This window comes from Oncorhynchus kisutch, linkage group LG12 (genome assembly GCF_002021735.2).
Source record: "Oncorhynchus kisutch isolate 150728-3 linkage group LG12, Okis_V2, whole genome shotgun sequence".
Taxonomy (NCBI): Eukaryota; Metazoa; Chordata; class Actinopteri; order Salmoniformes; family Salmonidae; genus Oncorhynchus; species Oncorhynchus kisutch.
In genome coordinates this window covers 16,545,030-16,605,977 of record NC_034185.2, presented here as the reverse complement: position 1 = coordinate 16,605,977, position 60,948 = coordinate 16,545,030, and the positions used below count along the sequence as shown (strand labels likewise).

Below are 60,948 nucleotides of genomic sequence, written 5' to 3'. Positions count from 1 at the left end.
ACCAAAGTACATTCATCTCTAGGAGACAGAATGCGTCTCCTTCCCGAGTGGTATGACAGCTGCGTGGTCCCATGGTGTTTATACTTGCCTAACATTGTTTGTATAGATGAACGTGGTACCTTCAAGCGTTTGGAAGGTCTACAATTTTTTTTCTGAGGTCTTGGCTGATTTCTTTTGATTTTCCAATGATGTCAGGCAAAGAGGCACTGAGTTTGAAGGTAGGCCTTGAAATACATCCACAGGTACACCTCCAATTGTCTCAAATGATGTCAATTAGCCTATCAGAAGCTTCTAAAGCAAAGCAAATCAAATCAAATTCATTTATATAGCCCTTCGTACATCAGCTGATATCTCAAAGTGCTGTACAGAAACCCAGCCTAAAACCCCAAACAGCAAGCAATGCAGGTGTAGAAGCACGGACATAATTTTCTGGAATTTTCCAAGCTGTTTAAAGGCACAATCAACTTAGTGTATGTAAACTTCTGACCCACTGGAATTGTGATAGAGTGAATTATAAGTGAAAAAATCTGTCTGTAAACAACAGTTGTAAAAATGACCTGTGTCATGCACAAAGTAGATGTCCTAACCGACTTGCCAAAACTATAGTTTGTTAACAAGAAATTTGTGGAGTGGTTGAAAACGAGTTTTAATGACTCCAACCTAAGTGTATGTAAACTTCCGACTTCGACTGTAGCTGTACAACATATTTCACAATGGTTGTGAATGTGATATAATTTAACGGATATTTTTGTGACACAATAGTTTGTAATCACAAAAATTATTACACAACCACTTTACGTCTCCAAAGCACTTATCATTATTATTTTTTTTAAATCTCTGTTGTATCACAAACGTTGTGCCAAAAATTGTACATCAGTTGTACAACTTGTGTGTACGTGCCTAAGTGTCTTTAAAAACCGGACTGCATGATGTTCAGGACTAAAAGAGCTGTGAGAAAGATAGTTCTCAGGCAGATTTTATTTGACCTTCTCTATCTAGAGGGCTATAAAACACTCTCTGATGTGGTTCTGTTTCTTTTATAGTGTACTACTTTTGACCAGAGCCCTATTCACCAAATCTGCACAATCTGTGCTTCATGCCTCGTTAATGCAACTCGGTTCTCCTACAAAACACACAATGTCCAAATAAATGCTTAGTTTGAAGAATGACTTTTAACAAATTTAATAACCACTGTGGGTAAGCATCTGCTGACAGGACTGACTCCAAATCGAGTCAGTCCAAATTGAAACATTAACACACTTTGACCCCAACCCTCATTTCCTGTTGCAAAGAAATATTTACATTCGGTCATCTCAAAACAGTGTGTTGCCACCTATAAATTTACGTTCAGACACACACAAAATAGCATGTTCAAGATGTAAATATAAATACATAGCTATAATTTAATTCATATCCCTTTTTTCATGATTTAAACTTACAAAAAATAAAATCATCACAGAGTTAATAAATATAAAAAGTACTGACAGAAATAGCCAGTCACCGCATCATGTTTTACATATCTTTGAAATATACAGTATCAGTCAAACGTTTGGACACACTGTCAGAGTCTATCTAAAAGATAGTGAAGGAGTCAGGCGCAGGACACAGATAAGAGTAACAATCACTGATTTACTCAATCCAAAACGTAACAAAATCCCGTTCCAAACAAGGACAAAACAGGACTCAAAATACAACACACCAGCAATACACGAAAGACAATCACACACAAAACAGAAAGGGAAACCAGAGGGTTAAATAAGGAACATAATTATGAGATGGGAACCAGGTGTATAAAACAGACAAAACAAAAGGAAAAATGAAACATGGATCGGTGGCGGCTAGAAAGCCGGTGACGTCGACCGCCGAAACGCCGCCCGAACAAGGAGAGGGAAAAACTTCGGTGGAAGTCGTGACACACACCTACTCATTCAAGGATATTTTCTTTATTTTGACTATTTTCTACATTGTAGAATAATAGTGAAGACATAAAAACTATTAAATAACACATATGGAATCATGTAGTAACCAAAAAAAGTGTTAAACAAGTCAAAATATGTTTTATATTTTAGATTCTCCAAAGTAGCTTTTCCAACATTCTTGAAGGAGAATCTGCCTGAGAACTATCTTTCTCACACATATGCTGAGCACTTGTCCGCTGCTTTTCCTTCACTCTGCGGTCCAACTCATCCCAAACCATTTCAATTGGGTTGAGGTCGGGTGATTGTGCAGGCCAGGTCATCTGATGCAGCACTCCATAACTCTCCTTCTTGGTCAAATAGGCCTTAAAGCCTGGAGGTGTGTTCTGGGTGATTGTCCTGTTGAAAAACAAATGATAGTCCCACTACGCGCAAAACAGATGGGTTGGCAAATCGCTGCAGAATGCTGTGGTAGCCATGCTGGTTAAGTGTGCCTTGAATTCTAAATAAATCACAGACAGTGTCACCAGCAAAGCACCCCCACACCATCACACCTCCTCCTCCTTCACCGTGGGAACCACACATGTGGAGATCATCCGTTAACCTACTCTGCGTCTCACAAAGACACGGCAGATGGAACCAAAAATCTCAAATGTTAACTCATCAGACCAAAGGTCAGATTTCCACCGGTCTAATGTCCATTGCTTGTGTTTCTTTGCCCAAGCAAGTCTCTTCTTATTATTGGTGTCCTTTAGTAGTGGTTTCTTTGCAGCAATTCGGCCATGAAGGCCTGATTCACACAGTCTCCTCTAAACAGATTATGTTGAGATGTCTGTTATTTGAACTCTGTGAAACATTTGGGCTGCAATTTCTGAGGCTGGTAACTAATGAGCTTATCCTCTGCAGCAGAGGTAACTGTGTCTACCTTTCCTGTGGCGGTCCTCATGAGAGCAAGTTTTATCATAGCGCTTGATGGTTTTTGCGACTGCACTTGAAGAAACTTCTTGACATTTAACTTTATGTCTTAAAGTAATGATGGACTGTCGTTTCTCTTTGCTTATTTAAACTGTTCTTGCCATAATATGGAGTTGGTCTTTTACCAAATAGGGCTATCTTCTGTATACCAGCCCTACCTTGCCACAACACAACTGATTGGCTCAAACGCATTAAGGAAAGAAATTCCACAAATTAACAAGGCACACCTGTTAAATGAAATGCATTCCAGGTGACTACCTCATGAAGCTTGTTGAGAGAATGCCAAGAGTGGCAAAGGGTGGCTACTTTGAAGAATCTAAAATATATTTTGATTTGTTTAATACTTTTTATGGTTACTACATGATTCCATTTGTGTTATTTCATCGTTTTGATGTCTTCGCTATTATTTTACAATGTAGAAAATAGTAAAAATAAAGAAAAACCCTGGAATGAGTCGGGGTGTCCAAACTTGACTGGTACTGTACTTCAAACTAATACGTAATACTTTTATCCGTTAACTGGCATTCTGAAGACATCGCTGCTGTCTTGTCTGTGTATATATAGCAAAAAGTAGTTGATCAAAAACAACACATGAAAAAAACGTCTAAAAAGTAGGAAAATATCAATGGCCGTTACACAATATTGTTTCCAAATGGTCCTCATCATAGTTTCATCTTGTACCGTAGCTACTGCCAAAAAGCCCCAGTAGTACAGTGTGACTCCCATCATCTGCTTGTGAAGCAATCACTCAGTCACATTTTATGTGAAAATACTTAAATGTATTTTTCTTGCCAGCGAGCAAGGTAGCCATTTTGTGCAACCAACCACACCAGAAATAGCCTCATAGACACTGGCGCAGCAGAAAGGCAGAACTCATGAAAATATCTTGTTTTCCTTTTAGAAGTCTGTTACAGTTGTGTAAACAGGTGACTAATCCTACGGTTGTGTCCCTCAGCTGCCGGGGTCAACATGTGTTCCACCTCCAAGGGTCTCCCCCTGGAGGCCCATGACAACAGACTCCACTCCCCCTGATCAGGGTTGTGTTCATATTCACTAAGTAGAAAAAGGATCAAATAAGAAACGCTCATTTTCACTTTCCGTTGCAAAAAGTTGTGCCCTGATGAATACTTCCCTTGTCTGGACTCAGATCTCAGTCAGTGTCAGCAGCATTTCCCCCCCCACCTCTTCCATGTTGATCTGGAAGGCATCCTCGTTGGAGTAATGCTTGATGATGTTATCGTCCATATGGACTAAGATCCTACAGGACAGGAGAAGTGATTTACTTATCTTCAGACTGTTGTTTATTCTATAAACAAGTTACAGATTATTTACATTGGAATGCGTCCCAAATGGCACCCTTTTCCATAGTGCACTACTTTTGACCAGGGCCCATAGGGCTCTGGTCAAAAGTAGTGCACTACATAGGAAATAGGGTGCAATTTGAGATGAACACTTTAATCCCAGTGACACCAGTCTTACCCTTTTTTGCACCTCTTGTAGACTTTCCCCATTTTTTCAAGCGGCAGCTCGTATTTATCGGTTACCTAGAGATGTGATGGGAAAAACATGGGAAACCCCTATGTGAACTGGGTGCAAATCAGCCTTAGACAATACAATCCATTCCATTGAATGTCACTGTGGATGCCTGTGTGCATTCTCTGACAAGTGACTACTTCCTGACGGACACAAACAGGAAACAAATCCCTCTTCCTGTGACACTGGGTCTGTGTCCCAAATTACACCCTATTCCCCATAGTGCACTCTACACACACAGCTATATCTGCTTAGCTATGATTGAACTTTGCCTGTTGAAAATGTTCTCCCGAGTTATGTACACACACTTAGGCATCAAAAAATACATTTTGAGCAAAATAGAACACAACAAATGTACTCACAGCCTCCAGTAGTCCTGCCAGAGTGGGCGTCTTAAGCATCAGAGCATCAAACACCTCCTCTGTCTCCTTACGGACATAAAGCAGCACTAGGGGAATGTAGTGCGAGGAAACAAACTATCAGATACCGCACCAAAAGATACCACACCAACCCCTACAGTGTAGAGGAGAGGTAGTCAGATACCACACCAACCCCCACAGTTTAGAGGAGAGGTAGTCAGATACCACACCAACCCCCACAGTTTAGAGGAGAGGTAGTCAGATACCACACCAACCCCCACAGTTTAGAGGAGAGGTAGTCAGATACCACACCAACCCCCACAGTTTAGGGGAGAGTTAAAATGTCCGCATGCATATCAAGAAGCTGATTAAAATGGCATGATCATTACATAGGTGCACCTTGTGCTGGGGACAATAAAAGGTCACTAAAATGTGCAGTTGTGTCACACAACACAATGCCACAGATGTCTCAAGTTTTGAGAGAGCGTGCAACTGGCATACTGACTGACGGAATGTCCACCAGAGCTATTGCCAGAGTATTAAATGTTAATTTCTCTACCATAAGCCGCCTACAACCTTGTTTTAAAGAATTTGGAGGTATGTCAAACCGGCCTCATAACCGAAGACCATGTGTATGGCGTCGTGTTCACGAGCAGTTTGCTGATGTCAACCTTGTGAACAGAGTGTCCCATGGTGGCGGCGGGGTTATGGTATGGGCAGACATAAGCTACGAACAGACAAAACAATTGCCTTTTATCAATGGAAATTTGAATGCACAGAGATACCGCAACCAACCCCCACAGTTTAGGGGAGAGTTAAGATGTCCGCATGTATATCAAGAAGCTGATTAAACGGCATGATCATTACATAAAGTCGGAAGTTTACATACACTTAGGTTCAAATTTGTTTTTCAACCACTCAACAAATTTCTTGTTAACAAACTATAGTTTTGGCAAGTCGGTTAGGACATATACTTTGTGCATGACACAAGTCATTTTTCCAACAATTGTTTACAGACAGATTATTTAATTGTATCACAATTCCAGTGGGTCAGAAGTTTACATACACTAAGTTGACTGTGCCTTTAAACAGCTTGGAAAATTCCAAAAAATGTCATGGCTTTAGAAGCTTCTGTTAGGCTATGTGACATCATTTGAGTCAATTGGAGGTGTACCTGTGGATGTATTTCAAGGCCAACCTTCAAACTCAGTGCCTCTTTGCTTGACATCATTGGAAAATCATAAGAAATCAGCCAAGATCTCCACAAGTCTGGTTCATCCTTGGGAGCAATGTCCAAATGCCTGAAGGTACCAAGTTCATCTGTACAAACAATAGTACGCAAGTATAAACACCATGGGACCCAGCAGCCGTCATGCCGCTCAGGAAGAAGACGCGTTCTGTCTCCTAGAGATGAACGTACTTTGGTTGGAAAAGTGCAAATAAATTCCAGAACAACAGCAAAGGACCTTGTGAAGATGCTGGAGGAAACAGGTACAGAAGTATCTATATCCACAGTAAAACTAGTCCTATATTGACAAAACCTGAAAGGCCGCTCAGCAAGGAAGAAGGCACGGCTCCAAAACCGACATTAACAAGCCAGACTACGTTTTGCAACTGCACATGGCGACAAAGATCGTACTTTGTGAAGAAATGTCCTCTGGTCTGATGAAACAAAATTAGAACTGTTTGGCCATAATGACCATCGTTATGTTTGGAGGAAAAAGGGGGAGGCTTGCAAGCCGAAGAACACCATACCAACCGTGAAGCACGGGGATGGCAGCATCATGTTGTGGGGTTGCTTTGCTGCAGGATGGACTGGTGCAATTCACAAAATAGATTGCATCATGAGGTAGGAACATTATGTGGATAAATTGAAGCAACATCTCAAGACATCAGTCAGGAAGTTAAAGCTTGGTCGCAAATGGGTCTTCCAAATGGACAATGACCCCAAGCATATTTCCAAAGTTGTGGCAAAATGGCCAAGTCAAGGTATTGGAGTGGCCAACACAAAGCCCTGACCTCAATCCTTTAGACAATTTGTTGGCAGAACTGAAAAAGCATGTGTGAGCAAGGAGGCCTACAAACCTGACTCAGTTACACCAGCTCTGTCAGGAGGAATGTGGCTAAAATTCACCCAACTTAATGTGGGAAGCTTGTGGAAGGCTACCCGAAACATTCAACCCAAGTTAAACAATTTAAAGGCAATGCTACCAAATACTAATTGAGTGTATGTAAACTTCTGACCCACTGGGAATGTGATGAAATAAATAAAAGCTGAAATAAATCATTTTCTCTACTATTATACTGACATTTCACATTCTTAAAATAAAGTGGTGATCCTAACTGACCTAAAACAGTTTTTTAAAACTTGGATTAAATGTAGGGAATTGTGAGAAATGGAGTTTAAATGTATTTGGCTAAGGTGAATGTAAACTCCCGACTTCAACTGTAGCTGCACCCTTTGCTGGGAACAATAAAAGGCCACTCTAAAATGTGCAGTTGTGTCACACAACACAATGCCACAAATGTCTCAAGTTAAGGGAGCATGCAAATGGCATGCTGAGTTTAGTTATGTCCACCAGAACTGTTGCCAGATAATTTAATGATAATTTCTCTACCATAAACTCTACCAATGTCGTTTTAGAGAATTTGGTAGTATGTCCATCCGGCCTCACAACCACAGACAACGTGTAACCACGCTAGCCCAGGACCTCCACATCTGGCTTCTTCACCTGCGGGATTGTCTGAGACCAGCCACCTGGACAGATGATGAAACTGTGGGTTTGCAAAACCAAAGAATTTCTGCGCCATCTGTCAGAAACCGTCTCAGGGAAGCTCATCTGCATACTTGTCGTCCTCATCAGGGTCTTGACCTGACTGCAGTTGGGTGTCGTAACCGACTTCAGTGGGCAAATGTTCACCTTCGATGGCCACTGGCACGCTGGAGAAGTGTGGATGTAAGACCTGTGGGTGTCGTGTGGGCGAGCGGTTTGCTGATGTCAATGTTGTGAACAGAGTGCCCCATGGTGGCAGTGGGGTTATGGTATGGGCAGGCATAAGCTACAGAGAAGAAACACAATTGAAAAAATTTGATGGCAATTTGAATGCACAAAGATACTGAGATCCTGAGGCCCATTGTCGTGCCATTCATCCGCCGCCATCACCTCATGTTTCAGCATGAGCATTAACCCCATATTAAAAGGATCTGTAAGCAATTCCTGGAAGCTGAAAATGTCCCAGTTCTTCCATGACCTGTATTCTCACCAGACCTGTCACCCATTGAGCATGTTTGGGATGCTCTGGATCACGTGTACGACAGCGTGATCCAGCTCCCGCCAATATTCAGCAACTTCGCACAGTCATTGAAGAAGACTGGGACAACATTCCACAGGCTCAAATAAACAGCCTGACATTGTTGAGGCATCTGCATTCCCAGTCATGTGAAACCCTTATATTAGGGCCTAATGACTGATATGAACTGTAAATCAGTGAAATCTTAGAAATTGTTGCATGTTGCATTTTTGTTCATTGTAGTTCATGTAGAATTGGGCGATTAAGATCTCCTCGGCAAAAACGTAAAAATGTAAGACAGATTTTTTTATTTATCTTAGATTAATTCAGACTATTTGAGGAAGTGTATACCGAATATGGCGTCTCAAAATTGTTCAAGCGAAAGTCTTTAGGGTATATGTGAGGACAATCGTTCGGTTCACCTACCAGAGCATGCAGAAGCCTTTAGTCAGATACTACCACACCAACCCAGTCAAATACTACCACACCAACCCAGTCAAATACTACCACACCAACCCCCACAGTGTGAGGGAGAGGTGCCATAGACAGTGGTACCTGAGAAACAAAAAGAGAGAGGAATCCACACAAAGGTGTTTTTTTAGACATGGGGTGTGAGACCGTTTCACACATTGACCTACTGTGTGAGTTTCTCTCTCAGTCAAGTCACTGAGTTATGATGTACTACAGTATTGCCCTAATATCCTGCTAGGTGATGTTTCCATGGTTTTAGTGTGTATTCATGCTGAAACAACTGCCACCCTCATCAGATATCACAAACATAGTAAAACTCAGTTAAGATGGACTGGGTCTGAAATAGTGCCCTATTCCCTATACAGTGTACTACTTTTGACCAGAATTCAGGACAGGAGGCCATTTCGGAGACACCCCTGGACCCCTGTTAAAGGGTAATTCCACCACTTTACAACCTCATAAACTGAGAAAAGGCTGGGCCAGTGACTGACTGTAGTTGCTCTTTACTCTTTTCACACTGGCGTCTTGGGAATTGGCAGTGAGCCTAGTCAGAAATAGACTAGTCTGAGACAGACCACACCAAACGGCGAACAACCCCTAATCATTCTGAGAACAGCCACCACAAACACGTGAGTGGGAAAACCAATCCCGTTTGGACTACATGTCATGATCATATTCCACTTGGAAAACAAACCGTGTGTGTTGTGCTTTCTCCATCTAAGGGGAGGGGGAGGGCAGGGCTTTGGAAGCCATGTGGCCTGTGTTTACATGCAGTCAGCTGAACTGCGTGGGAGCAGCCTGAGCAACAGCAGCCTGAGCAACAGCAGCCAGAGTAACAGCAGCCAGAGTAACAGCAGCCTGAGCAACAGCAGCCAGAGCAACAGCAGCCAGAGCAACAGCAGCCAGAGTAACAGCAGCCAGAGTAACAGCAGCCAGAGCAACAGCAGCCAGAGCAACAGCAGCCAGAGCAACAGCAGCCAGAGCAACAGCAGCCTGAGTAACAGCAGCCTGAGCAACAGCAGCCAGAGCAACAGCAGCCTGAGCAACAGCAGCCTGAGTAACAGCAGCCAGAGTAACAGCAGCCAGAGTAACAGCAGCCTGAGCAACAGCAGCAGCCAGAGCAACAGCAGCCAGAGCAACAGCAGCCAGAGTAACAGCAGCCAGAGTAACAGCAGCCTGAGCAACAGCAGCCTGAGCAACAACAGCAGCCTGAGCAACAGCAGCCTGAGCAACAGCAGCCAGAGTAACAGCAGCCAGAGTAACAGCAGCCAGAGTAACAGCAGCCTGAGCAACAGCAGCCTGAGCAACAGCAGCCTGAGCAACAGCAGCCTGAGCAACAGCAGCCTGAGCAACAGCAGCCAGAGCAACAGCAGCCAGAGCAACAGCAGCCTGAGCAACAGCAGCCTGAGCAACAGCAGCCAGAGCAACAGCAGCCAGAGCAACAGCAGCCAGAGCAACAGCAGCCAGAGCAACAGCAGCCTGAGTAACAGCAGCAGCCAGAGTAACAGCAGCAGCCAGAGTAACAGCAGCCAGAGCAACAGCAGCCAGAGTAACAGCAGCCAGAGTAACAGCAGCCTGAGTAACAGCAGCCTGAGTAACAGCAGCCTGAGTAACAGCAGCAGCCAGAGCAACAGCAGCCTGAGCAACAGCAGCCAGAGCAACAGCAGCCTGAGCAACAGCAGCCAGAGCAACAGCAGCCAGAGCAACAGCAGCCAGAGCAACAGCAGCCAGAGTAACAGCAGCCAGAGTAACAGCAGCCTGAGCAACAGCAGCCTGAGTAACAGCAGCGGCCAGAGTAACAGCAGCAGCCAGAGCAACAGCAGCCTGAGCAACAGCAGCCTGAGCAACAGCAGCCTGAGCAACAGCAGCCAGAGTAACAGCAGCCAGAGTAACAGCAGCCAGAGTAACAGCAGCCTGAGCAACAGCAGCCAGAGTAACAGCAGCCAGAGTAACAGCAGCCAGAGTAACAGCAGCCTGAGCAACAGCAGCCAGAGCAACAGCAGCCAGAGCAACAGCAGCCAGAGTAACAGCAGCCAGAGTAACAGCAGCCAGAGCAACAGCAGCCTGAGCAACAGCAGCCAGAGCAACAGCAGCCTGAGTAACAGCAGCCTGAGTAACAGCAGCCTGAATAACAGCAGCCTGAGTAACAGCAGCCTGAGCAACAGCAGCCTGAGTAACAGCAGCCTGAGTAACAGCAGCCAGAGTAACAGCAGCCAGAGTAACAGCAGCCTGAGCAACAGCAGCCTGAGCAACAGCAGCCTGAGCAACAGCAGCCTGAGTAACAGCAGCCAGAGTAACAGCAGCCAGAGTAACAGCAGCCTGAGCAACAGCAGCCTGAGCAACAGCAGCCAGAGTAACAGCAGCCTGAGCAACAGCAGCCTGAGCAACAGCAGCCAGAGTAACAGCAGCCAGAGCAACAGCAGCCAGAGTAACAGCAGCCTGAGCAACAGCAGCCAGAGTAACAGCAGCCTGAGCAACAGCAGCCTGAGTAACAACCACAACTACAGTGCAGCCAGACAGAGAGCATTTCTCTCTCTTGCTCTATAATTCTCTTTATCTCTGTATTATGCCTTCTCTTCACTGTATTTATTTCCCTTGAATACACACTGTCGGCAAACGTATCTCAATATAATGTACCTTTCTCTGGTCCGTCCCGCCTTGCTTTCTTGTGAGGAGCCAACTCAAAGTCCTCATCACAGTGGAGTAGTCTCTTCTGCCCCAAGCTGCAACCAGACAAACAGAACACATATGACTATTTACATTTTAGTCATTAAGATCACTAGTGACTATAATGAGTATAAAAGACTATGAAAAAGGCACATTGAGTGAATGAATCACTTATTATGGGTATCAAATTGTTTACATTTATAGGCACTTTTAGCATCTTTCACAAAATATTACAGTAAGTATACAATATAACAATTTTACTCACCTATCCTCACCGTCATCTGATAGGCTTGCCTGATAAAGGATGAAGAGAAAAATAAATCAGTTGAGTGGGCTATTTGTTCAGTTGCTATTGTCCCAAGCAAACTACAGTACACTGAAACTCTGCAGTCTGTGTAGCACTAGCATCCCTATAGCCCCTCACTTAGAGGTGATGTTTCTTTGTGTTCATGTCTCAAGTTTGTCTGAAATGTAAAAAAAAAAAAATGACATTCTCTTATGTATTTAAAATGTACCTCACACACGTTTAAAATCAAATACAATTTATTTGTCAAATGCTTCGTAAACAACTAACAGATTTATAGGGAAATGCTTACTTATGGGTCATTTTCCAACAATGCAGAGTTTAAGGGAAAAAAACAAACAGAATAACAGCATGAAAAAATAACATAACATTTCAACTAAGTACTGTATGGAAATTAATCAGCAGTATTATGATGGGTTCCCATGCATGCAACCCAGTGGCGGTCAGTGCCGTTTCAGATGAGGGAGGGTGATTTTGTTTTCATGAGCATGACCTTATATCTATTACAGCATATTGGATGATTGTCGTTCATATTCCATTCGCCCAGTTAAATGTAACAGTGATAGGCTTAGGCTACTCCATGATACTCAAATTTTCCTTATACCCATCATGAGGTTGCTACAATCTAGCCTATGAATGAAAGTTTACAACGTAGGTGCACACCGGTCGAGAGACAAATTTGATGTGACAGACAGTGACACATGGACAGACAGTAAAATTCAATACCGCCTTGCACACTCTTGCCTGCATCTAGCTGATATAGTCCAACAGCTGCAAACGAGAGTTTCAATTGGACAAATTCAGGTATGTTTATCCCCGTTTTGTTCCGTTTGCTTCGATTTAAAAAAGCGTTTTTCAACAGAATCGGCGGAATGAATACACTCCTGATCACATTTAAACACAGTTCAGTTTCATACCAGCCACATTGTATTCCTTCTCACATCTATGTGCTCTCCTCCTTTCACCTCTTCCCTTCGCTTGTGGACTTCAATACACAACACATCAGCTGTATGTGACCAGGTGAAAAAACATTTCCAAGCCAAACCACTACACACGGCCTTAATGGTTGTCACCATATTAGCTAAATTAACGTCATAGTCAGCATAGCTAATAGAACTAACACGTTAGTAAACCCGCTACAATCATACATTAACGTTACACTGTACAGTCAGTAAGCTGTTACACCAGCGGACCCGATGGGAATAAATTTGTAAAACCAAAAGCTTACCTTGACTTGGAAGAGTTCCAGTGATGTGTTGGATAGACATAGCCAGCTAGCTAACATAGCATCCCTCTGTTTGAGCCTATTGTTTGAGTAGGCAAAAGTAACTAGCTGCATTTGCTAGCTAAGTAAGTGAAACTGAAAAAAAAAACATTTCTCTTGCTTCTCCTTAATTTAGGAAGTAATTAGTTCAAAACTATTCAACAATTTTTTTTCTCTTTGAGTCAACTACTCATCACATGTTATGCAATATCCTGACCATAGCGAGCCCTTGTTTCTCTATGGTGTAGTAGGTCAGGGCACGACTGGGTGTATTCTAGTTTATTATTTCTATATTGTGTTCTAGCTTATTTTTCTTTGTTGGTGATTTGTATGATTCCCAATTAGAGGCAGCTGGTAATCGTTGTCTCGAATTGGGGATCATATTTAGGTGGGGGTTTTCCCCACCTATGTTTGTGGGATATTATTTTGTGTATGTGCACCACCCAGTCACGTTTCGTTGTTAGTTTATTGATTTATTGTTTTTGCTAAGTTTCACTTTATAATAACTATGTGGAACTCAACATCCACTGTGCCTTGGTCCGTCTCTCCACACGTACGTGACAAGGACATCCTCCGGAAGTTGACATAATTACTGTGTAAGTCTATGGAAGGGGGTGAGAACCATGAGTCTCCTAGGTTTTGTATTGAAGTCAATGTACCCAGAGGAGGATGGAAGCTAGCTGTCCTTTGGCTACACCATGGTGCTACCCCACAGAGTGCTGTTGAGGTTACTGTAGACCTTCATTGCAAAATTGTGTTTAAATCAATTATTTGGTGTCATGAATATATTTATAGTTTTAGCTAGGGTAACTTTTTAAATGATTTACTTTTTTATGAAATTCACTGAGGATTGTCTTCCCCTTCCTCCTCTGAGGAGTGTCCACTGGCGTGTAGCTTGTCATTAAAGCAGCAAAAGGCTACAGTCACAGAGCCTCCGTGTGGCAAAAGTTAGGAAATATCTAATCAATAGATGGAATTAAAATGCCGGAATAAAAAGTTAAAGGATAAGGATAGACTACAACGACCAAGAGCCAACAGGTAGGCTGCTACTTAATGTTCTGATGGAGTTATTTGTAATGTTAGGACCTTCCCACTCTGTCTGCCGAATTCTTTCTCTTTGTTCTTGTTTTCCTTAATAGGATGTCGGTGGGCGGAACCGGAAAGGTCGTCAGCGAAATGGGACACTGTCACGAGAATTTTTATCACAATGGTTGAACTCAACTATCACTGTAGCTTTGACCAATTCTGTAGACCTTCATTGGAAAAACAGTGTGTTTTAATCAAATATTTGGTGACATGAATATATTTAGTATAGTTATAGCTAGGATAACTTTTTAAATTATTTACTATTTATGAAATTCACAAAGGAGGATGGTCCTCCCCTTCCTCCTCTGAGGAGCCTCCACTGATCAAATCAAATTTATTTATATAGCCCTTCGTACATCAGCTGATATCTCAAAGTGCTGTACAGAAACCCAAAACCCCAAACAGCAAGCAATGCAGGTGCACCTGATGTAACCAGGTGTCTATTTGTTATATCCTGGAAAATGTAGTTCGGTCCTAGCAATGGCCAAAAACAAATGGTACCTAGAGACTGTCAGTTTGGCGATATGCTACAGTGAAACATGGTTGCAATCCAGTTTCTTTCCCAAAGTTAAAGTTTTTCCAGAAATCCCAGTCGGAGGATTCCCTCCCTGCTTATTCCCTCTTGATTCCAGGAACCGTCCAACTGGTATTTCAAAAAAACCTGGGAACTTTGGGAAAGAGTCCTGCAACCCTAAACATAGGCATCGCTGGACTTACATGGTGGTGCTGGGTGCTGGGGAAGTGGACCTCTGGGATGAAGAGAACTGGCTGGGAGTCCATGTCACTCATGGCTTTGAACGATGCTATGGTCACATGCTTCAGCTGCAGAGGGTCTTCCACATCTGTGGCAGGACAGCAGGGGGAGATAGAGGGTCGTCACTAGCTTCTATAGCCAAGTCATAGACCCCGCCCATTTCTCAAATGTATCTTCTTAAAATTCTATTTTAAACCTAACCCTAACCACACTGCCAACTTTATGCCTAACCTTAAATTAAGCTCATTTCTGTAGCCAATTTGGACTTTGTGGCTGTGGAATCTGACTTTGTGGCTGTGCATTATCAAGTGCTTGTCAAATAGTGAATGAGTCACTGAAGTAGCAGGACTCAAATCATCATTAGAGTCGCATCATGCGGGGTTACAATGTACTAAAAATCAAAACATATAGCTCAACATTTGTAGAACAGTAAAGTTATATTAATAACTCTAAATGAAGCATATAGGAATACCTATTTATTTGTTAACACTCAACACAGATAGCCACATGTGCGCACTTCCTCAAATCGTTTGGAGAAACTATCCTTTCTATTTTATTCAGCTTTGTTCAATTGTATTCTTCATACTATAAAATAATACCACGGAATTCTAAGCAAATCTTGATTAGCCTACAGCCATTTGGCATAGCCAGATCAGGACCTAAAATAAAGAAAACTCTGTATGCTATTCTGTTCTTCTGAAATAGACTACATTTTCTTCATATCATCCTTCTTTAGACCGGTCTAAAATAAATACTGGATATATTGTGAAGGAGGACGGCTCTATTACATGGATTTATTAGACTTTTTAAAATGTAGATCTTCCAAAGGTCTGCATCAGTGACTTGTAGGCTTTGTGTGGAAGCCAGGAGATGCTAAATGTGTTTATGTTAATTAACGGTCAATTACTGTGAGACCGACAGTTATTTGCTTGACAATCACCAGCTGATGAAATGTAGTTCCTTTCAAGTAAATTTGTTTCTACCTATGGAGTTTTGCCTTGATACTGTTGCCCTGGCTTAATTTTTAGGGGTTAGTTGTGAAGAGGCTTTTGTGAAGCACACTGGCATACTGATATTTTGGGGGGGTGATTGATGAACTGATTGATTAATCGATTGGTTGTTTCAGGTGATGTACTCACAGGCTGCGGTTGTCTCCTGTCTCTTTCCCTTCCTGTAAGGCTGCTTCCTTTCCTCGTCTCGGATCTTCCTCTCGGCACCTTTGTCACAGAACACCTTAATCATGCAGTATGCTCTGTGTACTAGCTTGTGACCATGGCTCCCAAAGCTGTAGGTGTCAATCTGGAGGTTGAGCGGAAGGCCCCTCACTCCCTTCTGAGGGGAGAAGTCTGTACTTAGACAGTTCACAGACACAAACACCTGAGGGGGCAGCGATAAAGGCACATGAGAATTTAAATTCAAAAAGCTTTACTGTCCATCTAAAAGCATTGCATAAAAGCACCAATAATGCCATAAAAATACACAACAAATTGAGTCATAAGACAGAAAATGTTTAATTAATTAAATAAACATTTGAATAAACAGTTCTGATGCACATTTCTGGGTTCAAGACAACTCCGGAAATCTCCAAACTGACTTCAGTGCGTTCAAGTCAAATGAACTCGGGGTCATCCAAATCGGAATTACAAGTTGGAAACTTGGACATCATGCTAGAGCTCCGACCTGAAGATCACTGACATCACCGATTTTTGCCAGACTGAGGTCGTTTTTTTTCTAGTTCCCAATTGTCTTGAATGCACTATATTTCCATATGACATTTCTGTCATGCAGGCAGAAAGAAATCAAGGTACAAAATTGTAGTCTCTACATACAAAGTGTGGTCCTGGGTAGTTTCAAAGTATTGTGTATGATTGATTTAGTTGTATATGATTCCCCCAGCTGGTGACTGTTTGTAACTACATTTGTTTGTATTACAAAACATTGTCAGAAATTTGTCTCAAATCTGGTATGGTAAAGTCCCTAGACGCTGATCTTGGGGCAGTTCAGCATTTCCCGCACTATTGGTTAAGGTAAAGATTGGGGGAGGGGAGAGGAAGCTGATCTGTACCTAGGGGAAACTTTACCCCCAGAGCCCAAAATCTTCACTCGAAGATTTCTGCTGCCACTATAAAGACATGATATTGGCATTTCTTACCCGTGGCTCGTCCTTTGTGTCCCATGTGAAAGAGATGGCATTGTAGGCGATCTCCTCAATATTGCTGATCGTATTGAATCGCTCTTTATAGTCAGCTGGGATGAACAAACAGGGAAGACAACAGTACTGTTTACACACTAACAATTAATGTTTACATACTGATTTTGAGGACATATGTGGGTGTGTGTGACCCCTCACCAATATCAATGCAACGCTGCTTGGCTGTGTGCTGTCTGCTGTGCCAGTACTTCCAGTATTTGAGCTGGTCCTCTGTGAGCTTCTCCTCTCCAAACACAAGCATCACCACACTCTGAAATATACAGTCAGCTCTACATTACAAACACACACCACCAAGACCTAAAACACAAAAACAACATTTAGAGCAAAATACGTATACTCTATTCCCAAAACTGTACAGAGGACAAGAAAGAGGGGTCGACCCAGAAACACTTGGTAGTCCAGTCAGAGACGACTGAGAGCAGCCTCAACTGGTGAAACCTGGACAAACTTGACCCGAACCGAGTGAGGACATTTGTCAATGGCCTTAAGTCAAGTAAGGCCTTCTCAAAACATATTTGGCAAACCTAGAGACACAGTAGATAGAATAGGGGACACAGAGAGACAGGGACAGAGAGAGGGACATAGAGAGACTAGAAGATAAAACAAACAAATAAAAGAGAGATTAGAGATGCTCATACCCGGACTTCTCCACTGAGATGAGATTGGAGCGGGGTGCCCCCTAGTGCTCTCAAGGTGATGGGGTAGAACTGGGCCTTGTTCAGGTAGCTCATCTGGCCACTGCTGCTCTTGGTCCAGAGGGACTGGGGAGCCTCCAGCATGTACTCAAAGTGTTGACTGAAAGAGAGAGGGAGAGAATATTCGTTGAGCCAGTAACAAAAGGTCGCGGGTTCGAATCCCCGAGCCGGCAAGGTGGAAAAATCTGCCATTCTGCCTTTGACGTGGATGTCGATTAAGGCAGCCCCCCCTGATTCAGAAGGGCTGGGTTAAATGCAGAAGAAACATTTTGGTTTAATGCATTCAGTTGCACAACTGACTAAGTATCCCCTTTACCCTATATCCTAATATCTCAGCTAGTGACTATAAAAGCATTTTTGAAAGTGAATATTTGATAGGCAGAATGAAAACTTAAAGGTGCAATATGCAGAAATCGCACTACCATTTTCTGGTTGCTAAAACAAGCAATGCATAACGTAGAGCAGGGCTCTTAACCTACAGGATGGTAGCACTCCAGGAACGTGGTTTTCGCTCCAACCCTAATCTAGCATAACTGATTCTAATAATTAGCTGGTTGATAAACTGAATCAGGTTAGTTACAACTGGGGCTGGATCGAAAACCAACAGGAGGGTAGTTCTCCAGTAACAGGGTTGAAGAGCCCTGGTGAAGAGAATCGTTGTACCATCTAAACCACTGTGAAATGTCTTTTCAAAAACACCAAATATTGCATTTTCAGCTGTTTGAAGCTGGTGTACAAAACCGAACACAAAAGATGCAAAAACAAAATTTAAGGGGAAGCATAGAAATAGCGTGTATAGAACAGATATACCGCTTCTTAGACTTGCTTTCAATTAGTGACAGGTCTATAACTCACATGTCTATGTGAATTTGGTCAGATCACCCAAAAAGTGACATATTGCAGCTTTGTATTAAGGTAAGACTTAAGATAAGGTTTGATTAGAGATAGTTTCAGTGAGGTTAAGGTATTTTCTGCTAGTTCAATATACCCTGACTGTTTAAAAAAAAAAACACTGAGTGACTGTCCCTATCACATTTTGACTGAGAACGTTACCTTGCTGTGGAGCTGTAGTAAGGGTATCCACCAGGAGGGATGGAGGTCATACGCAGCTGGACCTCCTCAGAGGGAGGGAAGACCTGTGGGTCACAACACAATCCAGGGGAACATCAGTACCAGGAAAATGGGTAATGTCCCAAATGGCACCCTATTCCCTTTATAGTGCACTATTTATTTCCCCTTATAGGGCTTTGGTCAAAAGTAGTGCACATTAAAGGGAATAGAGTGCCATTTGGGACGCACCCATAATAATTTGTGTAGGTGACCATTACATATTACCAGTTGTGGAAAAAGTACCCAATTGTCATACTTGAGTAAAAGTTAAGATACCTTAATAGAAAATGACTCATGTAAAAGTCACCCAGTAAAATACCACTTGAGTAAAGGTGTAAAAGTATTTGGTTTTAAATATATTTAAGTATCAAAAGAATATGTAATTACTAAAATATACTTAAGTAAAAATAATTTCAAATTCCTTATATTAAGCAAAGCAGCCTGCCACATTTTCTAGTTTTTTTATTTACAGATAGCCAGGGGCACACTACAACACTCAGACATCATTTACAAACAAAGCATGTGTTTAGTGAATCCGCCAGATTAGAGGCAGTAGGGACGACCAGGGATGTTCTCCTGATAAGTATGTAAATTAGACAATTTTCCTGTACTGCTAAGCATTCAAAATGTAACAAGAACGTTTGGGTGTCAGGGAAAATATATGGAGTAAAAAGTACATAACTTTCTTTAGGAATGTAGTGAAGTAAAATTAAAAGTAGTAAAAAATATAACTAGTAAAGTACAGATATCCCAAAAAAACAACTTAAGTAGTACTTCAAAGTATTTTTTACACCACTGCATATTATACTACAACCCGTAGATTGATGAAAATATGGATGATGCCTCATTGGCTCCATGTAGCTAAGTGAATAGGCTGTCTCACAGGCTTGTTACTTTTACTTTCAATGAAGCCTGGGTGTAAGTTACACAGCTCCATGAGGGGTTCGTGCTGCTTAGTGCAAAATTGTGCTCTCGTTCTATCTGGTTCTGCAGTAAACGTATGAGACCCTACCTCATTGGTGCTGTCCTTGTAGGACTTTGTGTAGGTGGAGTCAGGGGTGAGGCTCCGGGCTCTGGGGCTGTACTGGCTGAGGTGGCGACTGAAGGCCATGCCATCCGACTGGGAACCGTGGGGACCAGTGGGGGTGCAAACGGGGAAGGAGTGCAGGGCCTGGGTCCCCTCTGGGCTGAGGGAGTAGGGGGGAGGGCTGGAGGTGGTGGAGATGCAGACTATGGAGTTTGAGGCTGGGTAGAGAGTCTGGGTTTTGTCCCCCCGGCTGGGTTGGCTGCTGCCCTGGGCCGCAGTGTTGCGATGGACGGTCCTCAGAGTTGTCATGGCCAGGGGGGAATCTTGGAGTGGCACCACGAAGTTCCTGAGAAGGAGATGATCAGAGTAAAGGTCATCTCAGAACACAGCTTTCTTTACTTCAAAACACTTTCTCAATTTACAGTAAATAAAAAGTAAACTATGCCAAGTCATAACTGAATAAAAACATTATAATAACTAAGGAGATTCATTACATATTGTTTGGATCAGCATCGCCCACAATAACTTCTGTTTTGGGCTGTCCAGTCGTTCTCTTGTCTTGTGGCACCTAGAAAAGTAGTATAATACATTGTCACACCTATATACATCTATGGCGGTACTTAAAATACCTTTATAGTATAGTAGTTATGTAGTAGTAGATATGTAGTAGTAGTAGGTATGTAGTAGCTATGTAGTAGTACAGTATGTACAGTTGAAGTCGGAAGTTTACATACACCTTAGCCAAATGCATTTAAACTCAGTTTTTCACAATTCCTGACATTTAATCCGAGTAAAAATTCCCTGTTTTAGGTCAGTAAGGATCACCACTGAAATGTCAGTATAATAGTAGAGTGATTTATATCAGCTTTTATTTCTTTCATCACATTCCCAGTGGGTCAGAAGTTTTTACATACACTCAATTAGTATTTGGTAGCATTGCCTTTACATTGTTTATCTTGGGCCAAACGTTTTGGGTAGCCTTCCACAAGCTTCCCACAATAAGTTGGGTGAATTTTGGCCCATTCCTCCTAACTGAGTCAGGTTTGTAGGCCTCCTTGCTCGCACACACTTTTTCAGTTCTGCCAACACATTGTCTATATGGTTGAAGTCAGGGCTTTGTGATGGCCACTCCAATACCTTGACTTTGTTGTCCTTAAGCCATTTTGCCCCAACTTTGAAAGTATGCTTGGGGTCATTGTCCATTTGGAGGACCCATTTGCGACCAATCTTTAACTTCCTGACTGATGTCTTGAGATGTTGCTTAAATATATCCACGTAATTTTCCTTCCACATAATGCCATCTATTTTGTGAAGTGCACCAGTCCCTCCTGCAGCAAAGCACCCCCACAACATGATGCTGCAACCCCCATGCTACACGGTTGGGATGGTGACCTTCAGCTTGCAATCCTCCCCCTTTTTCCTCCAAACATAACGATGGTCATTATGGCCAACAGTTCTATTTTGTTTCATCAGACCAGAGGACATTTCTCCAAAAAGTACAATCTTTGGCCCCATGTGCAGTTGCAAACCGTAGTCTGGCTTTTTTATGGCTGTTTTGGAGCAGTGGCTTCTTCCTTGCTGAGCGGCCTTTTAGGTTATGTCGATATAGGACTCATTTTTCTGGGATTGATTTGCATTTTTCGCACCAAAGTACATTCATCTCTAGGAGACAGAACACGCCTCCTTCCTAAGTGTATGATGGCTGCATGGTCCCATGGTGTTTATACTTGCGTACTATTGTTTGTACAGATGAAGATGGTACCTTCAGGCATTTGGAAATTGCTCCCATGGATGAACCAGACTTGTGGAGGTCTACACATTTTTTTCTGAGAACTTGGATAATTTCTTTGGATTTTCCCATGATGTCCAGCAAAGAGGTACTGAGTTTGAAGGTAGGCCTTGAAATATATCCACAGGTACACCTCCAATTGACTCAAATGGTGTCAATTAGCCTATCAGAAGCTTCTAAAGCCATGACATCATTTTCTGGAATTTTCCAAGCTGTTTAAAGGCACAGTCAACTTAGTGTATGTAAACTTCTGACCCACTGGAATTGTGATACAGTGAATTAAGGGAAATAATCTGTCTGTAAAAAATTGTTAGAAAAATAACTCGTGTTATGCACAAAGTAGATGTCCAAAACTATAGTTTGTTAACAAGAAATTTGTGGTGTGATTGAAAAACGAGTTTGAATGACTCCAATTTAAGTGTATGTAAACTTCCGACTTCAGCTGTATGTAGTAGTAAGCATATATGAGGTACCTTATAGTAGTTGTAGAGGAGAGCATTGGCACTGTCCTCATCTCCGTTGATGTGCATCATGGCCTTGGAGGCGGCGGTCAGGGGGTTCCCTAGGAAGGCCCTCCAGTCCTCGTCATCCTCCGTGAGCGCCTGCCGCCGACCACCACTGTATGACGCCTCATTCTGGAACACCAGAACACCTCTCTTTCTGCACAGTGAGACAGTCCGACATTAAGTTCAGATTCAGAACACCTCTCTTTCTGCACAGTGAGACAGTCCGACATTAAGTTCAGATTCAGAACTCCCCACTTTCTGCACAGTGAGACAGTCCGACATTAAATTCAGATTCAGAACTCCCCACTTTCTGCACAGTGAGACAGTCCGACATTAAATTCAGATTCAGAACTCCCCACTTTCTGCACAGTGGGGCATCCAACATTAAGTTCGAACCCTGCTATTTGTAATAATGTTAACTGGTAGCTAAGGAGATAAGTGAACAAATATTTACTCACAGTCTATTCAAACGAAATATATGTGTAAGGGGTGTGGGTTATTGTAGTTGTTGTGAGTAAAACATGTTAGAATGATCTTCAAGATCTGTCAATCTATACCATAGGGTATAACACTCTGCATTGCTGTTATTATGTTAATAGTCCTAACCTCTTCAATGTACACACATAGAAGAAGTCCCATAGAGTGAACAGGAGGAAATGTAAGCGTTAATGCCAACCGCAGCATGAAAAATGCCGACCGCGCCGCAATGATCTCTGTTGGGACCCGCATGTCCCGCGGGCATCCCGTGGGAATGCAGCCATCTAACGTCAACTAAGTAGCCAGATCGCTGATCCTGCTCTACCAGCAAGACCGGTCTTCATCTCGCTGACTGTGTCATTACAAATTACTTCCATTGTTTTGTTTATATACAAGACATTACCTTTGTACAAACATTGCACACTTTAATTGTGTGTCTGTGTGTGTAGCACACATAGTCTGCCTGAGAAGTTCAATGCACAATCATATAGTGACACTAATCATTTGAAGACAGTTTGCCAACTAAAACTACCATTCTACCATTCTTAAAACTAGGCGACATGGAAAGTCAAAGAAGCTCAGCAATCCCCTAATAACTGATATTTAAATATACAATGTATCCTTTGTCATCTAAAAGCTGCTGCGCGTTATTGCGGACCTGTGTATGCCTACAAGTATACATATAGCCTACACCAAAGAGAACTGGACCGTGTACTTACTTTGCAAGCTCCTGTGTCATTTCCCGCTGTCGGACTGGACTTTCAAGTTGTAACGGTAAATTCCGATCCAATATTTAAAAAAAACACGAGATGCTGGTAGGTAAACTTATGTCAACCTTGTCCTTCAGAACTAGTTTAGTCGGCTTTTCTCGATCTATGAGCTGAAGCCGGAGTTTTGACTGCTATAGGCCACGAGATTGTCTTGCTGTGACACATAATGGGCGGGGTTTCAGATACATTATCATAGGCCAAGGGAAAATAGTGCCTTCAGAAAGGATTCATATTTAATCCACATTTAGTTGTTACAGCCTAAATTCAAAATGGATGAAATATATATTTTTTTATCTCACTTGTCTTCACACAATTCTCCATAATGACAACGTGAAAACATGTTTTAGAAAATATTTGCAAATGAAAATGAAATACCGAAATATCTTATAAGTATTCCAAACCTTTGCTATGTCACACCACATTGAGCTCAGGTGCATCCAATTTCCTTTGATCATCCTTGAGATGTCACTACAAAAAATATTAGAGTCCACCTGTGGCCAACTCAATAGTTTGGACATCATTTAGAAAGAAACTCCTGTCTATATAAGGTCCTACAGTAAAAAGTGGATGTCAGAGCTGAAACTACTGTATACCATGAAGTCCAAGGAACTGTCTGTAGATTTCCGTAATGGAATTGTGATTAGACATCATTGGGGAAGGGTATAAAACCATTTCTAGAGTGCTGAAAGTTTCCAAGAGCAGTAGTCTCCATCATTGGGAAATTGGAGAAAAAAATATGGAACCACCTAGACTCTGCCTTGAGCTGGTCGTCCGACTAAACTGAGAAACCGGATAAGAAGCACCTTGGTCAGGGAGGTGACCAAGAACCCAATGACCACTTGGACAAAACTACAGAGTTCCTTGGCTGAGATAGAAGAACATGCCAGAAGGACAACAGTCTCTGCAGCACTTCCCCAATCTGGGCTTTATGGGAGAATGGCCATTTGGAACCCACTCCTTTGAAAAAGGTACATGACAGCACGTATGGAGTTTGCAAAAAGGCACATGAAAGACTCAGAGCATAAGGCAAAATATTCAGTGTCTGATGAGACAAAAATTTAACTCTTTGGCCTGAATTCAAAGTGCTATGTCTGGAGAAAACCAGGCACAGCTCATCACCGTCTAACACCATCCCTGCCAAATTCTACATGAATCTTCAACACAGGAACGATACCAAAAATACATTTGCAGAAACTCGTTAAAGACGAAGTCACCTATGATTCTCCAAATTATATTATAAAAAGCAAGCTAAATACTTTAAGCAGATGTTTTATTTTCAGTCTCCTCCTCACTCTATGAATGATGATTACTGTAAGGAATTCTTTCCAAATAATGCAAAATTGAAAATGAACAAATTCACAAAAATATCAATGCGAAGGCCAATGAAAGGAATAACTTAAATCGTTTCAATCTGGAAAAACCCCAGGGCTTGATTGCATACCTGCAGCAGGGTAGCCTAGTGTTTAGAGCGTTGGACTAGTAACTGAAAGGTTGCAAGTTCAAATCCCCAAGTTGACAAGGTACAAATCTGTCGTTCTGCCCCTGAACAGTTCTGTTCCTAGGCTGTCATTGTTCCTAGGCCGTCATTGAAAATACGAATTTGTTCTTAACTGACTTGCCTCGTTAAATAAATAAAAATATCAAGCCTTTTTTAATGTACTCAAAGCTCCATTAGTAGCTTGTTTTAACTACTCCGATAATAAATGGTCTGTCAGATACGCAGCAGGAAGGTCTGTTTTCACTATAACTGAAACAATACACAGATGACAAACAAAGATCCAGCCCATCTAAATAGTTGAAGGCCTCTTGCACTTCAATGTTGTGAACACAAAAATACGGCCAAAATGCATCGCACACAGAATTACAAACGTTTTACCAGGTATTGTTCATCCTGATCAGACAGGTTTTATTGAGTGTATGAACAATACTCCATCACCTATTCTGCCTTCCTTGTGATGATTTATTTGATCAATTGAATGGCAAATTAAGGGCAACCATTGATGCCATAGCTCCAGTAAAGTTGAAAAGGGCCACATCCAAATGGAGAGGCCCTTGGATGAGTGAGGAAACTAGTAAATTCAATAAAGATTGCAGAAAGGCAGAGCAGAAGTGGAGAAAGTCAAAGTTGCAGGTCCATTATGATATTCTGAGAGAGCAACTTGGCATATTTAACAAGGCAATTAGAAATAACTTGATCACTAATAATCAAAATAATTTGAGAGTGCTCTTCTCGACCATTGATGGCCTAATAAATCATACCCACGCAAACCTGTGAACTTTCCTCCACATCTAAATGTGATGAGTTTGCAGCATATTTCAGAGATAAGATAACTAACATTAGGCTGGGTATCAGTCAAGCAAAACCTGATGAGAGGTTTGATATGTGCCTTAGCCTACCACGCAAAGGCACTATGGATTTGCCCTGGTTGACACAAATCAAATCCAATGTATTTATATAGCCCTTCGTACATCAGCTGATATCTCAAAGTGCTGTACAGAAACCCAGCCTAAAACCCCAAACAGCAAGCAATGCAGGTGTAGAAGCACAGTGGCAAGGAAAAACTCCCTAGAAAGGCCAAAACCTAGGAAGAAACCTAGAGAGGAACCAGGCTATGAGGGGTGGCCAGTACTCTTCTGGCTGTTCTGGGTGGAGATTATAACAGAACATGGCCAAGATGTTCAAATGTTCATAAATGACCAGCATGGTCAAATAATAATAATGATCACAGTAGTTGTCGAGGGTGCAGCAAGTCAGCACCTCAGGTGCTGAACAGTTGAAACTGGAGCAGCAGCACGGCCAGGTGGACTGGGGACAGCAAGGAGTCCTCATGCCAAGTAGTCCTGAGGCATGGTCCTCCGAGAGAGAGAATTAGAGAGAGCATACTTAAATTCACACAGGACACCGGATAAGACAGGAGAAGTACTCCAGATATAACAAACTGACCTTAGACCCCCGACACATAAACTACTGCAGCATAAATACTGGAGGCTGAGACAGGAGGGGTCAGGAGACACTGTGGCCCCATCCGATGATACCCCCGGACAGGGTCAAACAGGAAGGATATAACCCCAACCACTTTGCCAAAGCACAGCCCCCACACCACTAGAGGAATATCTTCAACCACCAACTTACCAGCCCACAAAGATCTCCGCCACGGCACAACCCCTGATGACAGATTTGCACTCTTGGCATTCTCTCAACCAGCTTCATGAGGAATGCTTTTCTAACAGTCTTGAAGGAGTTCCCACGTACAGCTCTGGAAAAAAATGAAGAGACCACTGCAAAATTATCAGTTTCTCTGGTTTTACTATTTATAGGTATGTGTTTGGGTAAAATTAAAATTTTTGTTTTATTCTATAAACTACTGACAACATTTTCCCCAAAATCGTTGTCATTTATAGCATTTTATTTGCAGAAAATGACAGATGCAGTGTTGTCAGACCTCGAATAATGCAAAGAAATAAAGTTCATATTCATTTTTAACAACACAATACTAATGTTTTAACTTAGGAAGAGTTCAGAAATCAATATTTGGTAGAATAACCCTGATTTCATGTGTCTTGGCATGCTCTCCATCAGTTTTTCACATTGATGTTGGGTGACTTTATTTTATTAATCTTTATTAAAACAGGAGAAACAAGCTGAGACAGTCTCTGTTACAGTTGTGCCCTGTGATACAACAATACAAACACAGCAATTAATACGAATTTAAAACCAAACAAAATGAAAACATATAAAAAGTACAAGTGTCACGCCCTGGCCATAGAGAGGCTTTTATTCTCTATTTTGGTTATTCCAGGGTGTGACTAGGGTGGGCATTCTAGTTTCTTTATTTCTATGTTTCTATTTCTTTGTGTTTGGTCGGGTGTGGTTCTCAATCAGAGGCAGCTGTCCATCGTTGTCTCTGATTGAGAACCATACTTAGGTAGCCCTTTTCCCACCTGTCTTTGTGGGAAGTTGACTTTGTTTAGGGCACATAGCCTTTAGCTGTTTTTTAGTGTTTATTGTTTTGTTCGGCGTCATTTGTATTCAATAAAGGAAAATGTACGCCAACCACGCTGCGCTTTGGTCCTCTTCCTTTAACAGCCGTAACAAGACGGAGATGAAAAATATTTAAATAAATACACTTCTATAAGAAAAACACATTACATAAAGAAATCACAGTTTATACTAAAAGGTTAATGTAATGTGCATTTAAACTGTCTTACAGGCACCAAAACATCTAACTGGAGTTATCTCTGCAATTCATTCCATGAGTGTGGAGCATGATATTGAAATGCCGTTTTGTCTAACTCAGAGTGAATCTGGGGCATCTCTAGCACTAGCATGTCCTGTGACCGAGTCTGATAAATTCTGTTTGACCACTGGATTGTTGAGTTAAGATAATTAGGAAGTTTCTGTAAGACAGCTTTATAGACAAATATCAACCAGTGTCTGGTCCTTCTAAAAGTCAGGGAGTCCCAGCCAGCCAAAGTGTATAAAAGGCAATGATGTGTGCAAAAGTAACAAAGCGCAACGCTGCATCCAATGTCTTCAGTACTGATGCTGATCCATGCATATATAAAACATCACCATAATCAAGCACTGACATAAGTGGCCTGTACAATTTACGTTCTGTGCTCTGATGACACAGCTTCTTTGCCATCTCAGTTATGAGTTTTAAAAGAGATGATCATCTAACCAAACTCCAAGGTATTTATAGGTGGGAATACGTTCCGAAAGACAGCCATCATGGGGAGCGATGTTCAGATTTTCCAATTGTATGCCACTCCTGGAGCAAAAATGTAAGTAGCTTGGTTTTGTTTGATGGCTTGTGACCATCCATCTTCCTCTTGATCACATTCCAGAGGTTTTCAATGGTGTTCAGGTCTGGAGATTGGGCTGGCCATGACAGGGTCTTGATCTGGTGGTCCTCCATCCACACCTTGATTGACCTGGCACTGTGGCTTGTAGGCCTCTCCAGGTCTCGCACCCACTGTGAAATTTGGTGATGATCTGGAGTGACTTGAAGATTGCTGTTCACTGCCGCTCCCCATCTAACTTAACAGAGCATGAGAAAATCTGCAAGGAAGAATGAGAGAAAATCCCCAAATGCAGATGTGCAATGCTGATACAGACATACCCAATACGACTCAAAGCTGTAATCGCTGCCATAGGTGCTTCTACAAAGTTTCATAGAAGTGTCTGAGAATTGGGACAAAGCAGTCCAAAACCACTAATGGCAGGTAACACCCATTACCTGTCCTTCACACTCAAAACTAAAGTAACACGCAAATTGACAGCCTGTAGTCTTAGCTTAAAATGTCAGGTATTCCTTAATTAACAGAGTTGCAAAGCCATATGTGCATAAATGTCTGATTTCTATGAACCTCGATTCATAGCTGGGACAAAGGTTCACGTATAACATTGTAATAACAGGCAATTTGTACAAAAAAGGCAAACACTCAATCATGTTACATCGAGACAAAAACTAAAGTAATCCGTCAGCATGGCATTATGGCACAGTAACAATCCACAGTAGTTGGTCCCGATGAAGTCACTCTCTTTAGCTGCCTAGAGAACAAAGTTGTTTTTCTGGTTTGTTTGCCGTTGGGCTGTTTTCTGGGCTGTGTCTTTGTGGGCGTAGTTAAAGCTCTAGCCCAGGGCTTGCTACTCCTGAGGAAATGCCTCTCCACCTTCAGTACTTCTTCATACACACAGTCAGGTTTCACCCCCAGGAAGAAGGAGAACCGGTCCAGTAGCCATTCGTACATCCTGAGAAGAGTGGCCTCCATCTCCGCATAGTGGTTCTTACAGAACCTGAGGGGGAAACAAAACATCGCAGAAAAACTCAATGAAGTTGGCTAGATAAGAAAATAAGAATTATAAGAAAATATGCACATTTTCGCACCAGTGGTGTGTTTCCACCAAACAGACTTGCTGTGGATAATAATCCGTGTTTGACGATGTACTAAACAAAATTTACTTCGCTTAAGTGTTCAAGCATCGATCATTGTGTCACCAGAATAAGACCCTGGATATTTATTGGAAAGGAGCATCAAGCTCCATCACTGTGCACTTTCACCCCCGTGTGAAGTTCATCAACTTATTTAATCTGTAGCCTACAGTTCCTTCAGAAAGTATTCATACCCCATGATTTATTCCACATCGATGTTACAGGCTGAATTCAAAATGGATTTAAAATAATAATAATTCTCACCAATCTACACACAATACTCCATAAGGACAAAGTGAAAACGTTTTTAGAAATGTTAGCACATTTTTTGAAAGTGAAATACAGATCTCATTTACATTAGTATTCACACCAGAGTCAATACTTTGTAGAAGCACCTTTGGCAGCGATTAAAGCTGTGCGTCGTTCTGGGTAAGTCTCTCAGAGTTTAACACATCTGGATTGTGCAACATTTGCCATTATTCTTTTAGAAAATCTTCAAGCTCTGTCAAATTGGTTGTTGATCATTGCTGAACAGCAATTTTCAGGTCTTGACCTAGATTTTCAAGTAGATTTAAGTCAAAACTAACTCGACCACATTCACCGTCTTCTTGGTTAGCAACTTCAGTCTAAATTTGGCCTTGTTTGAGGTTTTTGTCCTGCTGAAGGTAAATTCATCTCCCAGTGTCTGGTGGAAAGCAGACTGAACCAGGTTTTCCTCAGGATTTTGCCAGTGCTTAGCTCCATTCCGTTTATTTTTTATTCTGAAAAACTCCCTAGTCCTTAAGCATTATAAGCATACCCATAACATGATGCAGGAACCACTATGCTTGAAAATATGAAGAGTGGTACTCAGTAATGTGTTCTATTGGATTTGGCCCAAACATAACATTTTGTATTCAGGACAAAAAGTGAATTGATTTGCAGTATTACTTTAGTGCCTTGTTGCAAACAGGATGCATGTTTTGGAATATGTGTATTCTGTACAGGCTTCCTTCTTTTCACTCCGTCAATTAGGTTATTATTGTGGAGTTAACTGAGGATGGATCAACATCATTGTAGTTTTCTCCTATCACAGCCATTACACTAACTCTTGAAGTCACCATTGGTGTCATGGTGAAATCCTTGAGCGTTTTGCAGATAAATTTACAGTATCAGTCAAAAGTTGACACACATACTCATTCAAGGGTTTTTCTTTATTTTTACTATTTTCTACATAAAAAGTGAAGATATCAAAACTATGAAATAACATATGGAATCATGTAGAAACCCCAAAAAGTGTTAAATAAATCAATATTTATTTTAGATCCTTCAAAGTATCCACCCTTTGCCTTGTTGACAGCTTTGCACACTCTTGGCATTCTCTCAACCAGCTTCACCTGGAATGCTTTAAAAGTTTTGAAGGAGGTCCCACATATGCTGAGCACTTGTTGGCTGTTTTTCCTTTTTACTCATGAACTTATCTAGGCTTGCCATAGCAAAGGGGTTGAATACTATTTGACTCAAGACATTTCAGCTTTTAATTTTTAATTAATTTGTGAACATTTCAAAAAGCGTAATTCTACTTTGACATTATGGGGTATTGTGTGTAGGCCAGTGACACAATCTCAATTTAATCCATTTTAATGTGGAAAAAGTCAAGGGGTGTGAATACTTTCTGAAAGCTCTGTAATAAACTGCATGGTTTCCGGAGTCGTAGTGGGAGGACCACACACACACCATATCATTGTGACTTCAAGTTTACTTTCCACTGTCAGCTCACATAAATAATTTTACAGACGCAAAAAGATCCCACCATGTCGAACAAACAAATTAACTGTATGTTTCAGTATTTATAAAATTGTACCGAAACTTCCTGTTTCCTTCACAGCTGTCGTGATTTAGTTTTTAATACGGTATGACTTTACTCAATGTAGCCTTCCTGTGTTGCTCAGTTGGTAACAGCATGGCGCTTACAACGCCAGGGTTGTGGGTTCGATTCCCACGGGAGACAAGTACAAAATGTATGCACTCACTACTGTAAGCCACTCTGGATAAGAGAGTCTGGTAAATGAGTAAAATGTCAAAAGTACACTACTCTAGCCCTGTGCTATAAGTGGAGCACAATACCGGTGAGTTGAGCCTACAGACCAATCTGAAAGAGTTGTATATAACTTTCATGAAGCAAAGGAGATTGAACAGTGGACTCCTAAAAGCAGAGTGCCTCTTTGCAAATGGTTTGTCTCACTTCCCTGTTTGCTCCTTTCCTTGTGCATATGACAAATAACCAGTGTGTAAACAGCATATGACAGACATCCTGGTCCTCTCATCCAGACCATATTTAAACAGAGCACGTGTCTTGGCTGTTTTGTTTATACATGTACAGTGGGGCAAAAAAGTATTTCGTCAGCCACCAATTGTGCAAGTTCTCCCACTTAAAAAGATGACAGAGGCCTGTAATTTTCATCATAGGTACACTTCAACTATGACAGACAAAATGAGGGGAAAAAAATCCAGAAAATCACATTGTAGGATTTTTAATGAATTTATTTTCAAATTATGGTGGAAAATAAGTATTTGGTCACCTACAAACAAGCAAGATTTCTGGCTCTCACAGACCTGTAACTTCTTCTTTAAGAGGCTCCTCTCCACTCGTTACCTATATTAATGGCACCTGAACTTGTTATCAGTATAGAAGACACCTGTCCACAACCTCAAACAGTCACACTCCAAACTCCACTATGGCCAAGACCAAAGAGCTGTCAAAGGACACCAGAAACAAAATTGTAGACCTGCACCAGGCTGGGAAGACTGAATCTGCAATAGGTAAGCAGCTTGGTTTGAAGAAATCAACTGTGGGAGCAATTATTAGGAAATGGAAGACATACAAGACCACTGATAATCTCCCTCGATCTGGGGCTCCACGCAAGATCTCACCCCGTGGGGTCAAAATGATCACAAGAACGGTGAGCAAAAATCCCAGAACCACACGGGGGGACCTAGTGAATAACCTGCAGAGAGCTGGGACCAAAGTAACAAAGCCTACCATCAGTAACACACTACGCCGCCAGGGACTCAAATCCTGCAGTGCCAGACGTGTCCCCCTGCTTAAGCCAGTACATGTTCAGGCCCGTCTGAAGTTTGCTAGAGAGCATTTGGATGATCCAGAAGAAGATTGGGAGAATGTCATATGGTCAGATGAAACCAAAATATAACTTTTTGGTAAAAACTCAACTCATTGTGTTTGGAGGACAAAGAATACTGAGTTGCATCCAAAGAACACCATACCTACTGTGAAGCATGGGGGTGGAAACATCATGCTTTGGGGCTGTTTTTCTGCAAAGGGACCAGGACGACTGATCCGTGTAAAGGAAAGAATGAATGGGGCCATGTATTGTGAAATTTTGAGTGAAAACCGCCTTCTATCAGCAAGGGCATTTTTAAAATTATTTTATTACCTTTATTTAACCGGGCAAGTCAGTTAAGAACAAATTCTTATTTTCAATGACGGCCTAGGAACAGTGGGTTAACTGCCTGTTCAGGGGCAGGACGACAGATTTGTACCTTGTCAGCTCGGGGGTTTGAACTTGCAACCTTCCGGTTACAAGACCAACGCTCTAACCACTAGGCTACCCTGCCGCCCCAGCATTGAAGATGAAACGTGGCTCGGTCTTTCAGCATGACAATGATCCTAAACACACATCTCCTCATTTTGTCTGTCATAGTTGAAGTGTACCTATGATGAAAATTACAGGCCTCTCATCTTTTTAAGTGGGAGAACTTGCACAATTGGTCGCTGACTAAATACTTTTTTGCCCCACTATATTTATAAATCTCTACATGACGGCAACAATTCACTTTTTTCTAAAGTGTCATCATTCCTACGACCTATATGTGGGGGGGGGACTATTTATTTAGCTGAAACTAGATTTAAATCGAGATGGTGAAGATGGGCCCTATAAAAGTGAAACTGAAAGAGTCCCTGTGAGACGACAGGTTAGAAGGGAGTCACTCTCCACAACTCCAAGAAATAGAATGAGTAAGGTGGAAAATAAAGCGGAGGGGAGAGGGTAGCTTGGTAGATTTGATCAGTGCTGACAGTGAAAACATCCCCCATCAGAGAAGAGAGAACACACAGGCCTGCATGACCCCTCTCCTTCACCCAGCACATACAACCACCATAAGCTCTCAGCAGTCTGGGAACTGGGCACCGTGTCTGTCTGAAGGCTATCGCTGTTGTATACAACATCAGTTAGGATGACACCATCACCTCTGTTTTGGTTTATGCGAAGTGATTCAGGGTAAGGGAGGTCTACTTTGTTCATCACTGAGTCTACTTATGGCGTCTCATGCAACCGGGCACTGGGCCTTACCTGGGCTTGCAGGCCCTCAGGGCTGGGTGCCAGTATTTTAGGTTGGAGGGCTGGAGGGTTGCTCTCCACGGTTTGGTGGTGCAGGCTGGGCCCGGAGGATGGAGGGGCCGCAGGGGAACCAAACAGCTACTGGAAACTCATCTGTAGCTGCTCCGCAACACCTGGGGAAGGTGAGGATGGGGGGGGGGGGGGGGGGGGGGGGGGGGGGGGGGGAATAGAGTGTGGTGTGAGGGTGAGGGATGATGGTGAGAAGGAGCGTGAGGGAAAAGTATGGTTAGTGGGAGAAGGTGAGGGAAGATGGGGAGAGGGAGGGTGAGGGAAAAGAGTCTGGTTAGCATGAGGGTGAGGGTTGATGGTGAAAAGGGAGAGGGAGGGTGAGGGAAAACAGTGTGGTTAGTGGGAGAGGGTAACAGGGGGTGAGGGAAAATGGGGTGGAGATGAGCGAGATTAGCAAAAGCAGAAGGACACTGATAACAGTGCCTGAACCAGGTTGCGCCTGTGTATAGCTCCATTCGGTTTATTTTTTATTCTGAAAAACTCCCCAGTCCTTAGCGATTACAAGCACATCCATAACATGATGCAGCCACCACTGTCGTTGAAAATCTGGAGAGTGGTACTGTAATGTGTTGGATTGGATTTGGCCCACATTTTTGTTGTTGCAGTATTTGCATTCTGTACATGCTTCCTTCTTTTCACTCTGTCAATTAGGTTAGTATTGTGGAGTAACTACAATGTTATTGATACATCCTCAGTTCTTCTATTTTCACTTTGACATTATGGGGTATGGGGTAACACTTTACTTGACACACATCATAACACGTTATAATATGGTTATAACACCCATGACACATTTAGACCTGTTGTCGGTGTCATAACCAGCCATAAAATAAATGCAATATACACTACATGACTAAAAGTATGTGGACACCTGCTCATCAAACATTTAATTCCAAAATCATGGCCATTAATATGGCGTTGGTCCCCTGTTTGCTGCTATAACAGCCTCCACTCTTCTGGGGAAGGCTTTCCACTAGATGTTGGAACATTGCTTTGGGGACTTGCTTCTATTCAGCCACAACTGCATTAGTGAGGTCGGGCACTGATGTTGGGCGATTAGTGCCCGACCTGGCTTGCAGTCGGCGTTCCAAATCATCCCAAAGGTGTTCGATGGGGTTGAGGGCAGGGCAGTCAAGTTCTTCCCTACCAATCTCGACAAATAATTTCTGTATGAACCTCGCTTTGTGCACCCCCGTGCACATTGTCATTCTGAAACAGAAAAGGGCTTTCCCCAAACTGTTGCCACAAAGTTGGAACCACAGAATCATCTAGAATGTCATTGTATGTTGTAGCACTAAGATTAGCCTTCACTGGAACTAAGGGGCCTAGCCCAAACCATGTAAAACAGCCCCAGACCATTATTCCTCCTCCACCAAACTTTACAGTTGGCACTATGCATTTGGGCAGGTAGTGTTCTCCTGGCATCCGCCAAACCCAGATTTGTCTGTCGGACTGCCAGATGGTGAAGCATGATTCATCACTCGAGAGAACGCATTTCCACTGCTCCAGAGTCCAGTGAGTTTTACACCACTCTAGCCGACGCTTGGCATTGCACATGGTGATCTTAGGCTTGTGTGTGGCTGCTCGGCCATGGAAACCCATTTTATGAAGCTGCCAATGAACAGCTATTGTGCCAGAGACAGTTTGGAACTCTGTAGTGAGTGTTGCAACCGAGAACAGATGCGCTTCAGCACTCGTCAGTCCTGTTCTGTGAGCTTATGTGGCCTACTACTTCGAGGCTGAGCCGTTGTTGCTCCTAGATGTTTCCCCTTCACTATAACAACTCTTACAGTTGACCAGGACAGCTCTTACAGTTGACCGGGACAGCTCTTACAGTTGTCCGGGACTGCTCTAGCAGGACAGAAATTTGACGGTGCCACATTGAAAGTCACTGAGCTCTTCAGTAAGGCCATTCTACTGCCAATGTTTGTCTATGGAGATTGCATGGCGGTGTGCTCAATTTGATACACCCTTCAGCAACGATGTGGCTGAAATAGCCAAATCCACTAATTTGAAGGGGTGTTCACATATACTATATATATACAAATTTACATCACAACAGGTGTAAATATTGGTCATGACAGTGTTATGACCCGATTATATCAGGTCATGATAAGTTATGTCAGCTGTTATGACACTATGACATGGTTATGACCGCATCATAATGTGTTCTGACACCAGGTGTCAAGTAAAGTGTTACCAAGTACTGTGTATAGGCCAGTGACAAAAACATCTAAATTTAATCCATTTGAAATGCAGGCTGTAACACAACAAAACGTGGAAGAAGTCAAGGGGTGTGAATACTTTATGAAGGAACTGTATAGGCCAGTAAGTGTAGATAACAAACATTAGCATGTTGTTTGTACCAGCTCTGTACAGCCCATTTGCCATACACCGTAAATAGTGGACATGAGGCAGCTCTTTTTATTTTGGGTCTGAACAGACTGATGTGAGTGGCACATACATCTCCTTTTGAGGACAATCAACTTGTCTTTCTTCAAAGGCTAGTGAGGTTTCTGGGGGCTAATTTGTTTTTTAAAGGCTATTTGAACATGTACTTTATTCCACTTTATACAGAAAGTTGTGAAATAGAGAAGATGGATGAAGGGAAAGACAGTAGAAAGGGTAGACAGGAATTGAACCCTAGTTTCCTGTGGGGAGAAGTATATGTGATTATATGTTATGCGTTACCACTAGACCACAGGCTCTGCACAGCCAACTTTTGAGAGAGAACATTGAAAGAACCAGTTAAAAATTTGAGGTGACTCACCTGGCTATGTTGTCCTGCTGTCTCTGTCTGTGGTCAGGGAAGACTGCATGATCCTGTACCACCCCCTCAGGTTAAAATTGTTCCCATCTGGCACACAGACAGGGAGGAGGACCAGACAGAATTTAGGACACTTGATCCTTGCAATGTCCCACAGAGAAGACTTCCCCAAATAAGAGGCCATTTACTAACTATTCACATAACGGGCTACTGCTAGGAACTCATAGACTTTGTTTAAGTCTGTCATTATGGGCCCTTCTCAGGAGGTTGGAATTCTCTCAGATGATTGTATTACCACAGAAAATAGCAAGTGGAAACTCTAGCACCTCTGTAACCACACGTATTTCAGCCCAGCCATGTAACCTACTCAACCAAATATAAAATGGAACATTGCAAGTGATGTCCCGGTAGTCAGAGACCAAAGGATTGTAGACCAACAGCAACATTCCTCCGTTCCACAGATAAGACTGCACCACAATGTTCACTCTTAATTACGTTAATTACACAATGTACAATGAGTACAAATTACAATAATCTAGGCTAACAATGATAAGACAACCTGTCGCTAATGTGTGAAATACATACAGTTGAAGTCAGAAGGTTACATACACCTTAGCCAAATATATTTCAACTCAGTTTTTCACAATTCCTGACATTTAATCCTAGTGAAAATACACTCAATTAGTATTTAGTTGCATTGCCTTTAAATTGTTTAACTTAGGTCAAACGTTTCTGGTAGCCTTCCACAAGCTTCCCACAATAAGTTGGGTGAATTTTGGCCCATTCCTCCTGACAGAGCTGGTGTAACTGAGTCAGGTTTGTATCCTCCTTGCTCGCACACGCTTTTTCAGTTCCGCCCAAAAATGTTCAATGGGATTGAGGTCAGCGCTTTGTGATGGCCACTCCAATACCTTGACTTTGTTGTCCTTAAGCCATTTTGCCACAACTTTGGAAGTATGCTTGGGGTCATTGTCCATTTAGAAGACCCGTTTGCAACCAAGCTTTAACTGATGTCTTGAGATGTTACTTTAATATATCCACATAATTCCCCTTTCTCATGATGCCATCTATTTTGTGATGTGCACCAGTCCCTCCTGCAGCAAAGCACCCCCACAACATGATGCTGCCACCCCCGTGCTTCACGGGTGGGATGGTGTTCTTCGACTTGCAAGCCTCTCCCTTTTTCATCCAAACATAATGATGGTCATCATGGCCAAACAGTTCTATTTTTGTTTCATCAGACCATAGGACATTTCTCCAAAAAGTACAATCTTTGTCCCCATGTACAGTTGCAAAATCACGGTTTTGGAGCAGTTGCTTCTTCCTTGCTGAGCGGCCTTTCAGGTTTTGTCAATGTAGGACTCGTTTTACTGTGGATATAGATACTTTTGTACCGATTTCCTCCAGCATTTTCACAAGGTCTTTTGCTGTTGTTCTGGGATTGATTTGCACTTTTTGCACAGCAAAGTTCGTTCATCTTTAGGAGACAGAACGCATCTCCTTCCTGAGCGGTATGACGGCTGCGTCGTCCCATGGTGTTTATACTTGCGTACTATTGTTTGTACAGATAAACGTGGTACCTTCAGGCGTTTGGAAATGCTCCCAAAGATGACCCAGACTTGTGAAGGTCTACAATTTTTTTTCTGAGGTCTTGGCTGATTTCTTTTGATTTTCCCATGATGTCAAGCAAAGAGGCACTGAGTTTGAAGGTAGGCCTTGAAATACATCCACAGGTACACCTCCAATTGACTCAAATGATCTAAATTAGCCTATCAGAAGCTTCTAAAGCCACATCATATCTGAAATTTTCCAAGCTGTTTAAAAGCACAGTCAGTATGTAAACTTCTGACACACTGGGATTGTGATACAGTGAATTATAAATGAATTCATCTGTATGTAAACAATAGTTGTAAAAATGACTTGTGTCATGCATAAAGTAGATGTCCTAACCGACCTGACAAAACTATAGTTTGAAATGTGTGGAGTGATTGAAAAACGAGTTTTAATGACTCCAACCTAAGTGTATGTAAACTTCCGACTTCAACTGTATTTAACAAACTGATGAAACCAACGAAGCAACTACATTATATAAACAGTTAAAAGCATGCACCTTCCATTGCATTAGCGTAAGCCCTTCCAGACATATATGTAAATACATGTTTTTTCCATCCTCATTCATCCAATTCGTGATAGCAAAATAAATAATCCCACCTAGCAATTCCAAAATCAAATATACTGTAACTCAATTATTTTGAGAATTTTCTGAACAAATATTATAGGAGAAAAGCCAGCTTGCACTTTTTTAGCAGAATGTAAAATACAGCATAGAACAAATTGCATTGAAGGTTTAAAAGGAGAAAAAGCGCAGTGCGATCCCATTGGCTGCTGATTAATCGATACATTGCTGCACTGGTGTATTGCGGACGCACGTGACAGGCAGAGAGATTAGCACAATACCATCCTAACATATTTAGCAGTCTTTTCCCCGGCCCTGCCCCACTTTTGCATGCCATTGGGACTGCCATTCGGACTGCCATCCCATGAGTTGGTTTAGGGGGGTGTTGGAACAGAATCTGATGGTTGCTGTCTGTATATAATTAGTAATTTTGGAAGCCACACTGTCAGCTGTCCAGTACGCTGTGCTATGAATTGAATCCCGACCGTAGTCTTTTTTTTACATTATATAACATGGCACATTACCATGGTCTTGGGCATGCTCATCAGCCCCTGCTCCTCCTCTGGTGCGGGGTCAGGTAGGAAACAGCATCCACAGAGCCAGAACACACTGAGATCACTGATGTGTCCTGTGGAACACACACACACACACACACAGGAAAACACTCACGTGAGCACATGAAAACATGCATAAACGCACCACACAGATGCAATGCACACTCAGAGATAATGACTAGTGTGCTGGGATTGGCTGTTCAGTGTGTGTGCGTTTGGTTTACTATACCTGAGACAGAGCTTGCTCCACTGGCCCAGTTCCATCCCCGTCTGTTTTACTGGCAGTCATAGTCACTCATCACTGACGATTTTTGGATGTTTATAAACGTTAAAACACAACGTCAGAATTGTAGTTCACAAGAAGACTGACATTTCATATTCCGCTTCTTGTATATATTTGCCACATATGAAAATTACCTGGCAAAGACTTGCCTCAGAATACAACTGCGTGTCCTGAACGAGTACATACGGACATGGATTACTATGGGACCGTTGTATCGGGAACTGCAGGCCTATATACAAGACTGCTGCTCAACCTAGCCATGCAGGGACGCTAAAGTGACATTTTCCAAGCAAACGATAGAATTGCCGATTTCAAGAAAAAACTGGGTGTCTGGAGAGACCGAGTGGATTGAGGCATTTTTCGATATGTCCCCTCTATTCTAAACTCTGACTGACGTGGGTTATGTAGACATGGATCACATACATAAATTGTTGGGGTCACATCTGAGCAAAACTCTGCTCAAATTCGAAGATTACTTCCCCTCGCAATCTGATCCACGCCTGGGAAAGCAGTGGATACGTAATCCGTTCACCAGCACTGAAGAGACTCACAGCTTGTCATCAGTTATTGATGATAAACTATTGGAGCTGTCCTGTGACCAAGGCCTGCGCTCTAGTTTTAATGAGATGCGCCTGTTCACATTCTCACTGTTCAGCAGCAAACGCGATATGGCAGAGTTGAAGTGAATCCCCTTTCATTCTACCTACTTATGTGAGACCAGCTTCTCTCTTGCTGCAACAAAATACAAATATAAAAAACCCTCTGGGGTCTCCCTGGCACAAAATAGTTTGAGAAAGGCTGGTCTATACTATAGGCTACACGAAGAGCACAGGGCAAAGCTATGTTCCTAAAATAATGAACTTCCATCCCAAGTTTTTGCGCTGCTGAGATGGCGAATATAAAACTAGGCTACACTGCATTACACACTGCAATGGATAGGCGCTCCCAATCAAGAGGCCCGTCCTGCAATGCTCTTGCTGAAGTAAACCCCTTTGTGCTGCGGCTGCCTAACCAATGACTGTGCTGTGTACGGTGGCACTTCAGGAGGCCAGTCAATATATATATAAAAAAAAATGCAATATCTGTTCACGTGGACTAGACCTACTGATGTCCTGTTCCGTTTGAGAGGGAGAGCGTGAAGAGGATGACCTCGTTATAATTAATTTTAATATAAACATTGGTTTAGTTGCTCATAATGAAGCTATTTATCAGAGTTATTGACCTCAAAAAGCCATGAGTAATTTACATACATTACTTTGCAGCCGCCGAGATGGACAGCGCATGGGTAGTAGGTAAATATAAGAAGACCTAATTCATTTAAAGTCTTCATTTTAATTTGACTTTAGAATACTAACAAGAGTGCTTTGTTTAAGAACCTATTCATATTCAAGAAATAACAGGTAGGCCTACCTGTTTGACAGATTAATTTATAGTCTACCATCCATAGATTGTCAGCCAATCACTTCAGTGACCATGCACTCCTTAAATATCTGTGTAAGTGAAGAGCTTGCTGTGTTAAGGTCAAAACAGGTCTTGAATTGAGGAGTTATGTGAGGGTGCTGTGGCTTTAGTTGAAGAAAATGACTAAAAGCATAGGCCTACATCTTGATAATTTAAGATTTCAAAATAAATTAAAATGGACCTGATTATATAAAGCGATCTATAATGACATACGCAATGTTTTATGCTACACTGAACAAAAATAAAACACTGGTCCCATTTTTCTTGAGTTGAAATAAAAGATCCCATACCTACAAAAAAATGTAGCCCAGGACCTCCAAATCTGATGAGGGGGGGGGGGGGGGGGGGGGGGGGGGGAGGTATTTCTGTCTGTAAGAAAGCCCTTGTGTGGGGAACAACTCATTCTGATCAGAATGAACCAAAAAACACCTTCACTTTTAGAAGCACGAGTTTGGCCAGTCTTTGGTTTGAGGATCATGTGGTGCGCTGTGCATGCCTAGTTTAATTTAGCCTAGCAGATGCTCTTATATTCCCATACCCTAATCAGTCAACACATCTATTTTGTAACATGGACTAAAATAGAACACATTTGAAAATGATAGTTCCCCCAAAAGAAAAGAGTTTCAATCAATCAAATTAATTTATAAAGCCCTTCTTACGTCAGCTGATGTCACAAAGTGCTGTACAGAAACCCAGCCTAAAACCCCAAACAGCAAGCAATGCAGGTGTAGAAGCACAGTGGCTAAGAAAAACTCCCTAAAAAGGCCAGAACCTAGGAAGAAACCTAGAGAGGAACCAGGCTGAGGGGTGGCCAGTCCTCTTCTGGCTGTGCTGAGTGGAGATTATAACAGAACATGGCCAAGATGTTCAAATGTTCATAAATGACCAGTAGGGTCAAATAATAATAATCACAGTGGTTGTAGAGGGTGCCGGTCAGCACCTCAGGAGTAAATGTCAGTTGGCTTTTCATAGCCGATCATTCAGAGTATCTCTACCGCTCTTGGTGTCTCTAGAGAGTTGAAAACAGCAGGTCTGGGACAGGTAGCCCATCCAGTGAACAGGTCAGGGTTCCATAGCCACAGGCAGAACAGTTGAAACTGGAGCAGCAGCACGACCAGGTGGACTGGGGACAGCAAGGAGTCATCAGGTCAGGTAGTCCTAAGGCATGGTCCTATGTCTCAGGTCCTCTGAGAGAAAGAAAGAAAAATAACATACTTAAATTCACACAGGACAACGGATAAGACAGGAGAAATACTCTAGATATAACAGACTGACCCTAACCCCCCTGATACAAACTACTGCAGCATAAATACTGGAGGCTGAGACAGGAGGGATCGTAGACACTGTGGCCACGTCAGATGATACCCCCCGGACAGGGCCAAACAGTGCATTACAAGTGTATACAGTGCATTTGGAAAGTATTCAGACCCCTTGACTTTTCCCCCAAAAAAATTTTGCAGCCTTATTCTAAAATGTATTAAATCATCATCGTCCCCCCCTCCCCTCAATCTACACACAATACCCCATAATGCCAAAGCAAAAACAGGTTTAGATATGTTTGCAAAGTAAAAAAACTAAACAAAAACAGATATGACATTTACATAAGTATTCAGACCCCTGTACTCAGTACTTTGTTGAAGCACCTTTGGCAGTGATTAGAGCCATGAGTATTCTTGGGTATGACACTACAAGCTTGGCACGCCTGTATTTGGGGAGTTTCTTCCTTGCAGATCCGCGCTCAAGCTCATTCAGGTGGAATGGGGAGCGTCGTTGCACAGCTATTTTCAGGTCTCTCCAGAGATGTTAGATCGGGTTCAAGTCCAGGCTCTGGCTGGCCCACTCAAGGACATTAAGAGAATTGTCCCGAAGCCACTCCTGCATTGTCTTGGCTGTGTGCCTTGGGTTGTTGTCAAGTTGGAAGAGAAACCGTCGCCCAATCTGAGGTCCTGAGCGCTCTGGAGCAGGGTCTCATCAAGGATCTCGCTGTACTCTGCTCCGCTCATCTTTCCCTCAATCCTCCCAGTCCCTGCATCTGAAAAACATCCCCAAAGCATGATGCTGCCACCACCTTGCTTCACCGTGGGGATCGTGCCAAGTTTCCTCCAGACGTGATGCTTGGCATTCAGGCCAAAGAGTTCAATCTTGGTTTCATCTGACCAGAGAATCTTGTTTTTCATTTTTCAGCGGGCTGTCATGTGCATTTTACTGAGGAGTGGCTTCTGTCTGGCCACTCTACCATAAAGGCTTGATTTGGCGGTGTGCTGCAGAGATGGTTGTCCTTCTGGAAGGTTCTCCCATCTCCACAGAGAAACTCCAGAGCTCTGTCAGAGTGACCATCGGGTTCTTGGTCACCTCCCTGACCATGGTCCTTCTACCCCAATTGCTCAGTTTGGCCGGGCGGCCAGCTCTAGGAAGAGTGTTGTTGGTTCTGAACTTCTTCCATTTAAGAATGATGGAGGCTACTGTGTTCTTGAGGACTTTCAATGTCGCAGACATTTTTTGTACCATTCCCCAGATCTGTGCCTCGACACAATCCTGAGCTCTATGGACAATTCCTTCGACCTCGTGGCTCGGTTTTTGCTCTGACATGCACTGTCCACTGTGGGACCTTATATAGACAGGTGTGTGCCTTTACAAATCATGTCCAATCAATTGAATTTACTACAGGTTGACTCCAATCAAGTTGTAGAAACAGCTCAAGGATGACCAATGGAAACAGGATGCACCTGAGCTCAATTTTGAGTCTTATAGCAAAGGGTCTGAATACTTATGTAAATAATAAGGTATCCAAATTTCTAAAAACCTGTTCTTCTCTGACATTATGTGGTGTTGTGTAGATTGAGAATTATTATTAATTTTTCAAATACATTTTAGAATAAGGCTGTAATGTAACAAAATGTGGAAAAAGTCAAGGTGTCTGAATTTCAGAATGCACTGTACCTGATGATATGTGGCTGCTGTGTTAAACAATGAATGGCTATTTCTCTAATTCATTGATGATACTTAAGTTGTAACTGGTTCTGTTGTGCTCAACTTTTACATTTGATAGTCTATGTTTGGAACAGTGCTAAAGTTGTCTGTCTTCTTTTTTAACAATAGCCTGAAAAATAAATCTCCGGTGCTGCAGCATGTGCTCATTCGTTGTCATGCTTTGTGGTATTGTAAAAGATTCTGCTTGTCTCCAGTCATGTAAAATGACCTAGAATTGCATGACATGCATTTATAAAAAGGCAATTATTTCAAGGACTGGCAAAAATAAGATGATTGATTCAGGCAGTGCTAACCTTCTGGCTAATTCATTTTGTAAGCATTACATGGCAAAGAACAGTTTCTAAAACGTTTATTGGTCCTAGGAGTGAGTGTAAACGGTAGATATGTTTTGTGCAATCCACTTTGTTTTAATTATTATTTTGGTATGGGAGTGGGTCGGGTACAAATATGTTACATTTGGGAGGGACATTCATTTCAGAGATCCGATTGTCTGCAGGTATCCCTCATTATAAAAAATATTCAGTCCCTATGCGACATATGGTCAAATCTGCCATTGAATTCTTAAGTTTCGTTTGTGCCCAAAGACCGGCAGATGGAGAGAGTCGTCTCATTTTACCGTCCAAAGGGAATCCATGTAGTCGGCTATACACACATATTCCCCGTGGTCCGGTTCGTACAAAAAACATTCATGGTGGTGGAAAATGTTGTTTCATAAAGAATGTATGCATATTTTTCGCCTTTGCAGTCTGAATTGAATGTTTTATGTACAAACCGGTCCATATATTTGGATGGTAAAATGAAATGACTCAAAATCGCCATCTGTCGGCTTATGGGTTAGTTTCATATTCGCTGCTAATAAATGGTTAAGAGCCCAGTGAAAAATCTGCGTTTGAAAAGCGTTGTTTTGCATGCAATTATTAAAACGTTCAATCACACCTGTGGCAGAGAGGCTTAAAAAACATGCGGACAGTTGGGCTGTAATGGCTAGGTTAGACACAACAAGATAATATATATTTTCTGGCGAATCTAAAAGTTATACTGTATAACCTACCGTCTATTCCTCGTCCATTTTCATACACTTTAGTTTGTTTCACATCAGAAATTAACACATCGGTTTGTTGTTGTAGAATAGGAACTTCCTGTGTGTGTTACCAATAAATCCATCCGTCAGGAAACAACATTATTTTACTGTGCAACACAAGCACACAATTTATTGCCAAAAGGTTTTTAACATAAATGTTTTTATGACGAAATTGTTCAATACTATATCTGAACTACAGAGGAATAAAGCTACAGATATTCAATATTAGAAATGTGTTTTAGCCAGTACTCATTGAGGTGGATTGCACTTGTAGTCCAATGTCTGATGTTTCCCTATAGAGGGCAACATTGACTGACGCAGAATGAGAGCCCAGTGTGCTTGTTGTAGCTTGTAGGAATGTACTTTTTAGTCATTTAGCAGACTGTTTTATACAATTAGGGTTAAGTGCCTTGCTGAATGGCACATAAACAGATTTTTCACCTATCACCTGAGTCATCCATTACAGTAATTGCTATCCTTGTCCATACCCCACGCCTCAGCTCTGTAATCTACCCTGCTTTACTTGATTTTTTGTCATAAACTAATTCTGGTGGTGGTGTGTGTGACAGGATTGGAGTTAGCACCATGTAAACCACAATAAAGATGAAGAGAGGGTGTGTAGGTGGATTCATTGTTTGGTAAATCCATTTGTAAGCATGAGTTTAGCTTGAGTCAAACATTCATTCAGTGAAGCGTTATCTTTTCAGGATCATTAGTATTCTTCTTACTCCATTTAATCATGCCAAGGTCTATACATAGGACCCATATGCTCCTGAATACTTAATACTGTATCTATGACATTCTAGAAAGTTGAAAAAACAACATTTGGAGGGTGTTTTTTTGTGCTTTGTTCTGTTTCTACAGACACAGAGTCTGCGTCCCAAATGGCACCCTATTCCCTATATAGCCAGCAGCCTACCACCCTGCATCCCACTGCTGGCTTGCCTCTGAAGCTAAACAGGGTTGCTCTTGGTTGGTCCCTGGATGGGAGACCAGATTCTGCTGGAAGTGATGTTGGAGGGCCAATACACACACACTTTTTAATTGTTTAATTTCTTTATTTAACCAGGTAGGCCAGTTGAGAACAAGTTCTCATTTACAACTGCAACCTGGCCAAGATAAAGCAAAGCAGTGCGGCAAAAACAACAACACAGAGTTACACATAAACAAACGTACAGTCAATAGTACAATATAAAAAATCTATGTACAGTGTGTGCAAATGTAGAAGAGTAGGGAGGTAAGGCAATAAATAGACCATATAGGCGAAATAATTACAATTTAGCATTAACACTGGAGTGATAGATGTGCAGATGATGATGTGCAAGGAGAGATACTGGGGTGCAAAAGAGCAATAAGACAAATAACAATATGGAGATGAGGTAGTTGGGTGTGCTATTTACAGATTAGCTGTGTACAGGTACAGTGATCGGTAAGCTTCTCTGACAGCTGATGCTTAAAGTTAGAGAGGGAAATATGTCTCCAGCTTCAGTGATTTTTGCAATTTGTTCCAGTCATTGGCAGCAGAGAACTGGAAGGAAAGGCGGTCAAAGGAAGTGTTGGCTTTGGGGATGACCAGTGAACTATACCTGCTGGAGCGCGTGCTACGGGTGGGTGTTGCTATGGTGACCAGTGAGCTAAGGCGGGGCTTTACCCAGCAAAGACTTGTAGATGATGGTTTTGGCAACGAATATGTAGCGAGGTCCAACCAACGAGAGCATACAGGTCACAGTGGTGGGTAGTATATGGGGCTTTGCTGACAAAACGGATGGCACTGTGATAGACTACATCCAGTTGCTGAGTAGAGTGATGGAGGCTATTTTGTAAATGACATCGCCGAAGTCAAGTATCGGTAGGTTTGTCAGTTTTACAAGGGTATGTTTGTCAGCATGAGTGAAGGAGGCTTTGTTGCGAAATAAGAAGCAGATTCTAGATTTAGTTTTGGATTGGAGATGCTTAATGTGAGTCTGGAAGGAGAATTTACAGTCTAACAAGACACCTAGGTATTTGTAGTTGTCCACATATTCTAAGTCAGAACCGTCCAGAGTAGTGATGCTAGTCGGGCGGGCGGGTGGGGGCAGCAATCGGTTGAAGAGCATGTGTTTAGTTTTACTAGCATTTAAAAGCAGTTGGAGGCCACGGAAGGAGTGTTGTATGGCATTCAAGCTCACACGCACTCTTCCCTCTGGTCTTAAGATCAAATCCCAATACCCCAGGGAATTGATGGGGACATTGCCCTGCGTAGGGTGCCGTCTTTCGAATGGGACGTTAAACGGGTGTGCTGACTCTCTATGGTCACTTAAGATCCCACAGCCCTTATCGGAAGAGTAGGGGTGTTAACCCCTGTGTCCTAGAAAAATTCCCAACCTGGTCTCCTAATTGGCGTATCTCACCTCTCTAGCTGATGTGGGGTGAGTGTTCTGTTGCAATTTGGTTGCTGTGAGCTTCCACCTTACTATGTAAAGCACTTTGGGTGTCTAGAAAAGTTCTTTGTAAATCCAATCAATATAATTGTTATTATTATATTATCCCTATGGGTTCTGGTCAAAAGAAGCGCACTAAATAAGGAATAGGGTGCCATTTGAGAATGCAGACCGAGTGGGCTATGTGTAACGGATTTCTTCCGCTGAAGGAGAGGAGGACCAAAATGGAGCGTGGTTAGTGTTCAACATCTTTAATATCGACGATAAACGAGAACACTACAAAATACAAAACAACAAAAGTGAAAACCGAAACAGTCCTATCTGGTGCAATGACACCAGATAGTACCTGGTCTGGGTGGGCGTCTGTCCATGGTGGCGGCTCCGGCGCGGGACGTGGACCCCACTCCACCATAGTCTTTGTCCCCTTTAGTCTCTTCCTAGGAACGGCGACCCTCGCCGCCGACCTAGGATTGGCAACCCTACTAAAGGGCCCCACTCCACTAAACAAACTCCTCCGGACTGAGGGGCAGCTCCGGACTGAGGGGCAGCTCCGGACTGAGGGGCAGCTCAGGACTGAGGGGCAGCTCAGGACTGAGAGGTAGCCCAGGACTGAGAGGTAGCCCAGGACTGAGAGGTAGCTCAGGACTGAGCGATAGCTCAGGCTGGTTGATGGCTCTGGCAGCTTCTGGCTGACTGACGGCTCTGGCAGCTCCTGGCTGACTGACGGCTCTGGCAGATCCTGGCTGACTGGCGGCTCTGCCGGATCCTGGCTGACTGGCGGCTTTGGCGGATCCTGGCTGAATGGCGGCTCTGGCGGATCCTGGCTGAATGGCGGCTCTGGTGGATCCTGGCGGATCCTGGCTGACTGGCGGCTCTGGCGAATCCTGGCTGACTGGCGACTCTGGCGGATCCTGGTGGCTCTGGCGGATCCTGGCTGAATGGCGGCTCTGGCAGATCCTGGCTGAATGGCGGCTCTGGCGGATCCTGGCTGAATGGTGGCTCTGGCGGATCCTGGCTGAATGGCGGCTCTGGCGGATCCTGGCTGACTGGCGGCTCTGGCATCTCCTGGCTGACTGGCGGCTCTGGCGGCTCCTTGCAGACTGGCGGCTCTGACGGCTCTGGACAGGCGGGAGACTCTGGCAGCTCTGGACAGGCGGGAGACTCTAGCAGCTCTGGACAGGCGGGAGACTCTAGCAGCTCTGGACAGGCGGGAGACTCTAGCAGCTCTGGACAGGCGGGAGACTCTAGCAGCTCTGGACAAGCGGGAGACTCTAGCAGCTCTGGACAAGCGGGAGACTCTAACAGCTCTGGACTCTAGCAGTACTATGTTCCCCTTCCACAGGCTAATTTCTTATCAGGTTTGAGTCAAAGCTCGCTGTTACCGACTGGCTCAATTCAATCTTCCATCCCTAAGAGCAACATTGAACATTAACACCGCTTTGCCTTGCCATGACTCAGGATATCATCACAGCTGCTAGAGCACAGAATGTGGTTGCGTCCAGAGTGCACTACTTTCGACCAGCACCCAAAAGGCACCCTATTCCCAAATTGAACCCAGACTTCCCAAATGGCATCCTATTACCTATATGCAGTAGTGCCTATTGTTGCAGAAGAAGTGGGTGGGTGGCTGGTGTTGGTGTGTTTTGGGTTTTAAGTTAAACCAAGCTTAAATGTTGTGAGCTCCCATAGTATCTCCTGTCAATCCACAGAGCAGAGCTGCCTGAACGTGGGACACCTGCCTGCCTTAGCTTCCAAAGAACCAATTTCATGGTTTGCTGCACCTCAGACTGACTCCAGCATTATTTATGCAAAGCAAAACCCTGTTGTCTATGGAAATCAGTAACAGTCAGTAACTGCCTGCCTGCCTGTCTCCCTGCCTGCCTGTCTGCCTCCCTGCCTGCCTGCCTGCCTGTGTCCGCCTGCCTGTCTGCCTCCCTGCTTGCCTGCTTCCCTATCTCCCTGCACGACAGAGCACAGTTGGAAATGCACTGCTGCTGTTCTCGCTGTGGTCCAACAGATTTTGTATTCCTTTTGTGTTTCACAGATGGTGGAGGAGGAGGAGGAGGAGGAGGAGGAGGAGGAGACGGGCGTAGGTTGGCTGGTGATGTAGGCTTTGTGATAAGTCTGTTGTAAAAACCCACAGAAAAGGGGCATGCGGAGTCTGCTAGCCTAGTGTTGCATTGCACAGTAATAAATATTTCTGTCTATTTCATTCCCTCTCTCTCACACTCTCTTCTCCTCTAAACAATGATAATGGCTCCAAAGCTGCAGCACCGGGCAAAAACTGTGCTTTTATTTTTTTTCTCTTCACCTTGAGCTGTATGAATGTGTCCTAGTCCTCTCTCAACATTTAATTTAAAAAAAATCAACTGCAACATTCTTTGAATCGATTGCATATTTACACATTTGTTCTCTCTCTCTCTCTCTCTCTCTCTCTCTCTCTCTATCTTTCGCTCTCTCTCTCATATGCATGCACACACACACACACACACACACACACACACACACACACACACACACACACACACACACACACACACACACACACACACACACACACACACACACACACACACACACACACACACACACACACATATATACACACACACACACACACACACACACACACACACACACACACACACACACACACACACACACACACACACACACACACACACACACACACACAGTTGTGGTGGGGTGATTGGAGTCACACATTCCAGGGCCTGAGGTTGAGGCCTGTGTGGCATGTTTTAGGGGGTGAGGTAATGTGGGAACGCAACGTGGACGTCTCTGGCTGCGTCTGAAATGGCATCCTAGTCTCTGTATAGTGCACTACTTTTGACCAGGGCCCATAGGGCTCTAATCCAAAGTTGTGCCCTATATTGGGAATAGGGTGCCATTTGGGGCATAGCTTCTCTCTGCAGGAACAGGAAGGGAACCATCTCCAGAGTCTGTTCTGTCGGTGAGAAGAACTCTACCCGCGACTAAAATAGACTCAACAGCAGTTCTATTGCTCCATTTCTTTCTTTCCAGTAAATCACCTTGGAGCTGCTCCAAAACCCACAACTTGTCTTGTTACTGTTAGAATAGTGTTCAAATTAAAACCACACAAAATGGGTGTAAGGGCCTTGACTTGGGGTCATGTCATATATTCATTGACAAGTACCCACAAATGTGGTGATGGAAAAAGAAAGATCCACTGGCTGAGAAAAGAGGATGAGGTATTTTCATGTGTCCGTTTTCTGTGTCGGTGTGTGTGTTTTCTCACTCACTGCAAATCCACACAGGGTAGCTCCAGCCTGCAGCCCACCACTCTGCTGCTGCGATGGGCTGGTCTCCATAGCAACTAGAGATGGGGAGCTCAGCCTCGGCTGCAGAGGGTCTCCATCACTCTCACGCATAATCAAAACTGAGACCTGTTGTGCTGTCTCTTCTTTTCAAGTGATCAAAGCTTTATCAGAAGCATAAAAAACATATGTAGTGAGTTTTAGCTTTTACCATCCAATTACAACCAAATATGTTATACTGTATGTGTGTATGTCTGTATGTATGTCATGAGTTAGAATTGTTTATGATTTATTTATTGCAGTAATTGTATTTAAAACATCAGTGGTTGTAACAGCAGTGAGAAGTGAACAACATGAACAAAAAGAGCCGATAGTGTCCAACCATGCGGATTACGTATGGGAGATTTTATAGTTATGGGAACCTATCTGTTATACAGTGGGATTGCAGGATCATTGCAATGGTTTCAGGTAATACTTTGTGTGGTTGTTCTTCATGGCACTGTCCTCCACTCTACTGCATAGAAAAGCTTATGAGATTCCATCATATTTAGAATTCAACCATTTCAGACATTTCAGAGGTACTTCAGGTAGTAATGGCAGTTACTGTCTGGAGAGAGAGTTGTCCCTCAGGGTTAACACTCTCTGAATCATTCTCTTCTCTCTCCAACCCCCCCCCCCCCTTCTCTCTTTCTCTCTCTCAATTTTTTTAAGGGGCATTATTGGCATGGTAAACATATGTTTACATTGCCAAAGCAAGGGAAATAGATAATAAACAATTTTGTAAAATATTTTACAGTAAACATTACGCTCACAAAAATGTCAAAAGAATATAGACATTTCAAATGTCATATTATGTCTATATACAGTGTTGTAATGATGTGCAAGTAGTTAAAGTACAAAAGGGAAAATAAATAAACATAAATATAGGTTGTAAAAAAGAAACGTCCCTTTTTTAAGGTCACAGTTATGAAAACTTAGGACCCTAAAGAGGCCTTTCTACTGACTCTGAAAAACACCAAAAGAAAGATGTCAGGGTCCCTGGGTCCCTGCTCATCTGTATGAACGTGCCTTAACCATGCGGCAAGGAGGCATGAGGACTGCAGATGTGGCCAGAGCAATGAATTGCAATGTCCGTACTGTGAGACGCCTAGGACAGGGCTACAGGGAGACAGGACGGACAGCTGATCGTCCTCGCAGTGGCAGACCACGTGTAACAACATCTGCACAGGATCGGTACATCCGAACATCACACCTGCGGGACAGGTACAGGATGGCAACAACAACTGCCTGAGTTACACCAGGAACACACAATCCCTCCATTAGTGCTCAGACTGTCCTCAATAGGCTGAGAGAGAAGCTGGACTGAGGGCTTGTAGGACTGTTGTAAGGCAGGTTCTCACCAGACATCACCGGCAACAACGTCACCTATGGGCACAAATCCACCGTCACTGGATCAGACATAGCTCTTCACTGACGAGTCACGGTTTTGTCTCACCAAGGGTGATGGTTGGATTTGCGTTTATTGTCTAAGGAATGAGCGTTACACTGAGGCCTGTACTCTGGAGTGGGATCGATTTGGAGGTGGAGAGTCCGTCATGGTCTGGGGCGGGGTGTCACAGCATCATCGGACTGAGCTTGTTGTCATTGCAGGCAATCTCAACGTGGTGCGTTACAGGGATGACATCCTCCTCCCTCATGTGGTACCCTTCCTGCAGACTCATCCTGACATGACCCTCCAGCATGACAGTGCCACCACGCACAGAATGAGCAGTATGGCTGATTTCCTGCAAGACAGGAATGTCAATGTTCTGCCATGGCCAGCGAAGAGCCCGAATCTTAATCCCATTGAGCACGTCTGGGACCTGTTGGATCAGAGGGTGAGGGCTAGGGCCATTCCCCCCAGAAATGTCTGGGAACTTGCAGGTGCCTTGGTGGAAGAGTGGGGTAACATCTCACAGCAAGAACTGGCAAATGTGGTGCAGTCCACGAGGAGGAGATGCATTGCAGTTCCTAATGCAGCTGGTGGCCACACCAGATACTGACTGTTTCTTTTGATTTTGACCCCCCCCTTTGTTCAGGGACACATTATTCCATTTCTGTTAGTCACATGTCTGTGGAACTTGTTCAGTTTATATCTGTTGTTGAATCTTGTTGTGTAATTATTTGTATGGACATATGTTAAGCTTGCTGAAAATAAACGCAGTTGACAGTGAAATGGCGTTTATTTTTTTGCTGAGTTAATTTACAATGGTGTTTGTTCTTCACTGGTTGCCCTTTTCTTGTGGCCACAGGTCACAAATCTTGCTGCTGTGATTGCACACTGTGACATTTCACCCAATAGATATGGGTGTTTATCGAAATATTTGTGGGTCTGTATAATCTCAGGTGTCTTTAATATGGTCATACATTTGGCAGGAGGTGTTAGAGGGTGGAAGAGGGTGGGTCTTAAGCTGCATCCCTGTCTCACCCCCCAGTCCTGTGGAAGGAAATGTCTGTTTTTTGACCGTTTTAACCGCACACTTTTTGTGTACATGGATTATATAATGTTGTATGTTTTTCCCCCCAACACCAGTTTCTATCAATTTGTATAGCAGACTCTCATGCCAAATTGAGTCGAAAGCTTTTTTTAAGTCAACAATGTATGAGAACACTTTGCCTTTGTTTTTGTTTGTTTGTTTGTCAATTAGGGTGTGCAGGGTGAATGTGGTCTCTCTCTCTCTCTCTCTCTCTCTCTCACACTTGCTCTCTCTCTCACACACACTCTCACTCTCTCCTCCTCTCTTGCTCTTTCTCAATTTCTCTTTCTTTATTCCTTTATTTCCCCTGCCAGACCTGCTCCTCAAGACAAGACAGGCACATTCCCGTTCTGGAGTTCTGGAACAAGACAGGAGAAGAAAATTCCAGAACATTCCCGGAGTCAGGTCTGGACAGGATTCTGTCCCCCTTTAGTGAAAATATTAGCACTGTGCTAGTGTCATCACCCGTAAGTAACACCTCCTCCTGTAACTCCTCAGATGGCCTACAGTAACCTGTATTTATGGTACAGTAACTGAATATATACAGTGCCATGCGAAAGTATTCGGCCCCCTTGAGCTTTGCGACCTTTTGCCACATTTCAGGCTTCAAACATAAAGATATAAAACTGATTTTTTTTGTGAAGAATCAACAACAAGTGGGACACAATCATGAAGTGGAACGACATTTATTGGATATTTCAAACTTTTTTAACAAATCAAAAACTGAAAAATTGGGCGTGCAAAATTATTCAGCCCCCTTAAGTTAATACTTTGTAGCGCCACCTTTTGCTGCGATTACAGCTGTAAGTCACTTGGGGTATGTCTCTATCAGTTTTGCACATCGAGAGACTGAAATGTTTTCCCATTCCTCCTTGCAAAACAGCTCGAGCTCAGTGAGGTTGGATGGAGAGCATTTGTGAACAGCAGTTTTCAGTTCTTTCCACAGATTCTCGATTGGATTCAGGTCTGGACTTTGACTTGGCCATTCTAACACCTGGATATGTTTATTTTTGAACCATTCCATTGTAGATTTTGCTTTATGTTTTGGATCATTGTCTTATTGGAAGAAAAATCTCCGTCCCAGTCTCAGATCTTTTGCAGACTCCATCAGGTTTTCTTCCAGAATGGTCCTGTATTTGGCTCCATCCATCTTCCCATCAATTTTAACCATCTTCCCTGTCCCTGCTGAAGAAAAGCAGGCCCAAACCATGATGCTGCCACCACCATGTTTGACAGTGGGGATGGTGTGTTCAGGGTGATGAGCTGTGTTGCTTTTACGCCAAACATAACGTTTTGCATTGTTGCCAAAAAGTTCAATTTTGGTTTCATCTGACCAGAGCACCTTCTTCCACATGTTTGGTGTGTCTCCCAGGTGGCTTGTGGCAAACTTTAAACGACACTTTTTATGGATATCTTTAAGAAATGGCTTTCTTCTTGCCACTCTTCCATAAAGGCCAGATTTGTGCAATATACGACTGATTGTTGTCCTATGGACAGAGTCTCCCACCTCAGCTGTAGATCTCTGCAGTTCATCCAGAGTGATCATGGGCCTCTTGGCTGCATCTCTGATCAGTCTTCTCCTTGTATGAGCTGAAAGTTTAGAGGGACGGCCAGGTCTTGGTAGATTTGCAGTGGTCTGATACTCCTTCCATTTCAATATTATCGCTTGCACAGTGCTCCTTGGGATGTTTAAAGCTTGGGAAATCTTTTTGTATCCAACTCCGGCTTTAAACTTCTTCACAACAGTATCTCGGACCTGCCTGGTGTGTTCCTTGTTCTTCATGATGCTCTCTGCGCTTTTAACGGACCTCTGAGACTATCACAGTGCAGGTGCATTTATACGGAGACTTGATTACACACAGGTGGATTGTATTTATCATCATTAGTCATTTAGGTCAACATTGGATCATTCAGAGATCCTCACTGAACTTCTGGAGAGAGTTTGCTGCACTGAAAGTAAAGGGGCTGAATAATTTTGCACACCCAATTTTTCAGTTTTTGATTTGTTAAAAAAGTTTGAAATATCCAATAAATGTCGTTCCACTTCATGATTGTGTCCCACTTGTTGTTGATTCTTCACAAAAAAATACAGTTTTATATCTTTATGTTTGAAGCCTGAAATGTGGCAAAAGGTCGCAAAGTTCAAGGGGGCCGAATACTTTCGCAAGGCACTGTATACAAACTCAAACACTCACAGCTATTGGATACAGAAAGCCAAGTAGTCATGTTATGTTGACACCATATCATCCTCCCCCCTAAAGGAATCTCTCTGTCCTCCCCTCTTTTTCTGCCCCCCCCCCCCTTGCTCTCTCTCCTTTGTCATGAAATTCTTTGTGTTCCCGACACTTTGAATCATGCAAAGTTCTGAAATTCTCCATCCCTGCTCCGCCTCCCATTGCCATAGTCTACATTACATGTCAACTGGAGGAGTGGTTATGGGAGTTTCCCTGCATGGCTGTTGATTGCTGCATCTAGCTGCATTCTCACTCAACAGCTCTACAGCTCCTCCACACATCTGGCCCCTGGGCCGAGGGCTCTCCTCAGGAAGCACAGCTGGATGGACTGGTAGAGTAGAACTGAATCCTTCCTTATGGATAAGACCGAAACCCCATAGGGCTCTGGACAAAGTAGTGGACTATATAGGCAATAGGTTGCCATTTATGACACAACCATGGAGGCAGGCCCCTCATAGCCCTGCTCACCTCACCCCATCTATCATGTGCATTTCACCGTACTTAAAAAGGAGGGATAGGTCTAAGTGGAGGTGTAGTGGCACAGTACAATGGCCTCACCCCTGTCACTCTGGAACAAATGACCTCACTTCAGCGTGGCCATTAGTCACAGGCAGACAGGCTATTCGACCTCTCTACCGCCACCATCAAGAGAGACAGATCTTATTCTGAACAGGATCAGGCTGCACTCAAAACTGACTGCAGGTTTTTTCCAATCTCTCTCTCTATAAGGGCACAAGGAGAGACCCAGATGCAGACATGCGAGGCAGATGGTTTGAGTCTTTGATATTTATTATAATCCAAAGGGGTAGGCAAGAAAATGGTTGTGGACTAGCAAAAGGTCAAAACCAGATCAGAGTCCAGGAGGTACAGAGTGGCAGGCAGGCTCGAGGTCAAGGCAGGCAGAATGGTCAGGCAGATGGGTACAAAGTCCAGAAACAGGCAAGGGTCAAAACCAGGAGGACCTGCAAAAAGAGAATAGAAAAAGCAGACGCACAGGAAAACCACGCTGGTTGACTTGACAAGACGAACTGGCACAGAGAGACAGGAAGCACAGGGATAAATTCGGGAAAATAAGCGACACTTGGAGGGGGTAGAGAAAATCAAAGGGACAGGTGAAACAGATCAGGGCGTGACACTCTCTCTCTCCCTTTTGTCCCCCCCCCCCTCTCTCTCGCTCTCTCGCTCTCTCATTCATACACCGGGGAAGACCACAATTATGGTTAATATCAGTCATTTATATATGGAGCTAGGTATTATACGAGCTTTATTCATCAATTGCACAACAATGACCACAGTCACCAAACAGTCAATTGTGTTTTATGAAAAGCCATACATTATGAAAAGTGCAATACTCAATCCAAACATCCCCCTAGTCTGACCTCTGAGGCAGGGCTATGGTAAGGTTAGAGCTGGGGTGTGGACATGAATCTTGGGTTAGGGTTAAGGTTATGGCCAGGGTTAGGGTTGAGCCAGGGAAAGGGAAAGGGAAAGGGGGATACCTAGTCAGTTGTACAACTGAATGCATTCAACTGAAATGTGTCTTCTGCATTTAACCCAACCCCTCTGAATCAGAGAGGTGCAGGGGGCTGCCTTAATCGACATCCACGTTTTCGGCACCCTGGGAACAGTGGGTTAACTGCCTTGCTCAGGGGCAGAATGACAGATTTTTACCTGATGTGGACATGAAGCTAGGGTTAGGGTTAAGGTTATGAATAGGGCTAGGGTTGAGTCGGGATTCTTATCTTCTTGTTCTATGCCAAGCAACTAACAATGCATATTCTCAGTACAATTATCTTTAAAACACAAAGTCATTCACTTGAATTGAAAACGAAAAGAGGTGTTATAACATTTAACATGTAGCTGCTGCACCCACCCACATACTTTTAACTTCATATCTGATCTGCATTCAGCCCTACACCTGACTACGGTTGAGGTCGTGGTGGTGCAACAAAGGGAGGCGTGGGCAAACTGATGGCGATGGGTCTCCATGGTAACCAAACACTACCACAGCACAGTGGAGTGAAGTGGCCAGTCAACTGCATGCTGCCTTACAGACAGAGAAGGAACAGGCTGCAGCAGAGAGAGGGCTGTCACGACTAGCAGTGGGGTGGCCAGGCCGCTCCCGGTGGACTCACCACAACGCCGTGACTGAGAGGAGGCAGAGGATTGTCTTCAGAGGAGGCTGGTGAGAGGAGGAATGGAGTGAATGGAATGGCATCAAACACATGGAAACAACATGTTTAATGTGTTTGACACCATTTCATTTATTCCGTTCCAGCCATTGCAATTAGCCGCCCTCCAATTTAAAGTGACACCAGTCACCACTGCGGCAGATGGCCATCGCTCTAGTACCTCAATCCACAGAGTGGGATCATTGGCTGAGGACAAACCCTGAGATATGCTGCTTGTCAGATGGCAGTATGACATCCAATGGGTTCTGCTTGGCTGAATGTGTGAATCCCTTTTTTTCCGTTCATCCTGATCAACCACACACACATCCACTTTTCATTTTTTTTAAACAATATTTTCAGTAATGATCGTAATGTCTTTGTTGCTGATTGCTATAAACAGAATGAGAAGAATGGTGTGTGGGTGGAAGGAATGCATTGTAGCTACCAGCTCTTTGTGCCCATTCAACAGCCATAATACTGGCTAGGATCATTTGAATAGAATTCAAATGGGTAAGATCCAAAATGGTTTCCCTGTAGCTTGTTCATTCTGAAGGCAGACTGATACTCTAAGAGTGCATGTTGGTGCTCTGTTGGACAGCAGGGATGTATCCCAAATGACACCGTATCCCCTTTTCATAGGACACGTACATACACATACAAGAGTAGTGCACTATAAAAGGAATAGGGTTCTATTTGGGATGTAGATCAGAAGTGAGGTCCTCCGGTGGCTCCTGCAGTGCTTCCTACCCCTGACCATCTGTCACATCTAACATGTAATCACTGAAGGTTTTTGTCATAGAGCATGGCACCTTACCTATCTTTATCTCCATATAAAATGGTCACTATGTCAAAAATCTATTGTTGTGCAATATCAATGTAACACTCCCTGATACGGGTCATTGATGATAGATCAGAGGAAGCACATGCTTTCATTTTTTAAAGCAAGGTAGATATATCAGAGAATCTACTGTAGCAACAATTTGACCTTTTACAGTGTTACTGTGTGTGTGTGGCCTGCTAGTCGCCCACCTGTTGTGTAATGGCAGCTCCTCCTCCTCTTCACCGGGCCGTAGTGTACTGTAGTGTACCTCCTCCTCTGCACTGGGCCGTAGTGTACTGTAGTCTACCTCCTCCTCTGCACTGGGCCGTAGTGTTCTGTAGTGTACCTCCTCCTCTGCACTGGGCCGTAGTGTACTGTAGTGTACCTCCTCCTCTGCACTGGGCCGTAGTGTACTGTAGTGTACCTCCTCCTCTGCACTGGGCCGTAGTGTACTGTAGTGTACCTCCTCCTCTGCACTGGGCCGTAGTGTACTGTAGTGTACCTCCTCCTCTGCACCGGGCCGTAGTGTACTGTAGTGTACCTCCTCCCCTGCTCCGGGCCGTAGTGTACTGTAGTCTACCTCCTCCTCTGCACTGGGCCGTAGTGTACTGTAGTGTACCTCCTCCTCTTCACCGGGCCGTAGTGTACTGTAGTGTACCTCCTCCTCTGTACCGGGCCGTAGTCTACTGTAGTGTACCTCCTCCTCTGCACTGGGCCGTAGTGTACTGTAGTGTACCTCCTCCTCTGCACTGGGCCGTAGTGTACTGTAGTGTACCTCCTCCTCTGCACTGGGCCGTAGTGTACTGTAGTGTACCTCCTCCCCTGCTCCGGGCCGTAGTGTACTGTAGTGTACCTCCTCCTCTGTACCGGGCCGTAGTCTACTGTAGTGTACCTCCTCCTCTGCACTGGGCCGTAGTGTACTGTAGTGTACCTCCTCCTCTGCACCGGGCCGTAGTGTACTGTAGTGTACCTCCTCCTCTGCACCGGGCCGTAGTGTACTGTAGTGTACCTCCTCCTCTGCACTGGGCCATAGTCTACTGTAGTGTACCTCCTCCTCTGCACCGGGCCGTAGTGTACTGTAGTGTACCTCCTCCTCTGCACTGGGCTGTAGTTTACCTAATGTCCTCACTAGAATAGTAAACCAACTGAAATTCAGAGAAGTGAGGACATCATACCGGTCCTCACCTGAAAAATTTATATTTTAGTATTAGAATTAGGGGTTAGTGCTTATGCTTAGGGGTTAGAGTAACGTTATGGTTAGTGTGTGTGTGTAGTCATCAATAACACTGACAGCTCTGAGCAGACTGCTAATGAGATATGTGATTGCCTGTGTAGTAGACTGGTTAACTTGATTAGATCCATTCTCAGGGTAGCCGCTCAACACTGATATTTACTGAACCAAAATATAAATACAACATGCAAAGTGTTGGTCCCCATGTAACGTGAGCTGAAATAAAGATCCCAGAAATGTTCCATACACACAAAAATCTTATTTCTCTCAGATTGTGTGCACAAATTAGTTTACTTCAAATCAAATCAAATGTATTTATATAGCCCTTCGTACATCAGCTGATATCTCAAAGTGCTGTACAGAAACCCAGCCTAAAACCCCAAACAGCAAGCAATGCAGGTGTAGAAGCACGGTGGCTAGGAAAAACTCCCTAGAAAGGCCAAAACCTAGGAAGAAACCAAGAGAGGAACCAGGTTATGTGGGGTGGCCAGTCCTCTTCTGGCTGTGCCGGGTGGAGATTATAACAGAACATGGCCAAGATGTTCAAATGTTCATAAATGACCAGCATGGTCGAATAATAATAAGGCAGAACAGTTGAAACTGGAGCAGCAGCACGGTCAGGTGGACTGGGGAAAGCAAGGAGTCATCATGTCAGGTAGTCCTGGGGCATGGTCCTAGGGCTCAGGTCCTCCGAGAGAGAGAAAGAAAGAGAGAATTAGAGAGAGCATATGTGGGGTGGCCAGTCCTCTTCTGGCTGTGCCGGGTGGAGATTATAACAGAACATGGCCAAGATGTTCAAATGTTCATAAATGACCAGCATGGTCGAATAATAATAAGGCAGAACAGTTGAAACTGGAGCAGCAGCACGGTCAGGTGGACTGGGGAAAGCAAGGAGTCATCATGTCAGGTAGTCCTGGGGCATGGTCCTAGGGCTCAGGTCCTCCGAGAGAGAGAAAGAAAGAGAGAATTAGAGAGAGCATATGTGGGGTGGCCAGTCCTCTTCTGGCTGTGCCGGGTGGAGATTATAACAGAACATGGCCAAGATGTTCAAATGTTCATAAATGACCAGCATGGTCAAATAATAATAAGGCAGAACAGTTGAAACTGGAGCAGCAGCACGGTCAGGTGGACTGGGGAAAGCAAGGAGTCATCATGTCAGGTAGTCCTGGGGCATGGTCCTAGGGCTCAGGTCCTCCGAGAGAGAGAAAGAAAGAGAGAAGGAGAGAATTAGAGAACGCACACTTAGATTCACACAGGACAACGAATAGGACAAGAGAAGTACTCCAGATATAACAAACTGACCCTAGCCCCCCGACACATAAACTACCGCAGCATAAATACTGGAGGCTGAGACAGGAGTGGTCAGGAGACACTGTGGCCCCATCTGAGGACACCCCGG

General features: G+C 43.3%; 1 protein-coding gene and 1 long non-coding RNA gene across 3 annotated transcripts; both read right to left on the bottom strand.

Moving 5' to 3' along the window:
- Window positions 1–1,166: 1,166 nt before the first annotated feature.
- LOC109900599 (grainyhead-like protein 1 homolog) lies at window positions 1,167–23,371 on the bottom strand. The gene is made up of 15 exons (XM_020496298.2): window positions 23,156–23,371; window positions 21,927–22,113; window positions 20,159–20,232; window positions 19,650–20,010; window positions 18,581–18,663; window positions 17,471–17,627; window positions 16,971–17,082; window positions 16,773–16,867; window positions 15,760–15,997; window positions 14,584–14,708; window positions 11,478–11,506; window positions 11,183–11,268; window positions 4,787–4,872; window positions 4,371–4,435; window positions 1,167–4,149 (listed from the first exon to the last, which is right to left on the bottom strand). Exons 1-15 carry the CDS (start codon window positions 23,173–23,175, stop codon window positions 4,035–4,037), a joined length of 1,833 nt encoding a protein of 610 aa, XP_020351887.1. The 5' UTR covers window positions 23,176–23,371; the 3' UTR covers window positions 1,167–4,034.
- Window positions 23,372–26,806: 3,435 nt separating this feature from the next.
- On the bottom strand, window positions 26,807–44,949 carry LOC109900604 (uncharacterized). 2 transcript variants are annotated; one of them, XR_004211875.1, is made up of 6 exons: window positions 44,832–44,949; window positions 39,275–41,976; window positions 39,016–39,119; window positions 36,319–36,405; window positions 33,492–33,818; window positions 26,807–29,006 (listed from the first exon to the last, which is right to left on the bottom strand). It is a non-coding gene; the product is annotated as an uncharacterized LOC109900604 (long non-coding RNA). The 2 variants fall into 2 exon arrangements; XR_002256621.2 differs by having other exon boundaries at window positions 33,492–33,652; window positions 44,832–44,943.
- Between the last annotated feature and the right edge of the window lie 15,999 nt (window positions 44,950–60,948).

Bases quoted from the DNA above. Each gene is read 5' to 3' on its own strand.
- LOC109900599 (XM_020496298.2), bottom strand. From the start codon at position 23,175: ATGACACAGGAGCTTGCAAA. The intron at 16,868-16,970 runs GTGAGGGGTCAC...TGTTCATCCCAG, and splicing joins GCAGCGTTGCATTGATATTG to CTGACTATAAAGAGCGATTC. The intron at 4,436-4,786 runs GTGAGTACATTT...TCACATCTCTAG, and splicing joins TGGCAGGACTACTGGAGGCT to GTAACCGATAAATACGAGCT.